The sequence below is a fragment of the Miscanthus floridulus genome, chromosome 9 (assembly GCF_019320115.1).
Source record: "Miscanthus floridulus cultivar M001 chromosome 9, ASM1932011v1, whole genome shotgun sequence".
In the NCBI taxonomy this organism is placed as follows: domain Eukaryota; kingdom Viridiplantae; phylum Streptophyta; class Magnoliopsida; order Poales; family Poaceae; genus Miscanthus; species Miscanthus floridulus.
The window spans coordinates 61,686,286-61,758,374 of NC_089588.1; the positions used below are offsets into that span (position 1 = coordinate 61,686,286).

The window sequence follows — 72,089 nt, forward strand, 5'->3', positions numbered from 1 at the left end:
TGGATGCCATGATTCTTGTTTTAATCACTAAGATAGCTTAAAAATATTTAGGATACAATTTGGAGCAAAGTTCATATTTAAATTTTTACCAAATTTTGCCTTTAAAAATAATTCTCCAAAATTAGGGTTTTGAGTTAATATTGATTTTATTTTGTAATTCAAAATATATTTGGCATTGGACTTTGGTCATAAAAGCAAAGTTGTAGATCTTGAAAAATGGAACAACTTTCATTTTTACACCAAATTTTGAAACTGCTTTGAAATAGTTCAAAATTTCATTTGAATGAAAAAGGATTTGAAAAGAATTTGAAAAAGAACATTTTTCAGTAAATGGGCCGCGCGCCTCGCCTTCGGCCCAGCTGCGCAAGCCGGCCCGGCCTGCTCCACGCCACGCTCCTGCTCCCGTGCGCCACGCCCGTCACCGCGCACTCACTCGGCCACGACAGAGCGCGCACGCCGCATGGCCGCCATGCGCCGGCGAGCACGCCGCGCGGCAGCCCCAGCCTGCCCCGTGCCCTCCTGTCGCACCTTCATCTGCCCGACCGCGCTGCGCTCCTCCTCACTCCTCCACTTCGCTCTGTCGCCTCCGCCAGTGCTAGCAGCAGCCGCAGCACTCGCCTCCGCCACGCGCCATCGCCGTAGTTGGCCGTTCCGGCCGCTCTAGTGCGCCAGAGCCATCTCCATCTCGCCAGCAGCATTGCCTCCACCTTTCGCAACCGGTGCTCGAGTCTATTCGCCGTGGTAAGTCTTCTCCGACCGGTAATTCCTCGCCAGAGTAAGCTCTTCCTCGTCGGAGCTTGGCTCCGCGTGGACTGCCCCTCTCCGCTCCACCTCTCTCCTTCCTTTTGAGCGCATGAGCACCGCCTTGCTGTCGCGAAACTCTTGCGCGCCTCCCCACGCCCTACCGTGGCCAGAGTCGGCGTACCGCCGATGAGCCGCGCCTCCACTCCGCCATGCACGCCACCGAGCTCCATTCCGAGCTCCTCCCATGCCTTCTCTTGGTGCACCACGTCCGCCTCGTCGCGGGTGAGATGCTGGTGGTGACCGCGCCACCGGCTAGCTCACCGTCGGCGAGAGCTAGCCGGTCAGCTCCGCCCCTGTCTCGGTCTGACCGACAGGTGGGGGCCATTGACCGTGGGGGCCCACTCGTCAGCGCCCTGACTCGGGTCTGGGTGCACAGCACCGGGTGCACCCAGCATTTTCATCGGCTGATTTTTGAAAGTATTTAAGAAATGATTTTCATATTTCTATTTAAATGCTTTGGGAATTTATAACTTGCTCAAAATGGCTCCAAATTTGTTGAAACAAATTTTGTTGTGTTCCTTGTCACCAGATCTACATGATAAAAATATTGCATGTCATTTTTGAGATACTTTAATGAGAGCTTTATTTAATTCTTGATATTGCTGATATCTTATAAAATGTTTAGTAAATCCTATATGTATCAGAAAAATATGACTCCAAGTTTGTTACTCTTCTTGTGTAATGTACTTTCTAGGAAAAATATATGCCATGCATATCCTGTAGAAAAATTATGAGATGTAGTTCAAGTGCCTTTAATGGCTGATTTTTGTTATCTTTGCTAGAGAGCAAAATTTGTATAAAACATGCATGTGATAATTTTTGTGCAATGATTATTTACTGTATACAACATAGGAAAAATATTACATCTGTTGTTTGACACTTTTCATAATACAAAGTATTTTTATGTTCATAATTATGCCATAGCTTGTCATTTTTGTGTAGGCTACTCCACTTATTTAAATGTCATAAAAATTTAATGGTAGACTACTTAGGGTAGTATTGTGCTTCGGTAATTTTCTAAGATTTTTCTAAGCTATAAAAATAGATGTTGCTATTCAAACCTATTATTAATTAGGGTTTAATCAAATGTTGCTTTATGAATGATTAAGAAATTAGTGAAGCTTTGGTGTATCTTTGAAGCATTTAATGAGATGTGTTGACTTAGCATATTAGCAGTAGAAGAGAATGCAGTAGATGACATGTGCTTGTAGTACATGTTCTTGGATGATGTTGACTACCTTGCATTCAAGCATATTCATTGTGTTCATTTCATCCGATGCACCTTTTGCATAAGCACTTACGCACCTGCATCATACAGGATCGCAAACCAAGAGCCCAGTCGTCATACCCGAGGAGCCCGAGGAGCAGCTCGAGGTGTAGCCGCAAGAAGTGACCGAAGTAGACGAGGAGGACGTTGAGGAACTTCCGGAGTGCCCCGATCACCGCCCGAGCTCCTTCGAGAGAGGCAAGCCCCGGAGCATTTTTCTCCCCGGTTTGCGATTATTAATTAATGCTTTATTTTAATTGATGCATTACGTTCAGGAGTTGTTTGCAACCGTTACTGCATTATACCTTGTCTACCTTTGTTATACTATATCCTTGTTACCCTGGTATCCGCAGTCGAGTCAATGCTTAGCTGGCTTAGATCGGTAGAAGTCGGGTGATTTCCTGTCACCTGCGAGCTATAGGTGGTTACCTGGATCTGCTTGGATAACTATGTAGTCATGGTATAACTAAGTGTTAATTTGAAGTTGAGATCGGATGGAGACTTACAGAGTTTTGGACTGTAGTGCTTTCCGTCTGTGTTGATTAAGGACCGACCGTTGTTGGGCCTCGAGTCATGTTGAACGCATGCCTTACATTTAGCTGGCCGAATAAAGTACCTTTCGACCACAAAGCTGGGAGATTATTCGGGCCGAGTAGATTGCCCGCAGCGCACTGTACCGGAGCAGGTGTGGTAGGACATGGGGGCACGATGATAAGACCGAAAGGCAGTCGGTCGGCCCCCGGGTACATGTGGTTCCTAGCAAACTCGAGATTTTTCCTGGATAGTTGACTCGGTGACCGATACCTCGCTTTAGCGGGTGAGTGAGGTTTGTGTAAGGAAGAAATCACTAGCTGGTTAGGAATTGATTCGAATCGCCATCGCTCCTGGATAGTGAGCACTTGACTTGAGTGACTTCATCGTAGTAATGTTGATGGAACATCTGGACAGTTATAATGAATATGACATTATGGAAGTTGTTAATGATCATTGGTTATCATTATTTGCTTACCCACATGCTCGCTCTAGTATAGGTGCAAATATAGTCGATAGGTTAATAATAATTAACTTGACAATAATGCTTTTGGAAAGGTTCTTGAAATACTAAAAATGCCTCTTTTTGCAAATGAGTCAGCTACCCTACTATAAAGCCCTTCATAATCCTTGGTGTCACTTTATTTTTGGTTATGTCGGGTAAGTCTAGCTGAGTACCTTCTCGTACTCAGGGTTTTATTCCCACTTGTTGCAGATGGGCAGATGTATTATGGCTACTGTATCAACTGCCTTTATCCTGCGATGGGTGATGCTTAGGACCATGGGCATGGTCATTCCTTACGTCTTGTCTGATGCTTTTTTTGGAGATGATCATTAGCTGGCACTGTATTTGAACTCCGTGTGAGTGTGTGTGGTTTTGAACAAATGGCTTCCGCTACTTCTATTTGAACTCGTTTTGTAATAACTATGTTTAAACTCTGATGTACCTGTGATGCGAACTTTTATGTAATATGTGATGGTGACCGCTAAACTTATTACGATCTTGGCTGGTATGTGAGTTGGTTTGAAATCCTTCGTGATTTCATGGACTTCCGGGCTTAAGTTTGCTAAATCGTCTGCTCTGGCGGATGATTTTCTTACTTAATTTTGTATAATTGGTCGGTTCTGTTACAGCTGACATCAGAGCATGGTTTAGCGTGTTACTGTTCACAAGTGTATTTAAAAAAAAGGTGTTTGAAAAACGTGATTTCCAAACTAAAAAGTGTGCCAGTGGTCATATCCTTTATGCCCAGTTAAGGACCCTAGGTGGCTTAATTAAGTACTGACTTGGGGTTCTTGCATCATATTTCTCTTTCGTTGCTCATATGGCATGCTATTGTATGAGTGCCACTTGTTTGAGTGGTAGTGTATGGATCATTTGCCTCTATGCCTCGGTAAGGGTGAGTTGTGAGAGCATGATCGGATACACCACTGATCTAGGGTGAATGCTTATATGATGCTGGAGTAATTACATGTTCTACACATGTTTTGCAAAGGTATCTCATGTGTGGGTATTCCGTCCGTTGAGGCGATGCCGTCAATAGGACGATGGTTCGGGTAGTTACTACCGTTGTACACATTTCTGGGGATTCGTGTAGAGCGTGTAGATAAAATTTACTGCTTTTATGCATTCATTGGGAATTGGGCTGAAATGAATCTTCCACAGGTACATAACAACGTTATCGTGTAGAACGTATTAGATACGTATTGAGAGATCGTTTGTATGCCACCGAATTCGTCGCTAGAAATTATTTATTTCATAGGTTTGTGAGAATGTACAACACGTACATACATCATATTACTTGTGCATTTCATTCATGTCATGCATTCCTCCCCTTATAAATTGATTATCTCATTTTGATAAAAGTTGTATCACCTAAAATATGTTCCCACGAGGTAATAAAAGAAATTTTGCTACAGATGGCCCGCACGAAGCAGACTGCCTGTAAGTCCACCAGAGGAAGAGCACCTCGACGTTAGTTGGCCCTGAGGGAGCACCGCACCTTGGACACCTTCTTGAGCGAGTTTGGCATGCCGACCTTGCTTTGGAGAGTGCTCCATGATGTGGGGTACCCAGAGGGTCAAGAGCCGGTGTACTCTTAGAATGAGAGCCAGTTAGCAGAGGATGGACTTGCAGTGGTAGAGATCACAGTTCCTGCTCTTGGTGATGCTCCAGAATGGGATGGTTGGCACTTGGAATTTGAGGGTCGCACTCCTGTTGAGGGTGCAGAGGGAGCAGCTTTCCGCGTCATCAGGGATATCATGAGCAGATTTCCCAGTGAGCTTGCAGCAGCTCTAGCTGGCACCTTTCCTAGGGATGATCCTCGTGATGCTATTTGGGTTTAGCCTCAGGGAAGTGCTTTGGTCAGAGGTCCAGCTGAGGGACAGGCTAGCGACAACCATGCTATGAGCGCTATGTTTGCCGCTATCAGAGCGTATCAGGGTCTTGAGTGTACCTACTGGACTTTGACTGGCTTACGTGGTCATGATAAGCTCAAGGTAAGAAAGCAGAAGAAGAAGCAGGCGCGTGCTATAGCTAGTTTGCAGGAGCAGTTGGCTGATATGAGCTTACAACGGGACTAGCCAGTAGAGAGAGGTGATAGAGCTATGCAGCGGGTGCATACGTTGACTCAGGCCAACAACAATACAGACCGCATGATTGGACAGTTAGTTTAGGAAAGGAATGAAGCCTGGAACGAGAGGGACCTTCTGCTGCAGAGGGTCGATGAGCTAGAGGAGTACAACGTCAACCTGCACGAGGAGTTTCACGTGCTCTACAATGGGGTTGGCCCATATGCTCCTCTAGACGCCGCTGGCATGGACATCGACGACGATGACAAGGACGAGCCTATAGTTTCACCTAGGGGCGATGGTGACATCTCCGACCCCGATGACGGCCCCGAGGAGTAGGCTAGTTGCCTTGCGCTAGTGTTTAGGTCCTGTCGCGATGACCTTTCTTTTGTCGGCATGTAACCTAATGTAACTTGCTTCGAACTTATGAGACTTGGCATGTGATTGGAACTTGGCTAGTAATGCGATATCTGAACGCATAAAAGTCCAGTGTATGTATGCTGGCAATTCGGTTGAATGGACGCGATGTTTGCCTTTGAAGTAATTTAATTAGTGATGTTGTTTTAATTGGGATGCGATTATTGTGCCTCTGTTTTATTGTATGAATTTATTCTCTCCAGTAAATTCAGTACGACATAATTTTTCATTCACTCACAATTATTATAGCTCCACTCAATCATTACTTATTGCTAAAATATGTAGATGACAAATACTCGCCGTACCACTTATGAGTCCGCTGAGACCGGTGCTAATGGTGCTGGGACCGGTGGTGGTGGTGGAAACAACATCAACAACAATGAGCCCCCCCCCCCCCATGAACCGCATTTGCCACCTCCTCCCCCGCTCACCCTAGAGGTGTTCTTCGCACAGTTGCTCGGGAGTCAGCGCAACACAGAACAATCCTAGAAGAACATGGAGGATTTTCTGTGTACCATTGCCAACAATGTTCAGCGTAGTAACAATCAAGGTGGTAGCATTGGGGTGAATCAGTATAGCCGCTTCAAAGATTTTATGGACACTAGGCCGCCAATATTCAAGGAAGCAACAGAACCACTCGATGCTGAGGAATGGATCAACACTATGGAAGATAAATTCCGTGTGTTGAGGATGACTGAGGTATTGAAAACTGAGGATGCTGCACATCAGTTGCAAGGACCAACGAGAATGTGGTGGAAGCACCATCGCACAACCTTCCCCCCCAAATGCTCAAATTACGTGGAGAGAGTTCGTTGAGGCCTTCCATGGAGTTTATATTCCACCTGGGCTGACCGAGATGAAGTTGGGAGAGTTCTTGGCGTTGAATCAGGGCACCAAAACTGTGACGCAATATTTGCATGCTTTCAACAACTTGTGTCGTTATGCTCCCGACATGGTTGACATCGATGCTAAGAGAATCGCTAGTTTCAAGAGAGGACTCAATCCAAAGATGATGAAGCATGTGGGTACCAACACCCACGCCAGATTCAATGACTTTATCAGTGATTGTCTGAAGCAGGAAAAGAACAACAACACCAGTACCGTAGCCAAGACTCACAAGAGAGCACTAGAAGGTGGTCCGTCCCAAGCAAGAGCACCTACGGGAGGTCATCCTCCCTATCGTCCATCTACACCTGGCGCTAGGTTCAGGCCACCACAGCAGAGAGGTCGGAATTTCAGGGGACCACAGAAGCCTTACAAGATGGCAGTGCAGTCCAACAAGGCAGCCGCAACTACGGTACAGGGCAGTTCCAAGGGAGCTATGGGATCTGCTGGTACAGTAAGAGGACCCTACTACAATTGTGATCAACCCGACCACTTCTCAAAGTTCTGTCCTTATCCATCCAAGAAGAAGCAGCAGACCTATACTGCTCGGGTGCATAGTATGACTATGGATGAGATTCCTGAGAGAGAGCCCGTAACCGCTAGTAAGTTTCCTGTCAACCAAAACCCTGCAGTTATTCTATTTGATTCTGGATCATCGCATTCTTTTATGAGTCAAGCATTTGCACGGAAACATGAACAACTATGCACAGAATTGGGTTATGGTTACCGTATAAGTTCAGCGGGGGCTGATATTTTGACCAATCGGATGGTTCAAGAGGCAACCCTTGAATTAGGTAGCAGAAAGTTTCGAGTGAACTTGATAGTTATGCCTAGACTAGTTCTGGATGTCATTATAGGGATGAATTGGATGAAGGATTGGGGAGCAGTTATAGATATAGGAAGTCGGGCACTTACCCTTAAGGATCCCCTGGGTGAGGGTACTTTCCAAGTACCATTGCCTCAGAGAACAGACCTTATAAGTGTGACATGTGCTACTGAAGTTATTCCTATTCATCAGATTCCGGTAGTGTGTGAGTTTACGGATGTATTACCAGACGAGTTACCTGGTCTTCCGCCAGATAGGGATATTGAATTTGGAATTGAGTTAATCCCCGAAACAACTCCGATTTCAAGGAGACCCTATCGGATGCCTCCGGATGAATTAGTTGAGATGAAGAAGCAACTTGAAGAGTTATCGAAAAAGGGGTTTATCCGGCCAAGCAAGTCTGAATGGGGATGTCCCGCCTTGTTTGTGAAGAAGAAGAAAGAGAGCACGTTGAGAATGTGTGTGGATTATAGGCCACTTAATGTTGTAACCATCAAGAATAAGTATCCCTTGCCTCATATTGATGTTCTATTTGACCAGTTAGCGAAGGCTAAGGTGTTCTCCAAGATAGATTTGAGATCCGGTTATCATCAGATCAAGATTAGGCCCCAAGATATACCGAAAACCGCATTTTCCACCAGATACGGGTTGTATGAGTATCTTGTCATGTCCTTTGGCTTGACAAATGCTCCTACATACTTTATGTTTTTGATGAATACAGTTTTTATGCTAGAATTGGATAAGTTTGTGGTTGTGTTCATTGATGACATTCTGGTGTACTCCAAGAACGAGAAGGATCATGAAGAGCATCTAAGAATTGTCTTGACCAGACTTAGAGATCATAAGCTATATGCTAAGTTTAGCAAATGCGAATTCTGGTTGAAGAAAGTTCCTTTCCTTGGTCACATTCTGTCAGAAAATGGAGTTTTAGTCGATCCAAGTAAGGTGCAAGAGGTTATGGATTGGAAGGCACCGACCACAGTTCCTGAGGTTAGAAGTTTCTTAGGATTAGCCGGTTACTATCATCGTTTCATACTGGACTTCTCGAAGATTGCCAAGCTAATGACATGTCTACTACAAAAATATCACAAATTCGTGTGGACAGAGGAATGTGAAGCAGCTTTCCACACCTTGCGGAAACTGTTGACCACTGCTCCTGTTCTAGCACAACCGGACATCAAGAAACCATTTGATGTGTTTTGCGACGCATCAAAAACTGGTTTGGGCTGTGTTCTTATGCAAGAAGGAAGAGTCATTGCTTATGCCTCACGTCAGTTGAGAAAGCAAAAGGTCAACTATCTGACACATGATCTTGAACTTGATGCAGTTGTGCATGCCCTAAAAATTTGGAGACATTATCTACTTGGTAATGTGTGCAATATTTTCACAGATCACAAGAGTCTTAAGTACATCTTTACCCAACCAGAGCTGAACATGAGACAGCGAAGGTGGTTAGAATTGATCAAAGATTACAACTTGAATGTGTAGTATCATCCTAGAAAGGCCAATGTAGTGGCAGATGCTTTGAGTAGAAAGTCACATTGCTTGAATATGCAGCCATTACTTGAAGATGGGTTCAATCTGATGCATCCTACTGTGTTACATAGTATTCAGATTAGTTGCTTGTTGGAGAGTAAGATAATAGAAGGCCAGAAAACAGACAAGGGAATATTCCACATCAAAGAGAAAATAAAAGAAAAGCCGTCTAAGCATTTTAGAGTGGATGAACAGGGCGTGTTGTGGTTTGATGACCGTCTTGTGGTTCCCAAGGATAGAGAGCTTAGGAATAAACTCATGGATGAAGCTCACCTTTCTAAGCTATCTATCCATCTAGGAAGTAGTAAGATGTATCAAGAACTAAGACCTCATTATTGGTGGACCAAGATGAAGAAAGAAGTTATAGCCTATGTTGCCAGATGTGACACGTGTTGTAGAGTAAAAGCTATTCATATGAAACCTGCCGGTTTGTTGCAACCTTTGTCCGTACCTAGTTGGAAGTGGGATGATATAAGTATGGATTTTATCTCGGGTTTGCCCACGACTCAAAAGGGACATGATTCGATTTGGGTGATTGTGGATCGTCTTACCAAGACCGCTCATTTCCTACCTGTCAAGACAACTTATCGACCACCTCAATATGCCGAGAAGTATATTGTAGAAATTGTGAGGTTGCATGGTATACCAAAGACTATAGTATCTGATAGAGGGCCACAGTTCACGGCTCACTTTTGGGAACATTTGCACAAAGGCTTGGGAACTAGTTTGATTCGTAGTACCGCTTATCATCCTCAGACAGATGGTCAGACTGAATGAGTGAATGCTCTTCTAGAGGATATGTTAAGAGCCTGTGTGTTGTCTTCTAGGGGTTCATGGGAGTCATGGTTACCATTAGCTGAGTTTGCTAATAATAACAGTTATCAAGAAAGCATCAAGATGGCTCCATTCGAAGCTTTGTATGGCAGAAAATGTAGAACACCACTGAATTGGGTCGAGCCAGGAGAAAGAAGGTATTATGGTATTGACTTTGTAGAAGAGGCCGAGAAGAAAGTTCATATTATTCAACAAAATATGAAGGCAGCCCAATCATGTCAGAAAAGTTATGCAGATAGAAGAAGGAGACCCCTTGTGTTTGAAGTTGGTGACTATGTTTATCTAAAGGTCACGCCAATGAAGAAGAAACGGTTTGGAATCCGAAGAAAGCTTGCCGCTAGATTCGTAGGACCATACAAGATCTTGGAAAAAAGAGGTCCAGTAGCTTATAAGATAGAGTTACCTGAGACAATGAGTACCGTCTTTCCAGTTTTCCATGTATCACAACTCAAGAAGTGTTTGCGTGTTCCGGAGGAAAGAATAGAACCTCGGGGCATCAAACTCAAATCAGATTTGGTGTATCGTGAGCAACTGGTCTGTGTTTTAGCCACTAAAGAACATGCTACTCAGAATAGTGTGGTGAAAACATACAAGATACAGTGGAATCATCATGATGAGGGAGATGCAACTTGGGAAACAGGGGAATATCTACAAAAAGCTTATGAAGATTTTTATAACAAATGGTTCATAACCCAAATCTCGGGATGAGATTTTTATAAGGGGGGAGGGCTGTAACACCTCGGTGTTAAGCGTGCATTACTATTTCATCCCATGAGCATAATCATCATCACCTCATGCATAAGCATCATTCATGCATTTCTTTTTGAAAGAAATGAAGTATCATTTCATGTGGTGCTTAAGTTGATTGAAATTCATTTATGGTTCAAACAATGTGAAATGCCATGCTCATGCTTGGATGCCATGATTCTTGTTTTAATCACTAAGATAGCTTAAAAATATTTAGGATACAATTTGGAGCAAAGTTCATATTTAAATTTTTACCAAATTTTGCCTTTAAAAATAATTCTCCAAAATTAGGGTTTTGAGTTAATATTGATTTTATTTTGTAATTCAAAATCTATTTGGAATTGGACTTTGGTCATAAAAGCAAACTTGTAGATCTTGAAAAATGGAACAACTTTCATTTTTACACCAACTTTTGAAACTACTTTAAAATAGTTCAAAATTTCATTTGAATGAAAAAGGATTTGAAAAGAATTTGAAAAAGAACATTTTTCAGTAAATGGGCCGCGCGCCTCGCCTTCGGCCCAGCTGCGCAAGCCGGCCCCGCCTGCTCCACGCCGCGCTCCTACTCCCACGTGCCGCGCCCATCGCCGCGCACTCACCCAGCTGCGACAGAGCACGCACGCCGCGTGGCCGCCATGCGCCGGCGAGCACGCCGCGCGGTAGCCCCGGCCTGCCCCGCGCCCTCCTGTCGCGCCTTCATCTGCCCGACCGCGCTGTGCTCCTCCTCACTCCTCCACTTCGCTCTCTCGCCTCCGCCATGCACCATCGCCGGAGTTGGCCGTTCCGGCCGCTCCAGTGCGCCGGAGCCATCTCCATCTCGCCAGCAGCATCGCCTCCACCTTTCGCAACCGGTGCTCGAGTCTGTTCGCCGTGGTAAGTCTTCTTCGGCCGGTAATTCCTCACTGGAGTAAGCTCTTCCTCGCCGGAGCTTGGCTCCGCGTGGACATCCCCTCTCCTCTCCACCTCTCTCCTTCCTTTCAAGCGCATGAGCACCGCCTTGCCGTCGCGAAACTCTTGCGTGCCTCCCCGTGCCCTGCCGTGGCTGGAGTCGGCGTACCACCGACGAGCCGCGCCTCCACTCTGCCATGCACACCGCTGAGCTCCATTCCGAGCTCCTCCCATGCCTTCTCTTGGTGCACCATGTCCGCCTCATCACAAGTGAGATGCTGGTGGTGACCGCGCCACCGGCTAGCTCACCGTCGGCGAGGGCTGGCCGGTCAGCTCCGCCCCTGTCTCGGTCTGACAGATAGGTGGGGGCCGTTGACCGTGGGGGCCCACTCATCAGCGCCCTAACTCGGGTCTAGGTGCACAGCACCGGATGCACCCAGCATTTTCATCGGCTGATTTTTGAAAGTATTTAAGAAATGATTTTCAGATTTCTATTTAAATGCTTTGGGAATTTATAACTTGCTCAAAATGGCTCCAAATTTGTTGAAACAAATTTTGTTGTGTTCCTTGTCACTAGATCTACATGATAAAAATATTGCATGTCATTTTTTAGATACTTTAATGAAGAGCTTTATTTAATTCTTGATATTGTTGATATCTTGTAAAATGTTTAGTAAATCCTATATGTATCAAAAAAATATGATTCCAAGTTTGTTACTCTTCTTGTGTAATGTACTTTCTAGGAAAAATATATGTCATGCATGTCCTGTAGAAAAATTATGAGATGTAGTTCAAGTGCCTTTAATGGCTGATTTTTGTTATTTTTGCTAGAGAGCAAAATTTGTATAAAACATGCATGTGATAATTTTTGTGCAATGATTATTTACTATATAGAACATAGGAAAAATATTACATCTGTTGTTTGACACTTTTCATAATACAAAGTATTTTCATGTTCATAATTATGCCATAGCTTGTCATTTTTGTGTAGGCTACTCCACTTATTCAAATGTCATAAAACTTTAATGGTAGACTACTTAGGGTAGTACTGTGCTATGGTAATTTTCTAAGATTTTTCTAAGCTATAAAAATAGATGTTGCTATTCAAACCTATTATTAATTAGGGTTTAATCAAATGTTGCTTTATGTATGATTAAGAAATTAGTGAAGCTTTGGTGTATCTTTGAAGCATTTAATGAGATGTGTTGACTTAGCATATTAGTAGTAGAAGAGAATGTAGTAGATGACATGTGCTTGTAGTACATGTTCTTGGATGATGTTGACTACCTTGCATTCAAGCATATTCATTGTGTTCATTTCATCCGATGCACCTTTTGCATAAGCACTTACGCACCTGCATCATACAGGATCACAAACCGAGAGCCCAGTCGTCATACCCAAGGAGCCCGAGGAGCAGCTCGAGGTGCAGCCGCAAGAAGTGACCGAAGCAGACGAGGATGACGTTGAGGAACTTCCGGAGTGCCCCGATCACCGCCCGAGCTCCTTCGAGAGAGGCAAGCCCCGGAGCATTTTTCTCCCCGGTTTGCGATTATTAATTAATGCTTTATTTTAATTGATGCATTACGTTCAGGAGTTGTTTGCAACTGTTGCTGCATTATACCTTGTCTACCATTGTTATACTATATCCTTGTTACCCTGGTATCCGCAGTCGAGTCAATGCTTAGCTGGCTTAGACCGGTAGAAGTCGGGTGATTTCCTGTCACCTGCGAGCTATAGGTGGTTACCTGGATCTGCTTGGATAACTATGTAGTCATGGTATAACTAAGTGTTAATTTGAAGTTGAGACCAAACGGAGACTTACAGAGTTTTAGACTGTAGTGCTTTCCGTCTGTGTTGATTAAGGACCGACCGTTGTTGGGCCTCGAGTCATGTTGAACGCATGCCTTACATTTAGCTGGCCAAATAAAGTACCTTTCGACCACGAAGCTAGGAGATTATTCGGGCCGAGTAGATTGCCCGCAGCGCACTGTACCGGAGCAGGTGTGGTAGGACACGGGGGCGCGATGATAAGACCGAAAGGCAGTCGGTCGGCCCCCGGGTACATGTGGTTCCTGGCAAACTCAATATTTTCCTAGATAGTTGACTCGGTGACCGATACCTCACTTTAGCGGGTGAGTGAGGTTTGTGTAAGGAAGAAATCACCAGCTGGTTAGGAATCGATTCGAATCACCATCGCTCCTGGATAGTGAGCACTTGACTTGAGTGACTTGATCGTAGTAATGTTGATGGAACATCTGGATAGTTATAATGAATATGACATTATGGAAGTTGTTAATGATCATTGGTTATCATTATTTGCTTACTCACATGCTTGCTCTAGTATAGGTGCAAATATAGTCGACAGGTTAATAATAATTAACTTGACAATAATGCTTTTGGAAAGGTTCTTAAAATACTAAAAATGCCTCTTTTTGTCAGCTACCCTACTATAAAGCCCTTCATAATCCTTGATGTCACTTTATTTTCGGTTATGTCGGGTAAGTCTAGCTGAGTACCTTCTCGTACTCAGGGTTTTATTCCCACTTGTTGCAGATGGGCAGATGTATTACGGCTACTGTATCAACTGCCTTTATCCTGCGATGGGTGATGCTTAGGACCATGGGCATGGTCATTCCTTACGTCTCGTCTGATGCTTTTGTTGGAGATGATCATTAGCTGGCACTGTATTTGAACTCCGTGTGAGTGTGTGTGGTTTTGAACAAATGGCTTCCGCTACTTCTATTTGAACTCGTTTTGTAATAACTATGTTTAAACTCTAATGTACCTGTGATGCGAACTTTTATGTAATATGTGATGGTGACCGCTAAACTTATTACGATCTTGGCTGGTATGTGAGTTGGTTTGAAATCCTTCGTGATTTCACGGACTACCGGGTTATACGGGCTTAAGTTTGCTAAATTGTCTGCTCTAGCGGATGATTTTCTTACTTAATTTCGTATAATTGGTTGGTTCTGTTACAAATGTAGTGCTTATTTCTTGATTTACCCTCTTTATTGATGGAGTCTAAATGGCTACACTTCTCCTAAGGGGAAGAATTTTCAAATTTTATCTTGAGCCCCTTACATCCTTCTAGCAAACCTCAGCTTCGAGTAAGTCTGGGCTTGCTCACAGTTGAACTGCTTGGACGCCGTTTTCACTGCTCGGACAACAGCTCAGATGACAGTTCAACTGCTCGGATGCCTGTTCTTGATGATCAGCAGCAAGTTGGACAGCTCGGACAAGCTCAAGACGGTGTTGCTCAAAGGATACAAGGCGCTCGGGGACTAGCTGTGGGGGATATGACCCCTGGTATCCATAAGATAAGACATGGGCCGCACCATCAGAGGTGGCCTAGCCCACAAGATCAAGGCGTGCATGGCACTGGTCGACGTGCACTACAAGATATTGTATAGTACCAAATATGATACTTTCCTTGTAACCCTACCCCTCCAGAATATATAACGAGAGGCAGGCATCCCCTAGTCGACAACTTCTACATCTCAATACAATACACCAAAGACACATGACGTAGGATATTACGTCGATCAGACAGCCCGAACCTGTCTAAACCGCTGTCTCTGCGCCTTGTGTCACCATCCGGGTCCTGATTACGTGCACCCCCACCGATCAATCTACCTTCATGGGATACCCCTCGGAGGACTGTCGAGCATCTTTTGTTGACACCGACCACCATCACAGTTCAAACGGGGAGGTGTCCTAGGATATGCCGCAGCGATAGGCGATGGTTCGTGGCGATGGCGCAGCTGTTTCGGTGAGCCTACATACTCTCGAAAAGGTAGAGGTGGCGGAGAAGCATCAATAGCTCACCATGGTGCACACTCCAATGACGATTGAAGCAGGGAAGGGTCGTGATGGTCTGGCCACATGCGCCCGGGCACAGTGGCGACGTCCCACGACGGACCTGGCGCATCACCACAGCTCCGACGGAGGCCCTGGCTAGAAGATGCGAGCACCAGCTAGAGGAGGTCAAGACGAGTTCATGGGGTTAGCATGACGTGCTTGAATGGAGCGGCAAGACTCGAGCGGGGCTCATCGGCGTCGACTAGTGGGGGCAAGGAAAGGCAGCGAAGCATCCCATGACCACCATGAGCGGGGCCAACGACCAGACATGGTGGTAGTGGCATACGCCAAGGGCACGATGCGGTAGGTGAATCGAGAGGGTGGGGCGGGCGCCACGTTGGCTGAGCAATGACCACCGTAGCCATGGCTCGCCCTACGTGCGGCACCGCGGCTAGCCACCCGAGTGTGACACGCACGTAGTAGCGGGAGCCAGGAAGCACAACCGAAGCCGGCCAACGCCTGGCCGTAGACGCTACGCGGCACCACCCAGGCGCGTGAGCTGGCCAGCAGCAGCAGCTCAGCCACGGCCTGAGCCGGGCGCCAGCAGCCCCTACGCGTGCGGTGACCGTGAACCCAGACCGAGAGATGGCAACTAGTGACGTGCACACATTTTAAAGCGGAGCAAAAGCTATCAACGATCGTGATTGAGGTTCAACTAATTCCCCTAACCTAAAACCAGCAATACCAGCCATCAAGAGGAGTGATTGCCATGAGCAAGGAGCAACCAGAGAAGGGGATAAAAGAGCGCCAACATGGGCTCGCCATGCTGAACGCCTGTTCACGAACGGAATGGCAACAACATGGTTTTTCAACATGTTTTAACGAAGTTTGGGCAATTTTTAAGGGGGTATGGTGACACCCAACACCACTACCACCTATACCATGGTCAAGCACTCACTTAGAGGCAACCAACAGTACAAGAACATGAAGCTAGGGTTTAAACAATTTAGTCTGAATTTGAATGCCAAAATAGCATTGTCTACTATCATTTTCCGACTTAGAAAAGGGCAAGGGTTCAGTTACAACTAACAACCTTTAAAACTTTTGTCACAATTTTTACAATGTCTAAACCCTATTAATTTCAACCAACAAGTATTTCGCACAATAGTTCATACTTGGTGCTAACCCATAGGGGCAAAATATCTAAGCACCATTTAACTATTTTGCTCAATATAATTCGCCAAAAATGGCATTTTAAACATAAGTCTAAATTCTTGCCGATTCAACGGAACGGCTGATTTTTAGTTTCAGGTTCAATTTTTGAGCTCTCAAGAACACTAGTTAACAACATTTGTTTTCAAAATTTAAAGTTGCATTTTCAACTACACCACTTGCTCCTCAACTCTACTTAAATACTACACACAAGTTATATTTTATTTTTGTTTATATAAATTATTTTTTGTACCAAACAATTAAAATGATTTATCCCATTTTTCTTGTTAGGATTTTCATTAGCACATTTTACGCACTAAGTAGGTTAACTTGGATATTTATTTGAGTCCACAAAAATGAATCACAAAGGATTCACTTATCATTTCATATGCATTATAAATTTTAAAAAACCCGAAAACTTGTTTGGCTAATCTCTTTCTCGGGCCTCAACCTCGGTGCTAAGCAAGTTCGTAACACCAGAGGTGTTACACCACCACCCCAGCGTACATCAATGGGACCCCATCGGAAGTTGGGGATATATGTTGGTTATGAGACTCCGTCCATAAACAAGTATTTGGAGCCTATGACCGGGGATGTTCATACGGCTCGGTACGCTGATTGTGTCTTCGATGAAGACCATTTCCCAACATTATTGGGAGATAGGCATCCAGAAGAATGCTAGGAAATTGAATGGAATGCAACTGGGATGCAATCCTTAGACCCACGCACCAGTGAATCTGATCTAGAAGTTCAGAGAATCATACATTCGCAAAGCCTTGCAAATAGTCTGCCTGATGCCTTCACTGATCATAAAAGTGTGATAAGGTCACATATACCTGCAATAAATACGTCGGAGAGAGTACAGGTACACCAGAAGGTTACCAACTCTATTGTCTCCCCTAATATTAGGAAGAGGGGGAGACCTCCGGGTGCTTAGGACAAGGTTTCGTGGAGACGTCCGCAGAGACAGGGACCTGAGCCACTTGCATCACTCAAGAAATCAATTGAAAAAGCTCAACCTGAAGTTGAGAACACCCCTGAAGAGGCGCAACTCAACCTGAAGTTGAGATGATCCCTGAAGGACCCCATTCGGAAGATGGAAATCCCAATGCGCCGCGTGCACACTATCGCATTGGAAGATCGGAACGCCCCAGCTCAATCTTTATGGGAAATCACGATGAGTGGGAGGACGATCATGAGGAGATCGCCACTAATTATGTGGAGTCAGGAGAATCATATAAAAGAAAGACCACTGTTGTCAACATATATTTTGCCTCAAAAATTGCTGACTCAATGGATCCGGATCCAGAACCAAAGTCCATAATAGAGTGCCGGAAGCGCTCAGATTGGGACAAGAAAAGCAGCAATTGAGGCAGAATTGCGCTCGGTTTACCAAAGAGAGGTTTTTGGGCCTACAGTCCCAGCACCTCCAAAGGTCATCCCTATAGGATGCAAGTGGGTCTTCCTCCGGAAGAGGAATGAACATGGCCAGGTGGTAAGATACAAAGCGAGGCTAGTCGCGCAAGGGTTCACGCAGAGACCCGGCATCGATTATGATGAAACTTACTCTCCTGTTATGAGTGGCATAACGTTCCGATATCTTATATCTATGGCAGCTAACTTGAATTTAAAAATGCAGTTGATGGATGTTGTGACCGCATACCTATATGGGTCACTTGATTCGGAAATTTATATGAGAGTTCCTGAAGGACTCAAGATCCCTGGACCGAATCAAAACTGCAACATGTTCAGGGTCTGCCTATAGCGGTCGTTGTACGGGTTGAAACAATCTAGGAGGATGTGGTTCAATCGCTTGAGCAGCTTTCTCCTGGAGAGAGGTTACACAAATAATGATGATTGTCCTTGCATCTTCATAAAGAAATCCAATGATGGATTTTGCATCATCTCAGTTTATGTCGATGATTTGAACATCATCGGGACTGCAAGGGACATTGAGGAAGCAATGGCTTACCTCAAGGCGGAGTTTGAGATGAAAGACTTGGGTAAAACCAAGTTTTGTTTGGGCCTGCAGCTCAAACACCTCCCTAAAGGAGTGTTTGTACACCAGTCCACCTATACAAAGAGGGTACTTAAAAGGTTCAATATGAGCGAGTGCCACCCTCTGAAAACCCCCATGGTCGTTCAATCATTGGAAGCAGATAAGGATCCGTTTCGACCAAAGGAAGAGGATGAGGAAACTTTGGGACCTCAAGTTCGATACCTCAGCGCCATTGGGACACTAATGTATCTCGCAAATTGCACACTGCCAAACATTACATTTGCAGTAAACTTTTTGGCCAGGTACAGTGCCACTCCCACCAAAAGGCATTGGGTTGGCGTGAAAACCATCCTCAGATATCTAAAAGGCACTCAGGACCTTGGGTTATGGTTTCCAAACTTAACTATGGTGGGTTATGCTGATGCTGGCTATATGTCTAACCCTCAGAATGCCAGATCACAAACTGTTTTTGTGTTTCTCTGTGGTGGAGCAGTCATCTCCTAGCGGTCTGTGAAGCAGACCCTGGTCGCCACATCGACCAACCACTCAGAGATAATTGCTCTGTATGAAGCCACACGAGAATGTGTTTGGCTACGACGGATGATTAACCACATCCAGAAGTCATGTGGTATGAACATCATCGACACCCCCACTATTATCTATGAAGATAATGCAGCTTGTGTTGCACAGATGCATATGGGCTATGTCAAGAGGAATCTCACAAAGCATATTGCTCCAAAATTCTTTTACCCCCATGAGCTCCAGAAGAGCAGGGAGATAAATATCCTGCAAGCAAGGCCATATGAAAATCTAGCAGATTTATTTACAAAGTCTCTGCCATCCTCTAGCTTCCACAAATGTGTCCGTGGAATTGGCATGAGGCGACTTAAAAAAGTTGCAGGGTTCAGGGGGAGACCAACTCCAAATCCATAGCTCATGATCATGATCCTGAAGATCACGAGTCGGTCCTGAAGACCTGACCCGATAATCAACTGTTGTACTCTTTTCCCCTTAGTGAGTTTTTTCCCACTGGGTTTTCTCATGCAAGGTTTTTAACGAGGCAACAGGTGCAACATAAGCGATGCATGTGATGTACTCTTTTCTCCTACCCTTTTTTTCCACTGGGTTTTGTGGGGTAAGTTTTTAACGAGGCATACACATGGCATATAATTGGCCAAGGGTAATGTTGTGAATCAAAGTCCAAAAACAATGTGAACAACAGACTTTGAATGGTGGCCAATTAAACGAAGAGGAGGAGAAAGTCTAAGAGTTCAGACACTGTAACTTTGTATTCATCTCAGCCTCCTTTGCTATAAATAGGAGATCACTTTCACCATTGTAAAAGTAGCAGCAAGAAGGTGAATACAGAAAAGAACTCCCCTCTTCCTCTACTTTGTTCTTGTTCCTTTGTTCTGTGTTTTAGTTCTTGTGTGCACCGACGAACCGATTTCTAACAGGAATCCCTATTGTGAAAGTGCTAGTGATGATGGATTACTCATCTGAACAACTAGTGAAAGGGAAGCTCGTCAGAATTGAATTTCTAATGGTATGTAACTAAAGCTTATCACAATTAAATTGAGAAATCTTATCACAATTTATTTGCTCCGTACTAAATACATTGCTCGCGGCTATACCTATTCTTACTGCATTCTGAAAAGTTCTATTTCAGTGATATTTTCTCGTTCCCAATCTTCCACACTGTAAGTCTGAACGTTGTGTCCCGATGATGCAGGCCTGCAATTACAGACTAGATACTGTCCAAACCTCTATATGACTATATGTGGGATGAAACCGGATCGAATACAGACCGATACCGGTGATCCTGCATTATGTCCCATATCCCATATTATATCCATATTTTTTTATCGGATATTAGTATCTATCTCATATACATATCAGAAATATGATTTTTGAGTATTCGGATTCAGATACGGTTAGATATTAAATGTTCAATTCAGATACGAACTATCCAAATAGTGTTTTGATCCTTTCAGGACGGACGGATACCGGGAAATATCCATCCCGTTTTCATCTCTATATGTATCTACTTGGTCAGCTGTAAATTCTTATTGTATTAGCGATACAGGTTATATCTAATTGAATCATGACTGCACTAACTATGTATATAATACTTCATTACCAGTTCTACCTAATTACATTGTGGTATTCTTGCTGATCAATTAACCTTCCATTTTTGAACAGGCACAATTTCTACTTACCCAATTGGAAACTACAAAATTATTTGATCGCATTCGCCAGCAGATCCTTTAAACTCGAACTCTGTCGCAAGCAAGTGGGGTCAAGTAATTCCTGGCGATACATTATGTAAGCATATATCTTCTCCTTGCCGACCATAGTGATACATGCTGAGCTCACATCACAGATAAGAAAAGGATTTTCTTCTTCATGAACTATTCTCATGTGCCTTTTAAAATTCAAGGGGAACTTGTACAGTTCCAGACAGGACCCTAACTGTTTAACCAAGCAGTTGCTTTGTGCCCTTTTCCAGTTTTACTGCTTTTCCTGCCTCCTGATCAGCAGCAAAACAAGGAGATGCTTTGTGCTCGGTTTATGTTAGCAAAAAATTGTAAAGATGCTATTTTTCTTTTTTCTACCAAAACATGGTGTTACAAATATTTCGTCAAAGTTGAACAAAGAAATTGAGGAGATTGTTTGGGAAGTACATGCGCAAAACGCCGGCGATGACTTTGTGTTGTGGATAAATAATCAAGAAAACACAAGTGCAGCAAAGGCTGCAGCCATCGCACCGACCCCCACAGCCACAGTCCCTCCGCGCCGCGTCCCCTCCGGCGCGCTGGAGAGTGGCTCGTAGAACGACGGCGGCACCGACGGGAGACCGCGGCCACGCGCCACGCTGATCTGAAACCGCATCCCCCTCTGGCAGTGCTCCCCGTTCCAGGCGTCCGAGAAGAAGTAGTTGGCGCCCTCCGCCGTGAGCATCACGGCGAGGAACGCCCCCTCCGGCTTCCACCCGCTCCCGCCGCCGCTCGCCGCAACGCCGGCGCTGCAGAGCTTGTAGACCGTGGCGTTCGTCGTGTGCACCACCGTGTTGCCGGTGTCCGTCTTGAAGCCTTGCCATGGATCATGAATGGAGCACGCCACACAAGTGAGACATGTCAGTAACTAGCGTGGACCGATCGAGCTCCGACATACAGTGGTTTGGATTTGGACAGGGGAAGCTGAGAATGAAAACTCACTGAGGTAGTCGCCGAGGTAGAATGTGCGGTTCGCAGCCCAGGCGGAGTAGTTGGCCGCCGAGGCGTTCGCCTTCCAGTCGAAGAACCACCCGGTGCCGTCGCCCACGGCGTGGTTCGTGCCAAACGGCGGCAATGGCGCCGTCGTGTTCTTGGTCGGGCTGGCCGTTGAATTGGCCGCAGAGCTTGGGCTCGCTATCGTATTGCCTGCGGCTGCAGCGGTCGTTACGGCAAAAACGACGACTGCTACTCGGAACATCATTGTGCGAATGCCCATGGCTGGCATCTCGGAAAGCTGGTGATGATGTGCTGCTAATGCTAGACTTCAGTCAGAAGCTTCAGATGCTAAATGGGCGACTATTCTTGTTAGTGAGGAGTGAGGACTAAAGTAATGGCCGTGTCAACGGTTTATGCGGCATCCAGGTGGGGGCGGCGCCGGCCTGGGAAAGCTGCAGCCACCTGGCTAGGCACCATGCTGTGGCCGGTGACTAGATCTATGGACTGGTAGTACAGTTACAGTAATTGACAATGGTAATTTTGTGACCAAACTGCCTAGGAAATGGTGTTCACTTCATCAGATCTTTATATGATAATAATAAGTTTAAAAGATAATTACTGTTCAGCGGAACTTGATAGAAAACATTTGAAAGTTGTATATTATTACTATTGTTGTGTTGAGTGAAGCTAACAATCATTTCAGTGCAGAAAATTCGTTACTGTATATTTACATCACAAATGTCATATATTCACATACAACGATGGGGACATTGTTCTCGTACAGTCATCATGTTTTCCGAGCTCATCTCTGGAGCTCGAGGTACTGGTGTAGTCATGTTCCTGTAGTCTGTAGATCATATTGACAGTTAACTATCTGATTTGTGTGTATACTACAACTCAAGTACCACAACACTAGAACCCTTGCAAAGATGCCATGCCTGCGACCTGCTGTTGTGTTTCAAGTACTGATTGACTCAGTTACCAAGATGATATAGCGACAGGGTTCATTTTTCCCGTTCAGAAACTAGGACTTGCCCTTTGCACATCATCTCTTCAGATCTTGAATACAGAGTTTCTATAGGAAACTAGTAATAACCTATTTTTATTATAGTCCAGTTAATTGCTGCCCCCAGATCCATCTTCACTCTTCGAGTCACTTAGCATAGGCATGAACGCTGCAAGAAGAACAGCAACCTTGTTTGCCAGGAACCCTGCAGTGCCAACAAAGAGCTCGGTCGGTGTGAGTTCAAAGCTGTCACCTCCACCACCATACTTAAGTGCAACTGCCCCTGCAACCAGTACCAGTGATAGTATCAACCATGGCCTCCTTACACCACTGAAGCCTTTTAACAAGGGCTGTGCACTGCCATCTTCTGAAGGTGAACCGATCACGGGCAAACCATCAACCGATCTTTGGAGCAGCAACAGATAGAGGAACCCACCAATGCCACCTATCAGGAACGAAAAGGCAGCACTGTCATTTGAAGCCAAGATGAAGGCGGAGAAGCCTGTGATCACTATAGATGCATCATAGAGCAGCAGAGATTGTTTGAGGTTGGCGTACTCTCTCAACCCATCCTCTCTTAGTTCCTTAACACTTGAAGCTTTGCTTTCTGAGGATAACAGCCCTTCTTGAAGATCGGAAATGCCAACTCCTGAGAGGTCAGTGACAGCCACAGGCCTTGCTTCAGCTACTGAAGCTCCATCATCTCCAAGAAATGCATTTATTTTCTCAAAAGAGTACTGCAAACCGTTGAACTTCTGTTCAGGTGTTCCATTAATTTCTTTAGGTAGACCAACCGGTCCATGTATTACTTTCAAGCTCAAACCATCTAATCTCCATGAACCTGACCTTCAAGGGTAAAATTAATAAACAAAGGATAGAAAACACTCATCAAGTGAACATACTACCATTACATTATATTTGCAAATCTCCATGAACCTGACCTTCAAGGGTAAAATTAATAAACAAAGGATAGAAAACACTCATCAAGTGAACATACTACCATTACATTATATTTGCAACGAACATGAAATGGGACGTACCTGATTCAAGACCGATCCAGACTTCTATAATCCTTTTCAGTTTTGAGGCCTTGAAAGTGACAACATCAACTGAACCACTTTGGAAGGGTATCAGTAGCACTGTCTTAATTCCAGGTGTAGGTTGACCCAAATAGATTGCCGGTACTCTTTGTAGCAAGGAGTCACCATCAACATCAATTAAGCAGATTAAGATTGCAGAATTTTTATCCAAAGAGGAACTAAATTCTCTACTTGTGCTAAGCTCTAGCACGTAGAATGCATCAGAGTCATCTAGTATGATTGTGTTAAATATCTCTTCAGGAACAGTACTGGGATATGTCTTTAGTTCCTCTGCTGGAAGAAGGCGTGAAGGCTTTACAGAGGCACCCAGATCTGCAGAGTTGAAGGAACAATGGTCACTGAATGGTATGGACAGAATGGTAAATTTTCACAACCAAGAAACATAGCTTTCATGTTGTCAACAATAATAATAATAATAATAATAATAAAATGAGAAACTAAATAAGAGAAAACAAACTACAACTACATTGCAGCCGGAAAAGTGAAAAGTTAATATGATTCGTTGTGGAAACAGAAACAGTTGCATGAGGATTCCATGCCCTAGGAAAGCGAACAACTGCACAATATGAATGCATACTATATTGATGGGTATATTGACAAAGAACAATCACATAGAAATACATTGTTTACCGGTGCACAGATATAAGCTTGGATCGACAACATCAAAAGTCTGCTCAGACGGTACCTTGAAACGAAGACCCCTTGGAGAAGCAAGCCATCCTCTGATGTCTGTTCTGTCTTTTCGGTTTCATTCTGTCTGGAAAGACATGGCAATACATTCTCGAGCTATTGTTCAGCAGCAACCATCTGGGCAGAAAATTATGGTGCACTGATGGAGCAACACACCCTGGACAGAGGATCACCATTCTCTGTAGTAGTGATTGATAGCGAAGCAGACGTATTAGCTACAGCAAACAGGGGTGCAGATAGCTCTGATATGCTCGTTACCAGCGTATTAAAATATCAATGCATTAAGGCTCATTCACATTTCGTGACTGAAACCTTCGGGAGCCGAAGTACCAAGCTAATTAAGGACCCACAAAGAAGTCAAAGGCACCATTAAAACTGTGAGATCAGCGGGGGCAGAGGTTACATGTGAAGGCAGCAAATGGCCACCCGTGCACTAGTATTTGATCATATGGGGTAGCAAGGAGAAGAATTATGCCTAACGAACAAATCAAAGATAATAACATAACTGAACTGAACTGCGATAACAGCATGTCAGCATGGACAGGATTGGTCACTATTAGAATAGCACACCTCAAGTGAAGGCAAAATCACCTCCTATGCTTGCTGTCCCATAGGGCAGTGGTACAAACAAATAAGCTAGGTGGCAACAAAGAACTAGACTTAAAAATTCATTGCCCGCCTTACCGGAGGCAGGAGGGATTGGTTGAGGAGCGGATGTGGGATCTCTACCCGGCGGCGCTCCAGTCGACAGGAGAAGACGAGGAGGACGAGGCCGTCGGATTCCGTGGAGCTGGTGGCGTGTACTCCTCTTCTTCCTTGGGGGAGGAAGAGGCGTGCCGCGTTGGAGTTCGGCAGCGGAGAGAGACACGTGGGAGAGGGGACGGACTCGCGGTCTCGCGGAGAGAGACCCGTGCGAGGGTGCTTTCGGGATCTCGCGGCTTGATATTTTCTGCCCGGAGGAAAACTGTGGTTGCGGCTTGGTCCAGTCAGGGCGTCCGCAGTGTGGAGCATCGGGGGTGTTCCGATCGTGGGACCGGACCTGGACATGACTCGTCCTGTTATTCAGCCCACAGTGGATCGAACCGGACTCACCTGTTGGTTTGGCTTTGTTTGGCTTGTTTTACTTTATTTTCACTCACCTGTTGGTTTGGCTTTGTTTGGCTTGTTTTGTCTTATTTTCAGTATTTTTCTCTCACACTAAATCAGCCAATAATACTTTTAGTCGTGGCTTATAAGCCAAACACGACCAAACGAATAGGCTGTCAGTTCGATTGCCGGACCCACACACATAAAAAAAAGAGGGGGCGTTTCTCCATCGATAGCTCGGAGCTGCTCCTCCATCAAACCCACCCAACAATGTTACGTACCTGATCCTATAGCTGCATTTAATACATCGAAACGTTCCGATGGGCCTGAGAATAGTGGTATGCGTGTATTGGTTTAGGCTGTTGTCGGACAGGCAATAGTGTCTGTTTTTTTTTTCTGTCATTAGTTTCTGTTTTTTTTTCGGTGACCAATTCAGTTTGTTTTCAGTCATCTGTTATTCAGCTTTCTGTCTGCATATTCAGTTTAGGTTTTTGTTTGCAATCTGCATACTCAGTTCAGATTGTGTCTGCATATTCAGTATTTTAGGACTGCATATTGATTATCCATTTTTCATCATGGGAATTCTGTGAAACTCTTACTGAACCAAGATTCACTATTTAGGTGATGCGTCATGGGAATTCAGTGAAACTCTTACTGAACCAACATTCACTATTTAGGCGATGCCTCTGCTGACGGAGGCTGGAGCCGTTACCGGTTTTACTCGAAGACAACCACCACTGCTTATGTGTTACCATTCCCGTGCTTAAAATAAAGATGCTTTGCAAGTGCTGAACTTGCAGTTGTCAGATGCTATCTGGGATTGTTCAGATATAATAAACGCCCTGTTCGTATGGCTTATAAGTCGTATTTTTTCAGCCAACGAACGGTATTTTTTTCTCACAATAAATCAACCAACAGTACTTTCAGCTATGGCTTATTAGCCAAGCGTGAAAGGATCAAGATGCCCAAGAGGGGGGGTGAATTGGGCTAATTCTAAATTTTCTTGCAATAATTAAATCATACGGTTAGCCCAATTAACCCCTTGCGCCTAGAAAAGTGTTTCTATTAATCTAACGCACAACGGACCTGCAACCTATGTTCTAAACTTACTCTAGCATGACAATTCTATGAATGTAAAGACAAGTATTGAATTGCTCAAAGTAAATGGAGAGAGAGAGGAACGTGGCGATGTTTTGCCGAGGTATCGGAGAGTCGCCACTCCCCACTGGTCCTCGTTGGAGCACCCGCGCAAGGGTGTAGCTCCCCCTTGATCCGCGCAAGGATCAAGTGCTCTCTACGGGTTGATTATTCGACACTCCGTCGCGGCGAATCACCCAAAACCACTCACAACTTGAGTTGGGTCACCCACAAGCTCTTCCGGGTGATCACCAAGCTCCCAATCACCACCAAGTCGTCTAGGTGATAGCGATCACCAAGAGTAACAAGCACGAACTCTCACTTGACCACTCGAAGCCTAATGAGAACGGTGGATGCACACTTTGCTACTCTTGATTCACTAATGAGGCTACTCTTCTTGGATTCATGAATCTCAATCACCTCACTAGGACCTTGCTCTTCTTGGCACTCACAAACGTGTTTCTCAGCTGTTGGAATGAGCAAAAGTGACTCCACACACGAGTGGAGCTTCTATTTATAAGGCAGCCTAAAAAACGAACCGTTATGAGCTTCTGCGGGGTGACTGGACGCTCCAGTCAGTTCAACCCATGGACCAGTGTTTAAGTGATGACCGGATGCTGGCAGGGTCCGGTCAGCACTGACCGGACGCGTCCGGTCGCATTTCTCCCTCACTGGATGCTTACTGTACTCGACCAGACGCTGAACCCCCAGGGTCCAGTCAGCACTGACCGGACGCGTCCGGTCGCAGATTCTCTTCTCTAGAACCTTAGTGGAGTCGACCGGACGCTGGCCCTCAGCGTCCGATCACATGACCTCCAGCGTCCGGTCACACCAGACTGGTTCACCTCAGTCAAATGAACTGACCGGACCCTGCAGCCAGCGTCCGATGGCACCGGAGCCAGCGTCCGGTCATTGTTGGACCCTCCATTCACTTCCAACTCTCGATCAATTGTGAATGAAGTTTGCTCCATAGGATCAAAGGGCTTTGTAGGAGCTACCTAGTGCTAGAATTATCAAGTGTGCACCACACCTAACTCAATAGACTCACCTAGGTCAAGCTACCCGTCCATATCCCCCTTAATAGTACGGCCAAAGGAAAAACAAAGTCCTAAACTACTCTAAGTGTCACTCCAACTCCAATCGACACTTAGAACTAGTCATCCTTAACCTTGTCGTCCATCCTTTGAAAACCGAAACGATTTCCATCGTAGGGGCATGACATCCATGATCGCCCAATCGATCTCCATTACCATGACCTAACTTATTTGTCTCTGCAAAACACATGTTAGTCATAGTAGTCTTATATTGTCATTAATCACCGAAATCCAATCTAGGGGCCTAGATGCTTTCAATCTCCTCCTTTTTGGTGATTGATGACAATATCACCTCGAGTATGTAAAAGAGTGAGGTTTTTGTTATGCTTGGTTCATATAAGCTTTTGTCAATAAGAACAAAAGGGTTAGGAAAGCTTATATGACCCAAGCCAACATAATATACTCAAAAGATATGAATTAAGCATGAGTACACATAACAAGGCTCATTTGCATCGGAGTATAAATGCGGAAGCAAGGGCAAATGAGCATAATACAAGTGATATGACATAAAGGAATTCAAAGTAGAGAGCACACATGTCATAAATCACAATCACGTAGATATCACTATCACATAGATATAATAATATGCATAAAAGTAACACACGAATGCATAATAGTAATAGTGTATCACATATAGAAACTCCAAATGTATATAATAAGCTAATAAAATATAACTAGCTCCCCCTAAATGTCGCTCCCCTGAGTCTACATACTCGAACCCTCTCCCCCTTTGGCGTCAAACACCAAAACCTAAGGGTCGGTCGGCGGGGCTGCAGCGGACGAGCCGGGCGCTGAGGTACGAGGGGCAAGCTGGAACTGGGCTCCATCATCATCTGACCCTGAGCTCTGTACAGACTGACCCTCTGTGGCTGGAAGTGTCTCTGAAGCGGTCTGGGTCTGAGCTGGGGCAGGTGCAGCCTGTGATGCTGCTGGTACATCTGTAGGATCTGATGATGCGACTGAGCTAGGAAGCCTCTGTGTCGTCACGACGACGGGAGCTGTAGTAGAAGGACCAGCGGCATGCATATGTGGCGGTCTGGGCATCCCTGTCAACTTGCTGAAAGATGCTCCAAGACTCCTGGAGACTGATGTGTCAGGCACAAATAGCGAGGCTAACTGGTCCGGTGTGAAGCCCGTCTAAAGTGGAGTGAACTGCGGGGCTACCACTGGTGAGGCTAACCACTGGGACACCTATACTGGAGGTGAAGCAAACTGAGCTGGAGGCTGTCCCTGACTCTGAAGCCCACAGGGCTATACTGCTAGAGTCATCATAGTGGTGGCAGGCTGAGCAAGCTGGGGTGAAAACTGTGGCTGTGGGGCCCCAAGAGCTGTCACTACATGCTGCATGAATCCCATGAGCTGCTGCTGCATAAGTAACTACTGCTGATGCATCTGCTACTGCTGCTGGCGCTGGAACTCGTCCTGATGAGCCTGAAACTATGCAAAGTTAGCAGCTGTCTCCTGAACCTGTCGTGCCTGATCCTGCTGCATTCGCTCAAGAATAGCAATCAAAGCGGGGTCCGTCTGCGGTGTAGGTGGAGCTGAGCTGGAACTGCCGGCCTCTGCATCGTGTCTGCATGGAGGCATCTGAGGGATAGGCCGATAGTCGTCATCCGAACTGTCACTGGACTCGGTCCCCTCCTGCTGTGCCTCAAGCTGCTCCTCCTTAGTAGTGGCTATGCCTCTGATAATCTCGTCCTGCTGAGCTGCTGACTCTGGTATATCTGGACGACATCGAGGCTAAGTGGGTGCCTGTAGTGTGGTGTGCCTGATCCTCTGTGCCATGTTATAAGCTGGAAACTCAGTGGTGGCACCCTTGTACTCTACAACCATCTTAGGGGTCCTAATTTGCACAGACTTGAGCATCAGGAAGGTGATCCAATATGCATATGGAAGCTATCTGCGACCCTTGAAGCCCTCAGCTATAGTATCCTCCATCTCTGATAGAAGGAGGTCCCAAATGTCGAACACGGTCTGCTGCATCAGGGCATTGAGGAGCCAAAGCTGTAGACGAGTCAGACCCTCTCTGTATCTCAACCTGGGAAGTAGTGTCCTTCTGATGATAGCCTCTAGCACACGAGCTGTAGGAGTAAGGTCACTGGGGTTCCTCCTCGACCCCTCACCAAAGGGCTCCTTGAAACAATGGCGCACAAGGTCTGTAGGGGGCACCAAACCACCATGAGGACGCCTGGGAGGCTCCTGCTATCCATAACATACCTCATGCAATCTGACAGGCTGCTCCTGCAGCCTTAGTATCTCTCTGGCCCTAAAACTCATCACCCTGTAGTCTCTGCCGTTGAATGCAAAGTGTATGAAGTTATGCTACGGGTCAACGTAGAGCGAAGCATAAAACTGCCGAACCCAAGATGGTACATACAGTCCAGTCCGACCAATCAGATCTATCAACCCTGGCAAATATGAGAAGTAAGGGCGGATATACTCTTCAGCTGCTGCTACAATAGCCTCAATACTGCAGACTCTCTGAGATCTGAACACTGCCCCACTGTTGAGATAAGCATTATAGGAATCCTCCTGCAGTGGCGTGTAGAAACCCTCTACTGCTCTCTCATCCCTCCTCGGAGGAAACCACACCTCAAACTCGACAAACCTCAGCTACCGAACCTACCGGGCCGTGGCAGCCCTCAAGTCAAGGTGTACCACTGGAGGCGGACCCTGTGGTCTAGGCGGTGGGCGTGAACTCCTGCACTGTGTAGCTAGCCTCGGTGGAACTGTAGCACTGGTACGACCAGAGCGGCGTAGCTGGGGTGCCTGCTCGGTCTCCTCGGCCTGCTGGCCCTCCTGAGTCTCCTGAGCTAGCTGAGTCTCTACTGGTGGGGGCTGCTGCTGTGGCTCCTGCTGGGACTCCTCCTGAGGTCGAGGCTCCTCAATAGCCAGTCGACGTCCTGCCATCATGACAGTCCCTGGTGGACCACCATGATGATGCTCAGCCTCCTAAACTACTGCCCTCTATACTGGTGTGAGCTGCGGATCTATAATGACAACACCACTGCGAGTGCCGCCTCTCTCGGCACGCTCTGCGGCCTCAGCGACTGCTGCAGCTCTCGCTGTCTCTGCGTCGGGGTACTTGCGCTTCTTAGATGTAACCTGCTTCGTCGCCTTGCCTTATGGTCCTACAGGCTGGCGAGGCGGGGGCCTCCAATTGTCATCTCCTGGACCACCACCAACGTTCTTGGTGCGAGCCATCTGATCTGACAAGAAGATGAACTGCCGCTGACTAAGATCAACTATCAAACTGACACTCCCGAGGCTTGGCCTCGATCCGTACTCGCAAGCTTGGCCCTGAGTTGTCTGACAACTGCCACAGGAACCACAACGGCACCGACTCGCTGCACGGTGGAAAAGATGGATATACAAGTAAATACGATATATCTAAAAGATACGAAAACCCTAGGAAGCAAGCAATGTAGGTACGAAATTGAGGCGACGGGCTTTCTACCTGACGAACCGGCGATCCGAGAGAAGAAGAGACGTGTCATGCGGGGGGAACCTCGGAACCGGCTAGGGTTAGGGTTGGCGAAGCACTGCGAAGAATTGGCTGGGGAACAGCGACAATGAGGCGAAGTTAGGGTTGCTGCACTGAAGCTAGGCAATTTGATGAATTGGCAGTAGGGCCTTACCGGCGCAGAGCGAGGACATCACTAGAGAAGACACGGGCACCGTGAAGGAAGGACGGCGTGGCGTTGTAGGCGTGGGGAGGCGCTACAGGGGGCGCTGTGGTGGCGCGCGGTGGCTTGGGCACGCGGGGAGGCACGGTGGCTAGTGAGGGCAGCACTGGCGATGTTGGCAGCGCGGGAGACTCTCAGGCGCGGAGGCGGCGGCTACGGCGATTACGGTTAGGCGCTGCTGTGGGATACGGCTGAGATCGAAAACACGGGTGGTTAAAAGGAGATCCCACGCGTAACGGACAAGGAAACAGGGAAAGAGTTCAGAAACCGCACGATCTCCATTGACCGGACGCTCCGGTGGTAGCGATCGGACGCTACCACCCAGCGTCCGGTCGATTCTAGAGAGGTCCAATTCCTCTAGAATCGCGACCGGACGCGTCCGGTGGTCCTTGACCGGACGCAGGCAGGGTCCGATCAACTCAGCTGTTTCTTCTTCAAACGATCGGACGCTGAGATGTCTTCTGACCGGACGCGGAAACGTAGAGTCCGGTCACTCCCTCAGCAGCAGTTCACCTCCTGTGAACTGACCGGACGCTGGACAATAGCGTCTGGTGCAGCGTCCGGTCACTCTTTTCCAGCAAATCTTCAATGTTCCTCGGCGCTGCCTGTTCCCAATCAAGTCCCAACAAGAATAAGATCCAAATAAACACCAATTGGGACTAATGTGAGTGACCTCTCTCAAACCCTCATATTTTTCAAAATATTTTGCCTTAGGCTATAATTCTTTTTAAGAAAATAGGCAATAAGAGGGCAAATGGAACAAAACGACAAAACAACATTCATGCATATGCAATACTTGTAAGTAAATCTAGTTGCTTGTCAAGTTTGATCCAAGGTTAAGCTTCTTCACATGCTTTTCGGCGGTTATCTTAACCATGTTAGACAAGCCCTATATGCATTGCCATGAATTAAACATGTTGTATATTACAGTGAATGCAGGGGACAACACAAGCTCATCTTTTAGTGAAGTTACTAAAATCAAGTACATTGAGCTCATTCCGCAATCTACAAAATGTAGCCTCATCTAGCGGTTTAGTGAAGATATCCGCTAATTGATCTTCGGTTCTTACACCTTCTAGTGATATATCATTTTTAGCAACATGATCTCTTAGAAAGTGATGACGGATATCTATGTGCTTGGTGCGAGAGTGTTGAACCGGGTTATTTGCAAGTTTTACCGCACTTTCATTATCGCACAAAAGAGGTACTTTATCTAGAACTACACCATAGTCTAGCAAAGTTTGTTTCATGTATAATATTTGTGCACAACAAGCACCCACGGCAATGTATTCCGCTTCGACAGTGGACAAAGCCACACTATTTTGTTTCTTGGAGGACCAAGACACAAGTGATCTACTAAGCAAATGGCACCCTCCGGATGTGCTTTTTCTATCAACTTTGCATCCGGCATAATCCAAATCGGAATAGCCAATTAGTTCAAATATAGCTCCTTTGGGATACCAAAGGCCAAAGCTTGGTGTGTGCTTAAGATACCTAAGGATTCTTTTTACGGCAATTAAATGTGTTTCCTTAGGATTAGCTTGAAATCTAGCACACATACACACACTAAATATGATGTCGGGCCTAGATGCGGTTAAATATAACAAGCTACCAATCATAGAATGGTAGAGAGTTTGATCAACCGGGTTACCTCCCTCATCTAGGTCGAGATGTCTATTGGTAGGCATTGGTGTCTTGATTGGCTTACATTCATCCATCTTGAATCTCTTGAGAAGATCTTTTGTGTATTTCTCTTGAGAGATGAAGATGCCTTCTTTCATTTGCTTGACTTGAAAACCAAGAAAGAATGTAAGCTCACCAATCATTGACATCTCGAACTCCTTCGACATCAATTCACCAAATTCTTTGCATGAGTCTTCATTTGATGATCCAAAGATGATATCATCAACATACACTTGACAAATGGAGATATGCTCATCAAGCTTCTTGGTGAATAGTGTAATGTCGACCTTCCCATTGGTAAAACCCTTCTCAATGAGGAAGTCCCGAAGCCGCTCATACCAAGCTCTTGGGGCTTGCTTAAGCCCATATAGCGCCTTGGACAACCTATAAACATGATTAGGATATCTAGGGTCTTCAAACCCGGGAGGTTGATCAACATAGACTAGTTCATTAATAAAGCCATTTAAAAATGCACTTTTCACATCCATTTGATATAGTTTCATTTCATGATGTGATGCATATGCAAGTAGGATACGGATGTCTTCTAATCTTGCAACCAGTGCAAAGGTCTCTCCAAAATTCAAACCTTAAACTTGAGAGAACCCCTTTGCGACTAGTCTTGCCTTGTTCCTCACAACAACACCTTGATCATCTTGCTTGTTGTGGAACACCCACTTTGTTCCAATGACTCTTGCACCTTTTGGTCGCTCTTCAAGAGTCCAAACTTCATTACGAGTGAAGTTGTTCAACTCTTCATGCATGGCATTGATCCAATCCGGATCTTTAAGAGCTTCTTCTACCTTGGTAGGCTCATAGCAAGAGACAAAAGAGTGATGAGCAATAAATGAAGTAAGTTTTTGAGATCGAGTCATTACACCCTTTGATGGACTCCCTATGATGAGATCTTGTGGATGATCTTGTAGGAGAGGTGTATTTCTTCTATTAACCACTTGAGGAGGAGGTTGTGGAGCATTGTAGGACACGTGGACGCCTAAGAGGGGGGGGGGTGAATTAGGCAACTTAAAATTCTAACTCCAAACTATGGCCTCTTTTTCTACCTCTAGCAAAACCTATGCAAAAGATAATCTATCTAGATGTGCAACTACGGTTTTGCTAGTGTGTTGCTATCTCTACCGCAAATGATAATAAAAAGATCAATGTAAATGCGGAAGCTTAAAGAGCAAGGTAGAGATATGCAAACTCCCGTCGACGACTCCGGTATTTTTACCGAGGTATCGAGAAGCGTGCAAGCTTCCCCCTAGTCCTCGTTGGAGCCCCTCGCAAGGAATCCCTTGCAAGGGCCAAGCTCCCGGTCGGGTAACTCCGTGGATAGCCTCGGTCCTTCCCCACGCGCAAGTGGGTCTCCGATGTGCCTTCCGGCAAGCCTCTCCCGGATGCTCCCCGCCGTCTTCACTATCAAGCTTTCGGCCGAAACGCCGCGGGCCTTGTTCCCTTCGGTACACGGTGGCGGCCGCACCACAAACGCGGTTGGTGCGATCTCGCAAGACTTCAAGCCCCTCCGATGTACAACTCTTGTGCTCGCAAGAATGGGGTGGCAAGAGGTATGCAAACCTCACTAAACACTAGGCATATACCTAGAGCAAGTGCATAAGCGGTGGTCTAATCAACATAAGCACTTCGCAAAGCACCTACGCTAATCACCTGATGAAACACTAAGCACTATGCAAGTGGAGATCACTAAAATGGTGTATCAACACCCTTGGTATGTTTCCTCAGCTCCACACACCTCAAATGGCCGGTTGGGGGTTGTATTTATAAGCCCCACTGAGAAAGTAGCCGTTGGGGTTGAACTCCCGCAATTCTGCTACTGACCGGACGCTGAATCGTCCTGACCAGATGCGTCCGGTCGTCCCGACCGTTGCAGCCACGAACTACCGATCGGACGCTGCCAGCGTCCGGTCGCCTGCCACCGGACGCGTTCGGTCGTAGTTTCGCGCGCCTGGAACCTCTCTGTACTCGATCGGACGCTGCGTGCCTGCGTCCGGTCGGTTGCTGCCAGCGTCCGGTCCTCGCGTCCGGTCGCGCTTCCAGCGTCCGGTCCAGCGTCCGGTCGCCTCTGCGAGCTCGTTTCTTCGCGATCTTGCGTATGGCTTGGTTCCAATCTTCATGCTTGGACTTTGCTTGATATCTTGGGTCTTTTCTTGTGCTCCTAAGGTCTTGCTTAAGGTGTTGATCATCGGATCATCACGTTGCCTTCGTCCAAGTCATGTCTTGCACCCTATTGGACTACAAAACAAACACTTGCAAATTCATTAGTCCAATTTGGTTGTGTTGGTCATCAAACACCAAAATCCAAAGTAAATGGGCCTAGGGTCCATTTTCCTTACAATCTCCCCCTTTTTGGTGATTGATGACAACACGACCAAAGCAAGCAAATAATAAATTTTTTGAAAATTAAAAACTACCTACTTGCTAGGATGCAATGCAAAGGGCAAGGTTATATGATTCTAGAAAGTCCTACTTAGATACTAATTGAAGACCTTCTTGCCCTTGCAAATGTCCCCATGTGGCATTATGGATTAAAGTCTTGCTTCTTATAAATTCTCCTCATTACTTAGACTAATCCATAATCAACTATCCTCCCTTTCTCGGACCATTACCATTTGTAGACATTAACTTAATGCTTGCCTTTGGTCCTCCAAATTCTCCCCCTTTGGCATCAAACACCGAAAAGGAAGACATTAGTAGCACAAGGGAGGGTCAAACTTTGTGATCCTTTGTATGTAGAATTAGATCAATCACAAAATTTGACTCTCACATTATATAGACTAAGCTCCCCCTAAATATACGCATACATATGATAGAAGGCAAAACATATGCATAATTGGCAAAATATTGCACAAAGGAGTTTAATCTATATAATGTATGGAGAAAGCATATAAATATCAAAATGGAGTCAACATGATGATACCAAATGAAGAACGATGCTTATCTCCGAGGACTCCATTTTCCTTGCAATGAGACTACTACACACGTGATAAACTTGAAAAAGGTGTTAGTCTCAAAGCGTCCATCTTATAGATGATCCTCCCCCTAAATTTGTGCATGCAAGCGCGGAATACTTGTAGTACTCATGCACATTGATTTTAGAATCAAAATACCATTTGAAGATGATATTTGGGAGAAAATTATCTACAATTTGGACTTTGGCACATATTAAATAAACAATTGTAAGACAAGCTATGTGCCTTGCTTCTAAACAATTTTAAACCATGTAGGTTTGCTCCAAGGGTTAAGAATTAAAACCGAGCAAGCCTACCATAAGATATACCTATTGTATGCATGGCAAGTGATTTAAACATGTAAAAGCAAACATAGGCATGGAAGATAACTAGAAGCTTAAAGATACCAATTGTAGGAAAATCTAATACCAAATGAAGTAAATGAAATCTAGTTACCTAACATGGGAAGGGGAATTTGGGTCCATAGTATTCACTGACCCACTTGGCAATGACTTTGTCCATCATGATGCACCCCATGAAATGCACCCATACTTTGCCAAGTCTCCAAATTCCCCGAAGCCCGACGGACTTCTCACTTCCCTTTCGGGATCCAAACCTTCTTGGTGCTCTTCATATTGGAGATGATTTCCTTTGGCACCCAAAAGCGTTTGACCCCTTTGTTGGCTTGCTTGTTCACCTTGATGGCCACCACCTTGTCATTTTTCTTCTTCTTCAAGAGATAAGGTGTGGAGGCCTTCTTGTCCACCTTGTTGGTGTAGGTGTTGGAGAGCTTGCTTGTTGGCTTTTTCTCTTGCTTCTTTGCTCCTCCCCCATTCTTCACCTTGCACTCATAGGACTTGTGGCCTTCTTTGTGACACACATAGCAAACCATGGTTTGTCCTTCATCAAGCTTCTTCACTCCCTTGACGGTGTTATCTTGATGAAGTTGGGTTTGCCTTGCCTTGCCTTTTACTTGGGTCAAGTCTTTGGTGAGGCGAGCTACTTCTTTCTTGAGATGCTCATTTTCCTTTTCAACCTCTTGTGTGCATGTATCTACAACAATTTTCTCAACACAAGCTTGGTTGCACAAAGGTGAGTCTAAACATAAATCTTTACAAGAAGTAGAGGCATCCTTTTTAGACATGTTAAGAATAGAGCTTTTCTTTTTAAATGCCTTGGTGAGGGTATTGTTAGCGGCTTCAAGATTAGCAACTTTATTAGTTAGCTCATCACAATGTTTGCACATGATTTCCATTTTAGCAAGCAAACTTTGATAATCATTTTGTGAGCTAGCTAACTTTTCTTTTAATTTTTCATTTTTCTTTATAAGTTGCTCATTATTGATTGTGCATTCATTTGTTGTTGCACTAGCCTTAAGTTGCTCAATTTTAGTAGATAGTTCAACATTGAGATTAGCAAAATTCTCATATTGTTCGAGCAAAGTTTTGTATGCTTCTTGTGAACTATCTACCTTTTCTTTTAAACTTTTGAGTTTATTTTGTTGACTAGTGCAAACTTTAGCATATTTAAGATTTTGTTGCACAATCTCATGATAAGAAGGCATATCATCATCACTATTGCTCTCACTAGAGGATGAGCTTTCGTTACCTCGTGCCATAAGACACACACGAGAAGAGCTTGATGATGAGTGCTTGCGCCCTCGCCTCTTGTGATGGTCTTCTTCACTTGAAGAATCATCCCATGATCTTATTGATGTGAGGGCTTTGTTCTTGTACGTCTTCTTCTTTATCTTGGGTGTGGGCTTGTTTGGACAAACTTCCACAAAGTGCCCCACCTCGCCACATCCATAGCATCCTCTCTTTCTTTGCTCGTTTCTTTGATTGGTGAAAACGAGGTCTTGGATTTGGATGGGCACACCCTTGACATTGAGCTTTTGAATCATCTTCTCCACCTTATTGATTAGTTTGATTGATTCTTCATCAAGGTCGGAGTCGGAGGAGGAAGATTGATCATCGTCACTTGAATCTTCTTCTTCATCATCATCATCATCATCATTATCTTCTTCTTCATCTTCACTTGAGGAGCTTGAGCTTGAGCTTGTCTCAACTTGCTTGCCCTTCATCTTTTTCTTCTTGCTACATGCGAGAGCTTTGCCTTTGCTTGATGAAGAAGCTTCTTCTTGACCCATCTTACGTGACATTTCAAATGCCACTAGCTTGCCAATCACTATGCCCGGGGTTATGTTGCTCAAGTCCTCCATGTTGTGAAGGATGGTGATGATGCTTGCATATTTCTTTTGTGGTAGCACGGAGATGATCTTCCTCACGATGTCCGCATCATCTAGCTTTAATAATCCTATTGAATGGAGATCATTGATAATTAGATTCAAACGAGAATACATATCACGAACAAGCTCATCATCATTCATAGCAAAGGAATCATAATTTTGCTTAGCTAGACAATGTTTTTGCTCACGGACATTACTTGTGCCGTCATGAAGCTCTTGGAGTTTTAACCAAATTTCATGTGCCGTATTTAAGGTAAATACTTGATTAAAAACATCCATGCTAAAAGATTCAAACAAGCAATTTTTAGCTCTAGCATTAAAATGCAATTCTTTTTCATCACTCTTCGTGGGGTTTTCAGGATTCTTAATGGGTTTCATCCCGTCGCGAGTGACTCTCCATACACCTAAATCAACCGCCTCAAGATGGCAAGCCATTCTAGCCTTATAATAGAGGAAGTTAGTGCCATTAAATTGAGGAGGCCTAGCGGTATCCATCCCAACCACTCAAAATAGCGTCAGCTCAACGGCGGTTAAGCCAAAGGTCCAAAATGAGCCAACCGGCTCTGATACCACTTGTAGGACACGTGGACGCCTAAGAGGGGGGGGGTGAATTAGGCAACTTAAAATTCTAACTCCAAACTATGGCCTCTTTTTCTACCTCTAGCAAAACCTATGCAAAAGATAATCTATCTAGATGTGCAACTACGGTTTTGCTAGTGTGTTGCTATCTCTACCGCAAATGATAATAAAAAGATCAATGTAAATGCGGAAGCTTAAAGAGCAAGGTAGAGATATGCAAACTCCCGTCGACGACTCCGGTATTTTTACCGAGGTATCGAGAAGCGCGCAAGCTTCCCCCTAGTCCTCGTTGGAGCCCCTCGCAAGGAATCCCTCGCAAGGGCCAAGCTCCCGGTCGGGTAACTCCGTGGATAGCCTCGGTCCTTCCCCACGCACAAGTGGGTCTCCGATGTGCCTTCCGGCAAGCCTCTCCCGGATGCTCCCCGCCGTCTTCACTATCAAGCTTTCGGCCAAAACGCCGCGGGCCTTGTTCCCTTCGGTACACGGTGGCGGCCGCACCACAAACGCGGTTGGTGCGATCTCGCAAGACTTCAAGCCCCTCTGATGTACAACTCTTGTGCTCGCAAGCACGGGGTGGCAAGAGGTATGCAAACCTCACTAAACACTAGGCATATACCTAGAGCAAGCGCATAAGCGGTGGTCTAATCAACATAAGCACTTCGCAAAGCACCTACGCTAATCACCTGATGAAACACTAAGCACTATGCAAGTGGAGATCACTAAAATGGTGTATCAACACCCTTGGTATGTTTCCTCAGCTCCACACACCTCAAATGGCCGGTTGGGGTTGAACTCCCACAATTCTGCTACTGACCGGACGCTGAATCGTCCTGACCGAACGCGTCCGGTCGTCCCGACCGTTGCAGCCACGAACTACCAATCGGATGCTGCCAGCGTCCGGTCGCCTGCCACCGGACGCGTCCGGTCGTAGTTTCGCGCGCCTGGAACCTCTCTGTACTCGATCGGACGCTGCGTGCCTACGTCCGGTCGGTTGCCGCCAGCGTCCGGTCCTCGCGTCCGGTCGCGCTTCCAGCGTCCGGTCCAGCGTCCGGTCGCCTCTGCGAGCTCGTTTCTTTGCGATCTTGCCTATGGCTTGGTTCCAATCTTCATGCTTGGACTTTGCTTGATATCTTGGGTCTTTTCTTGTGCTCCTAAGGTCTTGCTTAAGGTGTTGATCATCGGATCATCACGTTGCCTTCGTCCAAGTCATGTCTTGCACCCTATTAGACTACAAAACAAACACTTGCAAATTCATTAGTCCAATTTGGTTGTGTTGGTCATCAAACACCAAAATCCAAAGTAAATGGGCCTAGGGTCCATTTTTCTTACAAGCATCAACATCTTGTGCTTGTACCACCATTTGCTCATGGGAGATATGAGTATCTTCATTTTCTACTCTCCCATCTTTATCACCATCTTGTGGTACACTTGATGAAGAAGATTGATCAATGATTTGTACATCATCTTCATCATCTTTTGGCTTGATGTCTCCCACTGGAATATTCTTCATAGCCTCCCTCAATGGTTCATCACCTACATCATCAAGATTCTCATGTGCTCCTTGGGAGCCGTTAGATTCATCAAATTCCACATCATATGTTTCTTCAACCAAGCCAGTGGCATGATTAAATACTCTATATGCTTTGGACTTTGATGAGTAACCAACAAGAAAACCAATATCACAACGTCTTTGAAACTTCCCTAGGTGTTGTCGCTTCTTGTAGATGTAGCATTTGCAACCAAACACCCTAAAGAAGGAGACATCCGGCTTCTTCCCATTGAGCAACTCATAAGGTGTCTTGCCAAGGAACTTTTGAAGGAATAGGCGGTTTGATGCATAGCATGCGGTGTTGATTGCTTCCGCCCATAGAGCTTCGAGGATGTTGTACTCATCTAGCATTGTCCTTGCAAGAGTGATCAAAGTCTAGTTCTTCCTCTCAACTACACCATTTTGTTGAGGAGTATAAATTGCGGAAACTTCATGCTTGATCCCAACTTCATCACAATAAGCTTCAATGTTTGTGTTGTCAAACTCTTTGCCATTATCACTTCTAATTTTCTTGAGCTTCACTTCAAATTCATTTTGTGCTCTCTTGGCAAACTTCTTGAAGCAAGATGCAACTTTGGATTTGTCATGAAGGAAGAACACCCATGTATACCTTGAATAATCATCCACTATCACAAGACAATAAAAATTTCCTCCCAAACTCTTGTATGTTGTTGGTCCAAATAAATCCATGTGGAGGAGTTCTAGCACTCTTGTGGTTGACATGAAAGCTTTTGTCGGATGGGTATTTGCAACTTGCTTGCCGGCTTGACATGCACTACAAAGCTTGTCCTTCTCAAACTTCACATCCTTCAACCCTCTCACCAAATCATTCTTCATTAGTTTCTTGAGTGAACTCATACCAACATGAGCAAGTCTTCTATGCCATAGCCACCCAAGTGTTGTTTTGGTGAATAGGCAAGTCTTTAAGTTTGCATCTTCGAAGGTGAAGTCCACTAGATATAAGTTGTTGTATCTAAATCCATTGAATATCACTTGATTATCATCCACCTTGGATACAACAACCTCCTTCTCGGTGAACAAGCATTGGAAGCCAAGATCACACAATTGTCCAACGGATAGCAAATTGAAACTCAATGAAGCAACATAAAGCACATTGGAGATGGAATGATCATTTGATATTGTCACTTTGCCCAATCCTTTAACCTTGCCCTTTGAGTTATCTCCAAATGTTATTTTCTCTTGTCCATCTACCTCTTCATCTAGTGAGGTGAACATACGAGGATCACCAGTCATATGTTGAGTGCAACCACTATCAATAACCCAATGACTTCCACCGGTCTTGTAGTTCACCTACACATAAGAGATTCAAGCTTTAGGAATCCAAACTTGTTGAGGGCCCTTCACCTTCTCAACAAGTGACTTAGCCACCCAAATCTTCTTAGGCCTATTCTTGTTAGGGGGTCCTAAGAACATGACTTTCATCTTTCCACTAGAGTCCTTTCTAAGCATGTAGTGAGCATTGAAGGCAAAGGGTCTAGCATGCTTGGGCAAGGGTTGTGGCGGTGGAGTTTGGCACTCATGAGCAAAATGGCCTTCTTGTCCACACTCAAAATATCTCTTTGGCTTTGGCTTTGGCTTTGATTGTTGTTGTTGAACTTGAGCCTTCTTCTTCTCTACACTTGCCACATATCCAATGCCACTTCTATCCATCTTCATGACGGTGTTCATGAGTAGCTCACTTTGGAGGTGCTTGCCTCTAGCAAACTTGCTCAACCCAATCTTGAGATGCTCTTTCTCCAACTTGAGCTTCTTATTTTCTTCCTTTAGAGCATCATCTTTCTTCTCTTCCTTGAGCTTCTTGTTTTCTTCTTTGAGCTTCTCATTCTCAAGGATCAACTCTTTGTCATGATCAAGAGTCTCTAGCACAATGGTGTTGTGGCTTTTCATTTCTTCAAGATCTTTCATGAGCTTTTCATTTGTGTTCTTGAGCTTGGCATATTCATCATAGTCATTGCACTCAACCACTTGCTTGCCTTTGCCACTAGATCCTTGCTCAATGCTCTCATCAATCAAATCATCACATGATGTAGCTATATCAATCTTAACAACATGGTTAGTAGCATCATTTGGCTCATTTGGTAAAAATTCTTGAGTAATAACAAGAGTATCGTAATTAATCTTTAGAGTTGTATATTCATCTTTTAGCTTGTTGTGGCTAGTGATGAGCTCATTGTGCACCCACTCAAGTTTGTCATGTTTATCTTTAAGTTCTTTCTTAGAAGATTTTAGCTCCTTGAGTTTGGATGTTATAGCATCATTTGTTTCTTTGAGCTCAACATTAGCCTTATCCATTGTATCACATTTTGCTAAAAGTGAATCATTCTTAGCATCTAGTTTTTCAATTTTAGCTCCTATCTTTCTAATGATCTTAGTATATTTTCTTAGTATTTTAACAAGATCATCATAAGAAGGTGAGTCATCATCATCACTATTGCTATCACTATCATCATCACTAGCATGCTCATCATCACTACTATCATCATTATTAGTTACCTTGCGTTCACCCTTGGCCATAAGGCATAGGTGTGTAGAGGATGATAGCGATGGTGGCGGTGAAGATGGAAGATCAATAGCAATGGCAGCCACCTTCTCATTGTCACTATCATCATTGGATGATCCACTAGATGAATCAATGTCCGTAAGCCAATCACCGACGATGTAGGCCTTTCCACTCTTCTTCTTCTTGTGGAATTCCCTCTTCTTGCCATCTCTTTTCTTGTATGGCTTGTTCTTCTTCTTCTCATCTTCTTCTTCATTGCTTGAGTCATCTTTCTTGCCCTTGTACTTGTTCTTGTACTTGTCTTTCTTGGGCTTTGTGCATTGATGCGCTAGATGACCAAGCTCACCACAATTGAAGCAATCCATTTCGGAGATTGGCTTCCTTCTTGAGTTAGTGAAGAACTTCTTCTTCTTGCCATCAAACTTGATGCCATTCTTGTTTAGCTTCTTTAGCATCTTGGCGGTCTTCTTTACCATGAGAGCAAGGCTTTCATCATCATCTTCTTCATCACTTGAGCTCTCATACTCAAGTCTTGCTTTGCCCTTCTCTTGGCTAGCTTTGAGTGCTAAGTCTTTTTCTTTCTTCTTTGTAGAGGATGAACCATCTTGAGGTGTGATGTACATGTACATCTCATGAGCATTGATCTTTCCCAAGATTTGTGTCGGTGTAGTGGTGGAAAGATCACCTTGGTGTAGCACGGTCACAATATGGCCATATTTGTCAATGGAGAGGACACTCAAGATCTTTCTCACAACGTCGGATGGTGACATTTGAGTAAGTCCAAGCCCATTGACTTCCTCTACAAGAATATTCAAACGTGAATACATCTCATTAGCACATTCTTTGGGAAGCATCTCAAATGAATTTAGCTTTTTAATCACAAGATGATAGCGTTCCTCACGCTCACTCTTGGTTCCCTCATGGAGCGCACAAACATCCGACCATAGTGCATGGGCGTCTTTGTGGTTCCTTACACGGTTGAACACATCTTTGCAAAGGCCTCTAAAGATGGTGTTGCGAGCCTTTGCATTCCATTTTTCATAGTTCAATTCATCGCCTTGAAGTTGTGCGGGATTCCTAGGTCTTGGGAACCCATGAGAGGCGGCTCTAAGTATTCCTACGTCTAGAGCTTCTAGGTATGCCTCCATGCGAATTTTCCAATATGGAAAATCATCCCCCTCGAAGATAGGAGGAGGTCCATCCCCGTGAGACATCTTGCTCTAAGCGGTTAAACTTAAAAACGTGAGCACAAGGCTCTGATACCAATTGAAAGGATCAAGATACCCAAGAGGGGGGGGTGAATTGGGCTAATTCTAAATTTTCTTGCAATAATTAAATCCTACGGTTAGCCCAATGAACCCCTTGTGCCTAGAAAAGTGTTTCTATTAATCTAACGCACAATGGACCTACAACCTATGTTCTAAACTTACTCTAGCATGGCAATTCTATGAATGTAAAGACAAGTATTGAATTGCTCAAAGTAAATGCTCAAAGTAAATGCTCAAAGTAAATGGAGAGAGAGAGGAACGCGGCGATGTTTTGCCAAGGTATCGGAGAGTTGCCACTCCCCACTAGTCCTCGTTGGAGCACCCGCGCAAGGGTGTAGCTCCCCCTTGATCCGCGCAAGGATCAAGTGCTCTCTACGGGTTGATTCTTCGACACTCCGTCGCGGCGAATCACCCAAAACCACTCACAACTTGAGTTGGGTCACCCACAAGCTCCGCCGGGTGATCACCAAGCTCCCAATCACCACCAAGCCGTCTAGGTGATGGCGATCACCAAGAGTAACAAGCACGAACTCTCACTTGACCACTCGAAGCCTAATGAGAACGGTGGATGCACACTTTGCTACTCGTGATTCACTAATGAGGCTACTCTTCTTGGATTCACGAATCTCAATCACCTCACTAGGACCTTGCTCTTCTTGGCACTCACAAACGTGTTTCTCAGCTGTTGGAATGAGCAAAAGTGACTCCACACACGAGTGGAGCTTCTATTTATAAGGCAGCCTGAAAAACGAACCGTTATGAGCTTCTGCGGGGTGACCGGACGCTCCGGTCAGTTCAACCCATGGACCAGTGTTTAAGTGATGACCGTCCGGTCGCATTTCTCCTTCACTGGATGCTTACTACTCGACCGGACGCTGAACCCCCAGGATCCGGTCAGCACTGACCGGACACGTCCGGACGTAGATTCTCTTCTCTGGAACCTTACTGGAGTCGACCGGACGCTGGCCCTCAGCGTCCGGTCACATGACCTCCAGCGTCCGGTCACACCAGACTGGTTCACCTCAGTCAAATGAACTGACTGGACCCTGCAGCCAGCGTCTGGTGGCACCGGAGCCAGCGTCCGGTCAGTGTTTGACCCTCCATTCACTTCCAACTCTCGATCAATTGTGAATGAAGTTTGCTCCATAGGATCAAAGGGCTTTGTAGGAGCTACCTAGTGCTAGAATTATCAAGTGTGCACCACACCTAACTCAATAGACTCACCTAGGTCAAGCTACCCGTCCATACCCCCCTCAATAGTACGGCCAAAGGAAAAACAAAGTCCTAAACTACTCTAAGTGTCACTCCAACTCCAATCGACACTTAGAACTAGTCATCCTTAACCTTGTCGTCCATCCTTTGAAAACCGAAACGATTTCCATCGTAGGGGCATGACATCCATGATCGCCCAATCGATCTCCATTACCATGACCTAACTTATTTGTCTCTACAAAACACACGTTAGTCATAGTAGTCTTATATTGTCATTAATTGCCGAAATCCAATCTAGGGGCCTAGATGCTTTCAAAGCAAGTAGGGCAAAAGATGGTATGCACATTGACTCAATAGTTTTGGGCCAATTTGAAAGCACAAAAGCATGCTAACCTGCAAGTCTTCGCATGGCCTCCTCCACGGCGCCTCCTTCGTCGTGGGCAATATATACTGGATAAAATACTCGTGGCTTGCCAACTCGCTCGACTCGTGGCCGGCTCAGCTCGGCTCGTTGTAACTTTTTTTCACGAGTTGAGCTGTAAGTCTAGCTCGCTATTTTAATGAGCCAGCTCGCGAGCTGCTCACGAGCTGAGGCCTATCAGCCCACGACCATGAATCTAGAAGATGATGATGCTGACCTAGAAGTATACACCTATTCTATTGGTATGCAATCCTTATTTTCAGCTGTTTTATATAAATTTTAATTTTATAATTGTTGTGGTACTTAAATGTTGATTTTATGGATTGTTTTCCCGGAAGAAGATGACGATGCTGACATTGAATATGTGGACTTTCCTAAGTTTGTGGTGGCAAGCAACTAGTTAGTATGCTGGAACTGCATGATCATAGATGGACCAGCTATGTTGCATGGTTGAAACTTTTGATGAATCTGATATGTATTAATCGTGTATGGTTGCATAATGGTGGACGTCATCTTCTGAAATTAATGTAGCATAAACATTATAAACATGTGTGTCCTATTTTTTGTAGTAGCTCGCGAGCTAAACGGGCTAGCTCGAGCTCGATAACGAACCGAGCTGAGCTACCCCTCTAGCTCGTAATATTAATGAGCCTAGCTCGATACCCCACCCTATATATACGGGACCGATGACCTGAAGCAACTTGCATGTATGTCATCCTCAGGCAACCAAATTCAAAGTTTCAAATCCAAGTGTGGGCATGGCTGGAAATAAAAAGCTAGAAACTCAACCGACCTCGAACTGGAAGAATCTCCAACTGAGACATCTCCTTGCCGTGTGGTGGCCGAGGTTGTGCTCGCTCCACAGGCCGTAGTTGCAGAGGAGGCTGGAGCCGTCAGTAGCAGTAGCGTCCTTTTGAAAACTCCGAACTCTGAAAGTCAGCAGGCAAACAACAGTGCAGGGACTGCAGGTCGCCGGAGCCGCCCGTTGTGGCCGCTCCTTGCTCACCGCCCGCCGCGGCCGCCCCTTGCCCGCCGCTTGCCGTGGGCGCCCGCCAAAGCTGCCCGCCGTGGCCGCCTGCCGATTCGCCGAAGCAGCTGCCCGCGACGGCCACCCGTTCCACCCGTTGTGCTCGCTCCAGGCCGTAGTTGCAGCCTCCGATCAAGTGGTGACGGCGCCGCCGTTGAGGGCGCCGCGATCATGGCGCGGGGGCTTTGGAGTTTGGACTGCGATCGGCGCGGTGCCGATGATGTGGCTACGGCCGCGATTCTGCCCTTTGTGTCAGAGGCAGTGCTCGCTCGAGGCCCGGTGCCGGCTACGTGGGTACGGTAGCGATTCTCGTCGGCTACGTGGGTACGGCAGCGATTCTTGGCGGAGGCAGCAGCTACGCTTGCAGGCGGGCTCGTTCGCGGCTGGCCGCTAACCCGCATTGCTCGCCGCAAAGTTTGTTAGCGGGCTTGCGGCCAGCCACTAAGCTATAAACTTTGCGGACAAATTTTCCACGGACATAACAGACTATGCTGCAAAACCCGCGAGACCCGCTACACTACAATGGAGGCTACGTGTACACTATCTCTCTGCGCGTACAGTATCTACACATATCCTATAAGAATTTGGAACCTGCGAGCTAAATTTTCATATCCACTTAATCGACGAGCAAGGATGATACAACTTTGCACTGATCATTTTAATTTTCATATCCCGGCTATATATATGTTGTACGTTCTCAAATATAACAACATCAAGAAATACAGGTACAGAAACAAAGACACATATCCTGTAACAAAAGTTATTGTTACTAAACAAAGACATGACGTATGGATGCCACTCTGCAACTCTCCATTGACTGAAACATCCAATCACCATGGATTCATGGCCATTTCAATAACTGAAGCTTTTTTCCGGTCACTGCTTAATTTAGTCCGTCTTCATGGTCTTCTGAACTGATGAAAGATACATATACACACAACTCCCTTTCAATCTGCCGATTCTTGACTTGATGCGTTCTATTGAACAAATGTTCAGTATAAGTTGCAAACAACTTCCGTAGCATGTCTGTGAGCTGTAGCAACAATGATTACCAGAGCTGAACAAGAGTCCAAGCAATGATCTGAAACCTTAATCATCAAACAACCATTCCATCAACTAGACAAGGCCATCAGAACCTCCATGGGAGATTGGACGAGCTGAGAGCAGTCATCACATCGACGCAGAGGTGAGAATAGAGCTGAGGACCAAAGGAGGGTGACTCCCGACGATGACGGAGAGGCGAGAATAGAGCCTTGCAGGTTCTTGCAGATTCTTGTGGGAGGACGGAGGAGGAGGACGACGGGCTGATGGCAACCACGGAGGAGGGTGACAGCGGTAGCTGTATGGTTCTTTCAGGGGATGCGACTCTTCACTCTTGCGAGGCTTCTCGCTCGCCCAACGGGCTTGGAGGGTTGGAAGTCTTTGGGCCACGAAAAAATTGCAGCTGGTCCATAACAGCCATGAAGCCAAGTTTTGCAGAGTGAGCAGGCGGGTTACGTTAACAACCCGCCCCGCCTGCAATCGTAGCAGCAGCCGACCAAGTGTTGAGGGCGCGGAGATCGTGGCGGCTCGGGGGGCTGTGGCGTGCGAGTGGCGGTACGCTCAACACCTGTGGGCGGTGAGCAGGGCACGGAGATCGTGGCGGTGAGCAGGGCGCCGTCGCCTTCCTTCCTGTGGGCAGTGAGCAGGGCGCGGAGATCGTGGCGGTGAGCTGGGCGCCCTCGCCTGTTTCCTTTTTTTCTTCGACGGTACCACGTTACGGTGCTTTCTTTCTTTTTCCCCCCGGCGATACCAGGTTTCGAACGCGAATTGTGCGTTGAACGCGACGCAAAAGCCTCTGCGGCGCCGTGTTGAAGCCTCATGATCGCTGTTGATAGGAAGAACCATGGCTGTTGGACTGCGTTGAAGCATCGAGGGGTGTGTTTTAGCCCTTGATTTTAATGAAGACAATTTTCTAAGTGCAATAGGGTTGATATACAGTGTTTGGGCCCGGGGGACGTTTTTTTAGGTGTACCTAAAGATAGTTTTGAGTGTTACAGTATAGTAGAGATGCATCATTGAGACCTCCCCTCTTTTGCTCAAAAAAAAAAATTGACACCTCTCCTCTGCAGAATTCAATTATCCGTTGACACTTACAATATATATGTGATTTCCTTTTTTTAATTTTTTGCAAGTGAGCAAGGCACCTCAATTAATTCCTCCTTGCTCGTGCAGATCCCTTCTTAATTGCATTCTGAAGTGTTTATCCTTTTGCGACCTTGCTTTGTAAAATTCCCATGGGGCAGATCCAAGCTCTCTACTACCTAACTATGACAGGTTTTTCAACTAAAGCCCACAATCAACATTTCTTTTTTCAACTAATTAGCAGGTTCTTTTAATTGGCAAAACTAGTTTCGGGTCATAACATTACGTAAAAATCATGGTCTCATATATCATATATCCTCAGTCCGTCTTACAACTTAAATTTTTTGTTGAATTTGAAAACGCCCCTGAGCTTTATAATACCAAAAAAATGCACATTTTAACTTTCAAAACACCCTCACCCCTATCATTTAGAGTGGTTTTAAAGATGGTTTTACTAACGTAGCAGTGGAGCCACATGTCAGGGGTCTCTCTTATATAAAAGTTCATAATTTTTTCATATGAAGTTGGATGAAAGCAAATTTTATCTGAAGCTTGTAAAGCTCAGTGCGGTCATCAACATTTTAGCTGATAATTTTTTATTTGAGATATTTTAGATGCCCAAATATTCTTTAAATTATCAAGTTTCGAAATCCAGATTTTAGAATTTTTCAAATGACCTCACATGCTGACGTGCTCTATACCAGAGTTTTATCCCTTAACGTGGTCTATAGTTTTGCAGTGGACAACTTTTTTTATTTGAGATTACTGGAGGCCAAATATTTGTTTTAAGTTGGCATCATAGGTGGTTTTGCTAATGTGGAGCCACATGTCAGGTGATCTCTCTTATATAAAATTTCATTATTTTTTATATGAAGTTAAATGAAAATAATCTTTACACGAAAATTGTTGAGCTCAACGTGGTTGTGAAATTGTACCTAATAACTTTTTTATTTGATACAGTTTAGATGTCCAAATATTCTTTTTCAATTATCAGGTTTTGAAATCAAAATTTTAAAGTTTTCAAATTACTTTAGTTGCTGACATGCTATATACCGAAATTTTAGCCATTAATGTGATCTACAATTTGCAGTGAACAACTATTTATTTGAAATCATTTTGAGGCCAAATACTCGTTTTAAGTTATTAGATTCTGAATTCAAAATTTTGAATTTTTTAAATGGCCTCAAATGTAGACATTGTCTATACCAAACTTGTACCTCTTCACACAATGTACAACTTCGTATTTGATAACTTCTTTATTTGTGAGCATTTGGAGGCCCAAATATTCATTTTGACCTTAGATTTTGAAATTTATTTTTTTAAATAACAGTTGATGGAGAAATGACCTACAACAAAAGTTGTGCTCTGAAAGATCTAAAAATTTTCAGTTTTTTTTAGAATTACATAGTACAACGTAGACACCCACAACACGCATGCACACTCACCCCCTATGAACACACGTATGTAAACCCTACCTCTATGAGCACCGTCGAAGGACTGAGCTAGCAGATCTTGAAATTCACGAAGTCACCAGGTGCCTTGATTTTTTTAGTCAGTTGATTTTGCAGCGGACAACTTTTTGTTTGGCATGTTCAAAACCGTGGTCGCCGGCGTGGTCGCCGGACTGTCCGGAATGTGCAACGACTTTTGCGCATATTTCGATTTTAACTCTTTCTTTGCTGGTCTTCACGTCATTTCTTCTGTTGCATCCCTATTAGAACATGTCTAACACACCTTAACATACATTTTAGTCATGGTGCTTGTGTTTTCACCTCAATCACCAAAACCGAACATATATGATCTTGCATAGAATACATGATCTTTACAATAGGCGAAGGCTGTGGATAAGCAAGTGATGTTTCGATTTTAACTTATTAGAAGCACAGTTCTAGCAGTTTCAAAAGGCACTGCCTTCACAATTTGGAATTGCAAGAGTAAGTGCTTTGTTGCAATGCATGCAATATCATCAGTGAAAATTGATGAAATCTGAGAAGAGCATATGGTGGGGAGAAATGCTTCTTCACCCGACCCTGATGCTAGAGGTACTGATCCCGACAAGCGGCAAGGAAGCACAGTGACTGCAGTCTAGTGCATTTGCTCCAAGTTCTAACAGTAGGAAACTGCTAAATTTTGGTCTAAAGAGCTGTGACTGATTAATTATGATGTTGGCACATAGCTAGGCAGAGGTTGACCACCATACCGCGCATCACTAAAAGAAATTACTAGGGCGCACTATACCAAAATCAAATCTGAAAATGGACTAAAAGATCAACAAATATGATTTTAAGCTGAGTGAAAGAATAAAATAGGGTACCGGTAGAGAAAATAAAAAACAATTCGATAATAATTTCACCTGACCAATTCTTGTTATATATATATATATATATATATATATATATATATATATATATATATTACTTTCAAACTTTTTTGGGCAAACAGTTTGACAATATATATATGTATTTCCCCAGCTAGCATCATTTTCTAGCTGTGCCCCTCATTATTACCAAGCCAATTTAGTGAGATGGAAGAAAATATTTAGTAGTGGATTGTTTTCCCCGGAAAGTAAAATTTGCTAACACATGGCCACACTAGTGCTAATATATTCGATCTCTTCCATGTAAGCGTGCATATGATATGATCGATCGAGAACGAAGTAGTACACTTATTAAGGTGCCCTGGCCTGAGAGGTATCCCATTTTCAATTGTAATGTAATGCAGCATCTTTTAAATTTCTGAGGGTGTATATCAGTCTCTATCCCTGGCCTACAATTGCAAATTAAAAACAAAAGAAAATCAAGAAGAGAAAAAGAACCTTTGCGTGAGTAATACCTGCATCTAGCTACCAAATCACGCTTATTTAATTTATCTCTTAAACATCTAAAGACTTAATGTACAAATTAATAAAATCTAGGGATCGATTTTCTTGCTTAGTTTGCACGGTGCATGGATGCTTGAAGTGATTTTGGACGGTTCATTCAGTGAAACATGTTGTGGCTACTACTGCTGAAGGTTGATCCCATGCCAGAGTAGATCTGCATCTGGGTGAGAATGTGCTCGAAGTTGTCATTAGACTTCTCAATGGGGTGTGTATGGGTGCCCTCGTACGTGGTCACCACCACGCCCTCATCCCTTGACAGCCGCTGCACCTGCTTCTTCACGTTGCACCCTTGGTGAGTGCATCTGTAGTAGCTTCTGCATCCATAAATGCGTGCCAAAAGAATAAGAATTAGTTCACTCTCCGGGTGCATGAATCAAGAAAGTAATAGCAAAACAAAGTGAAAATGTGCACGAAAGAGATATATGCCTGTATATCCATGCATGTATGTACAAACGGATGCACACAAAAGCTGAACATGTTTGGCTTGTATATGTGTATCAAGCTTCTTTATTGTTGCTTGACTAAGTATGTCAACCTATATATTCAGTGGAAGCATGCACTCATTTCTCTCTAAGAAGAATGTATAAGTTATCTGCCATTTCAAGTTGTGGTGAGGTCTAATGTCTTCATTTAGAAGAGTGCACTGTTCATTAATTGCTGCTCCTTAATTGGTCTTGTTCTCATTATATTGTTGGACGTAGAAATAAGATAGAGGAATGTATTATTTGCATGCCTAATTCTGTGAATGCAATAAAAGGGGTCCCTTTTTCTTATTACAATCAGCATTGATCTGTGTGATATTAAGTGTTTCTATATATTTCTATTTCTATAGGAGTTTGAGTTGAAAATGGATATACTGAGGGTTCTAGAGTTGTGTAGATATATAATCCGCTGAAGCACGATGACTATTTTTTTAAGAAAATTTTATATATACTATACCTCATCACTAATAGTTATTATTTTTGTTCTTTTATTTAAAGAATGACAAATTTAATGTGGGATTTACGAATTTGCAGTATATATATCCTTTCCCCAAATTCATATATATACCACATATCAATGTTACTTTGGCATGATAAAGGCTTATTATGTCTTACAAATGCAAAATCTTAAATGCCTCCATAGTTGCATGGTCAGTTTTAATCTTATCTATGTTCATCATGAAAAAAAACTCCAATCAGCAGCCAATATAAGTGATGAATAACAATTTAGAAGCGTAATACTATATGTGCTTGCATGCATCAGATTTTGTTCATGACGTAATTACTGTTTGGTTCTCTCAGACTCTCAGTTAGTGTTTTGGTAGCCAGCATAGATGGTTGGCAGAGACATGAACAAGTGAAACGTAAGTATTACATCTGTGGTCCTTGATGCAAATATGATGTGTAGGGATATGTGTGCAGTTCTTGCTTAACGTGTCTAGGTATAGAGTATATATGGCTATATGATTGTCATGGCAAACTTTTTCGTAGAAGAAGAAGAGGAGTCGAGCAAGGATAGAAAAAAAAATCATAGACCCATGTCGATGAAGAAGCCTTAATTTTAGAAGAAGGAAGGCATCAAGTGCTTTTGGAGTGGCAAATTAAAGGTCCTTTTGATCTTGTAAATTTTAAAAGAGAAAACGCTAATGTCCTACATAGTTGCATTTTTTTAGACACAGTGGTCGAATAAATTTAATTTTGGCCATTTCTCTTTACTCCATATATGTAGTTATTTTTCTGTGTCAAATTTACTCGTCTAATAAATTATTTGAAGTCTTTGGAGTGTTCAAGCACCTCCAGCAACAGTTGATGCTGAATCTGTGAACTTTATGGCCCAAAAATTGGAAAAAAGAAGGGTGCCCTTATCCTTTGGATGCCCAAAGAAACCACTTTTGTCGTTCTCTGAAGCATATAAAAGATAGCGACGGAATAGTTAGCTTGAGCTAGTAGCTAATGAAGTATCGATAAATCCAAGATCGAAATTAATAGAATATATGCTGCGGTTAACCGGTGGGTGGACGAAATAACTTCCGGTCAAATTCTATCGCCATCGGGCTCCTATTTATTGAATGAAACTAGGAGTCGTTTTCATCTAGATGATGAGGACGTTGGATGAGAGATGAGACGTGTCCTTATCCTATGTATGTATGCGCGTGTTTAGTTCCCACCCTAAATTCCCAAAAAGTGCTACAGTAGCCATCACATCGAATCTTGCGATACATGCATGGAGCATTAAATATAGACGAAAAAAAACTAATTGCACAGTTTGGTTGGAAATTACGAGACGAACGTTTTGAGTCTAATTAGTCCATAATTAAACACTATTTATCAAATAAAAACGAAAATACTACAGTAACTAAATTTCTAACTTTCATCCAACTAAACACAGCCTATGTAAGCAACCACTAGCAGAGCTTGGAAGATTCGTTGGGACTCCATCTCATCTCACCTACTTTCTGCGGCCCAACCCTACTATTAACACTTTTAAAAACAAGGAATCGCATCACACCAAATTAAACCAGTAATCGAAATAAATCCCCAAGCAGCAACAGAAAATCAAAATCGCAGGCTGATCGATCGATCGACCACAAAAATGGATCGGCATGCATACATAGTAGTCGTTGATGAGAAACACCAAACATTTTGATTGTACTATATATGAGGATCGGAAGAATTTGATTATTGACTGTACCATCTATGAATTGTGCACCAAATACGTACTAACCTTGGGAACTTGTTGTTCTTGACGGCCTTCTGGCCGTACTTCCTCCACCGGTAGCCGTCGTCGAGGATGTCGACCTGGCTGCGCGTCTGGAAGGCGTACCGTGGCCGGCGCTCCTTCTTGTCCCCCTTCCTCCTGGCCGCCGGCCTGTCCACCTCGCCGGCTGCAGCTGACGACTCCCCACGGCCACTATCGGCTGCTACTGGTGCACCACCATCCTTGGAGTCGTTGTTGGACAGCTCCGCGAAGAAGGACGACGACGATCGGCCGCCATGCCCGCTGTGCTGGCCTCGTTCATGGTCGTGCAAGCCGCCACCGCTGGTTCCGGTTCCAGCAGTTGCCATGAAGTTGTAGGAGTTGGGAGTGGCAGATGAGGGCTGCGCATGCGTCGTCGCCCCAAAGAGCATGTGATAATTCTCCATGGCTCAGTTGCTGGCTAGTTTGCGCCGCCGTGCCGGGCGCGCGGAAACTAGCTAGAGAGCTTGTGAGGCAGGGAGGGAGGGAGGGAGGGAGAGGGGAGGCTGAAAGAGTTTTACAAGCTACAACCAGGGTTATATAGAGGGTGGTTAGTATAATGGTAATGCTAACCTGCCGGGGCGTTTGCTACTTTATTTCTGGCTCACATGCACCCTTCACATTGACCAGCCTGTAGACTAGTAAAGGCAGCTTCCTGTGCTCTGCACATTCCACACAAATCAGACACATGCGTCATGAGATGGAGACTTGTGAGAGAGAGATGTTCTATAGGTCCTAGAAGACTAGGAGAGAGAGAGAGATGGGCAGTATCGGCTGTGAGTTTCCCCTGCGTGTTTGGTTGTCGTGAACGACACGGAGCAGCTAGGTAGCTGGGCAGCCAGCCAATGTAAAGGTTGCGGGCTAGATTTGGTGTTGTGGGTGCATGCGGACGCCGGGGCTGGGCGGGGTTTGTTTGGACGAGGAACAGTGGCGTAGGAGAGTGAGTGCCTGCAGGCGGCAGCAGCCTCTTGGTGGTGGCTTGCTTGTCCGTGCATGCATGTGAGGTAACCAATCCGCACGAGCGCCTATCCTTTGACCGTTCCACGGTTACTGCAGGTGCACTTTATCAATTGCTAATATAGATTGGGTTCGTCATCCTATCAGTACCAGATATATGTGTACGTTGAAAATTGTTACATGTTGTCATGTGGGGACGTACGTGAGACGCTGTCGCGCGCGTGACGTGCGCCGAGCCACAGAGCGCGCCCAGCGTGCGGCTGAGGAAGCCACCGTGAGTGGCTAAGATTAGAAAATAAGAGATTAGTTTCCTTATTTATTCCTAAATTGTAGGCATGGTTAGTTCAGCCTGAGGGCTATTTGAGTCTTGTAACCAGACGATAAAGGCAAGCAAGATTATTATCCCTAATCTCTCTCGTCTCCCATCTAAGCCTGCGGAAGAGGGGCATAACCTCGCCGGAGAAAACGACGGACCGCGGCTACAATCTCCGTAGCCGAGGGCCTCCTACCCTAGACACCAAGGCCCTTGACAACCTGGTATCACGGTCACGCCGATTCTCTTCTTCCCGCTCCGCCGACCCATCGCCAGCCGCAAGGCCCTTGACACATGTGTAAATATGCAACCATGCAGGAGGCAAGTTTGGCAGACATGCATGCATCGACCCCAATTGGATTGGGAATCTGATGAACCGGTATGGTAATTCTACTAAATCCATTATTCGACATCTTGAAAATTTCTCTCCACGTGCTATACACTGACTGCAGGGAACAGAATCTAGCTAGCTGCAGGTACGGTGTATCCAATGGATTTGCCTATGTACAAGTAAAAACTACTAGATCGGGGCAAGATTTTTTGTTGAACGGTATGCAGGCATGCTCGTGGGGGCACAACGCACAAGTAAAAGGTGTCACAGACGAAAAGGCCCAAAAGAGAAGCCCTCAAATGCACGTTTTTTTGATGATTTTTCTATGCATGGGTTTCGCAATGAAGAGTGAAGAAAGACGTCGCGAGGAAGCATCGTCGCAGTAAACTATACAAACTCAACCATTTGACACTCAACCATTTGACAGACAGGGCATGGTCTTAGCTTTTGGGAACATTATTTTGTTCCAAAACCTAATAATCGTAAAAAATGTGACAAATGAAAAGGCCCTACCTATCATAAGCGCATGTTTGATGAATGAATTTTCAATGCATATGGTTTCATATTGGTGAACAAAGATGCTGCGAGGAAGCATTGTCTCCCTCAGTAAGCTACAAACTCAACCATATGACAACAAGCCCATTGTCATACCTTTAAGAAACATTATCTTCCAATCGAATGAACTTTGTTTAATACAAATTAAAACAGCCACACTCAGCTGCACAAGTATGCTGTCGTGGAACAGTTTAGCTAGTAGCTTGGGTGTCAAGCTCAAAATCTCAAGCTAATTTGAACATTTGAAGTACTATAGCTTGCGCTGGGTCAAAGCAAAACATTGATCGATAGATGTTGACCACAAGGCCAAGGTCCCTTGAATTTCTTGGAAACTTCTACGGAACTACTCCATCAGAAAATCTGAGCGTTCTCACATGTCATTTCAGTGGGTATGTATCCGACAAATGAAATATTTTGTGATCACAGACTGTCACGGTTGTCCAGCTAGAAGTATTTGTATGATATGCAACCTTATTCCCTCTGGTTCAATTTACATATCACTTATGATATAGTTACAGTCTACAGGGTAGGACTTTGACCATAATTTTTATAAAGAAAATGACATTCAGATAAAGTGATTACATATATCTGAGTCCTTAGTCATGGTGATTGATCTAGTACTGTCTATCTTATATGTCGTTATAAACTATGTACTTCATCCATGTAAGAAATAATACAATTCTAGTATAGTACCAAATTAAAGTGTCTTGAGATTAACTAACTATATACAAACAATATCAATATTTATGAGACCGAATAAGTATCATTAGATCAGCCATGAGAAATATTTTTATTTGGTGTCATAGACTTTAATATTTTTACCTATATATTTAGTTAAACTTTACATACTTTAACAAAGGACTCACCTAGAATTGCATTCTATTTGGGACCGAGGTAGTAATAACTTGTATCTTAATATCCAAAACTTAATATAGTTTGACCTACTTATAGCTACGAATCCTAAAAGTTGAAGATACTCCATCCATTCTAAATTATAGTTTTATTTTAGTTTTATCTTAAGTCAAGCTTCTTTAAACTTTGACCAAGTTTATAGGAGAATGTACCAACATATATCTTTAATATCAAATCAGTTCAATTAAATTATGTTAGAGTGCATAGCGGATACTGCTCAGCTTGCTATACCCACGAGTCAGCGCTACACAAGCCAAGGTCTCAGGCCTAACTCAGCTTAAAAGACTAGTTTGAAAGGTGAGGGTTGTCCTGCCTTATCTGTTATGCTCCTCACCATCAATTTTCGATGTGAGACTAAACCTAACAAACCAGAAATTTTGCAAAAAGATATATATATATATATATATATATATATATAAATAAATTTGATTGCAACTGCAACTGTTGCCAGTTTGGAATTGGTAATTTCCATGTAGTTGAACGCGCGTGCATGAATTTTCTAAATGAAATTATTTTAAAATATATTAAACACATATATTTAGTAGTATTGGATCTGAATAACAAAAGAGGTAATGCCTGAGCAACAAATAAAGCAAAAGCGAAATCGATCGGTCAATGACGACCGGTTTGCGCGGAGCAAAATTCCTGCCCGGTTTCGTAGGAATCAGGAACACGGAAACAGGCGAGAACTTCTGGGTCTGCAGTCGTTGTGCACGCGGGGCGTGGTACCTAGCCGCTGCAGCCAGCTTAAGCAGCAGCGACATTCTCTCTCTAGGACCAGCTGCACCTGCACATATTCTCGTGTCAATTGTGTCATGCATGCATCGATCAATTGTCATGTGTTGAACTGATCGAAACGCTAATAACCAGCCGGCTGGCACACGGTTTGTTGCCTAACAGCAACGTGTCGACTGTGCTAGCTAGCTAGCATGTTTTTCCAGTCATACATGGATCTGCCACTGCCAGAAACAATAGCTTTGTCATGTGGCACAGACACTCGGTAAAGCCCACAAAACACTCGGCAAAGGATTTGCTGAGTGTAACACTCGACAAACAGCACACGGCATCTACAGTGTCGGCAAACGTCTCTTTGCCAAGTGTTTTCTATCGGGCAATCGGCAAATATTTTGCCGAGAGCTGAAACCGACGCTCGGCGAAAAAAAGTAACGCGACGGCGCAGAGATGGTCATGGTGCGTTTGCCGAGTGTCCCGGACCTGACACTCGGCAAACCTGCCTTCTTTGCCGAGTGTCAAATCCCAGGCCCTCGACAAACCTGCCTTCTTTGTCGAGTGTCAAATACTGGATACTCGGCAAAGACTGGCCCAGAATGTACAAATATTGACTTCTTTGCCGAGTGTCAAAGCGCAGACACTTGGCAAAGAAGCCGAGTGTTTTTACCCCGGCACTCGGCAAAAAGGCCTCTTTGTCGAGTGTAACACCGGACTTAATAACATGAATATCATTTTTCTACTCATTTTATTCTATTATTTGGATCACTTGTGGTTCAAATTTTACTTATACAAAAAAAATTCCTTAAAATTCAATAAATTAATTAAATATAGCAAACAGATCTAGAAATATACCAAATCTTAACATGGAGTACTACATGTTGTATGTGGAGAATAGAAAAAGTTTCAAGATCAAAAGAGAAAAAAACTTATTTATTTGCTGAGTGAAAAAAAAAACACACGGCAAAATTATTTCTTTGCCGAGTGCTAAAGGAAAACACTCGACAAACTTACTTCTTTGCCGACTGCTAAAGAAAAACACTCGGCAAACTTACTTCTTTGTCGAGTGCCACTAACGGACACTCAGCAAACTCCTAACGGCAGGCACACTAACTGAAGGATGTCCACGTAGCGGTTTTTTACCGTGTGTCTCTGTTTTACCGAGTGTTTTTCCTAGTTTGCCGAGTGGTCTTTTTTCAGCACTCGGCAAAGAGTTTGGTACGCCGAGTGCCATTATTTTGCCGAGTGTGGTTTCTGCCATACTCGGCAAAAAACTTTTTTATTGAGTGCCCGATGAAATGCACTCAGCAAATGTTTTGGCACTCGGCAAATCACCTGCCTTTCGGTAGTGTGCAGCAGCGACAACTACAGATGTATATATATATATATATATATATATATATATATATATATATATATATATATATATATATGGGATAGTATATTTAGTAGCTACCTATAGAATAAGTTATTTTGTAGTCACCTCCATTTACGACATTTTTTATACTTAATTTACGATAAAGTGAATACATATTTACGATAATTATGTTACTATAACACATGGGGATATTTACTGTAACATTATAGTAAACCACTTAGTAAGGAGTTACTATAATTATGTAAATTGGTATAATAATTATTGTAACTCAAAGTGGCTACAGAATAAGTTATTCTATAACCAGTTGCAGAGTAGTAGTTATATATATATATATATATATATATATATATATATATATAGTAGTGGCATCTATATACCAGCAGTGCAGTAGTGGTATCCTAGCTGCTGTATACTTCCTCGGTCTCTAAATAACTGTTGCTTTTGGTTTTCCTGTCGTAAATTGGACTAGATTTGTAGAAAATACGTATAATATTTGTATCTCTAAATAAATTTATTATTAAAATATATTCAATAATCTATCTAGTGATATTAATTTTGTACCATATATTTTTTATATATATTTAGTCAAAATTGTTTGTTGAAAAGCAAAAATGATGGTTATTTAGGAACGGAGTGATATATATCCATGGACCAGCATGCTCATCTGATCGCATCATCCTTTGATTTGTGTTAATTACTTTCGCATCTGAACTAGGAGAACGTACGGATGCATGCATGTACTGCTCAGAGATGACGCAGTTGCTGAGCGTGTTTAGTTACCACTCCAGATCTAAAAAAGTGCTATAGTATCTATCACATCGAATCTTGCGATACATGCATGGAGCATTAAATGTAGACGAAAAAAAACTAATTGCACAGTTTAGTTGGAAATTGCGAGACGAACGTTTTGAGCCTAATTAGTCCACGATTAAACACTATTTACTAAATAAAAATGAAAATACTACAGTAGCTCAAATTCTCAAATTTGGACAACTAAACACGCGCTAAGTGGTGCCGGCAAGTTGAAAGCATAAGCGATGACGCACTACTTGACGGTGCTTACGTGCCCGGCGGCGAGTTTTGATGAGAACAAGACAAAAAGGAATACCAGCTGTTTCACGTACGTTGACTTTGAACTTTGTGGAGCTTGCTTGGGTCCACTTGTTGGTTCCATTACAAATTTTAGTGAGCTGATGATTGATGATATGAAGCATATCACTCGTCAGACCAGACCAGTCTAGCATGTATTTTATTTCTTCTCTATTTGTCTATTGTTTTGTTTTGATACTACAAAATAAAGATGGTCACATGGAGCTAGACTTGTCATTTCGGATATGATGTCTCTTCAAATGCTAATATTATCCGGTCCATGCTAACCGGATTTCCATCAAATTTAAAGCTATGTTCGCTTGAGCTTATAAGTCAGAATTAGTCTTATTTTTTTAGTCATGGAATAATGTTTTTCTCTCCTAACAAATTAGTCCTACAAATCAGCTGCAGCAGCAATAAATCCTACCGAACATAGGGGGTGTGATGTTTTTAAGCCTAATTAATTTGTCATTAGCACATGTTTACTGTAGCACTACGCTGTCAAATCATGGACTAATTAGGCTTAAAAGATTCGTCTCGCAAATTAGTCGCAAGTTGTGTAATTAATTTTATAATTAGTCTATATTTAATACTCCATATATGTGTCTAAATATTCAATATGACAGGAATTTTAGGAGCGCCGGTTAACTAGTACGACCAACCAGCTGCGTGCTTCGACTCTGACATATACTGCTCCGTAAGACTTTGGTTTCATGACTTCTGAGAATGAAAGCAAAATTTTAAGGCGCAACAATGAAGGTACGACTCTACCAGATACGGCAACAATAATAATAGAAAAAAAAGGAAAAAGTGTCTCCCATCTGTATTACAAAATTTGCTACAGGGTACTGAAATCTCAAAGTGGTTTTTCTTTATCGGTGGACACTGAAAATAATAAGATTGAAAGGATACCCCGCGCGTTGCTGCGGGACTCTCTCAAAAATAAAACTATTGCATATATGAGATAAATCATCTACATATTCTTACATCCATTTTTATTCTTATTAAATTTGGTTGCATTAAAAAAAATGAAAGTTAGTGGGACGACATAGCTATTAGTGGGAGATGATGTGGATACTTAGTGGAAGATGTGGATGGCTTGCATGTTGTGATAGAACACATGTAGTGGGGATTATCTTTATAAGAGATATAGATTTGCCGAAGAACATTTTGCTTCTAATTAAATTTGCTAGTAGATACTGCATCCAATAAAATATTTATTACTAGCTTTTGAGGAGAAAGAAAAACGGTGAAATGTCCTTTTTGCCCTAGCCTCTTTCTTCTCCCCCCGCACGTGATCCATGGTCGCGAGCCTCTGCACGCTGGTCCTGTAACAGAACCGTCCAATTTATAAGAGCACATGTACAATAACAATAACCGAAGCGATCAAACTATCATACTTGAGCCCATATAAACCCGGTAGTCCGATAAAATCATGAAGGATCTCAAACAAATTAACATACAAACCAAGATCGTACATGATTCAACATAACCAGTCACATGTTATATTACAGTTCACAAATATCTCACATACATCGGAGTTCACATAGTTATTACAAACCAGGTTTAAATAACGGAAGCAAAATAGTTTGACATCAACATCACACTTAGTTCAAATATATGCCAGTACCACGGTCATTTCCAGCAAAAGCAAAACAGAGAGGATATCTTAGGAGTACCATGCCCCATGGTTTAGTCTTCATCCATGGCAAGATAAAGGCAGTTCTTACAGATACATCATGTCATCTACAACAAGAGGGAATAAACCCTGAGTACGAGAATATACTCAACTAGACTACCCGTCATAAACCAGAAATAATATGACATCAAGGAGTATGCAAGATTTTATCGGTGGAGTTAGCTTGATAACATTTTGCATAAAAGCTTAAGTAACATAACTTAGAGATTTAGTACCTCTAGCATCAATTTGAATACCTATTCAATTAAGCATCTCTAGATTAGCACATGTACTAGAGCAATCACTTGATTAAGCTAACAAGCATTAGTAACCATATCCGGTGTAATAATTTAAGCATCATCATAACCATCAAGTTCCATTAATTAATGATACGTTGTCGCTGCTTAGTCAAGTTCTCACTATCGAGGAAAGACGACGACTCGAATCGATTCCAACCAGTTGGGGAGTTATTCCTAACACAAACCCATACTTCCCCCGTCGGGGTCGCATCGGGTCACCTTTGGTACAATTCAGGTATAGTCGTGGGTCCGATCAGCGCCACACCCTCAGAGATTCTACCAGTCTGCCAGGAAGTTCAGGCCCGGCCTACCCTTGGACTCACGCCATTGGCTCCCCGCACATCCTTACTGCCTCCAGTGTGCGCACTTTCACTTACCGAGTCCCGGCCTGAGTTGAGCTACTCGGCTTCGCGGTCGGAATGACTTATCCGACCAACTAAGTGCTAGGCATGCGTTCAACATGATATAAGGACGTACAGCGAATCGGTCTTTAACCGGGATAAATAGGCACCAAGACCTCCATGCCCTGTTGCTTCTCTATCACAATCCCGCCCGGTATCCTTTTTATTCATCAACACATGGTTATTTCTATGATAGCAATTATAACCAACCGTGATCAGATATCTATCTATATCTTGCAGGTGACAGAAAATCACCTAACTTCTACCAGACTAAGCATATATTCGATCCTGGACCTACAAAGGATTTAAGATATATTTGTCTAGATAAGGAAAATATATGCAGCAAGTGTTTCCAATCACCTCCTATAACATAATACATCAAACATAAAGGACGCAAGTGATATTTGTAAAAATATAGGAGGCTTATAGTGCTCCGGGGCTTGCCTTTCAAGAACAAGGAAGGTTGGTGGTCAGGACACTTAGGAAGATCTTCAACGTTGACTCCTCCTTTCGCCTGAACCGCCTGCTCCTGGGCTGCCTGTTGCTCCTCCTGATGCTCGGGTTCAAACTCGAGTAGTGTCACTCCATTCGGGGAACCTATTACATGCATATGCACAAATGAGTATCATAAATACATAAGAGATGAGATGATATGATAAATTGTATATGCATGAGCATGGTTATGCGCAAGATGTATGATAAGTTTAACATTCGTTGACCATGTAAATGTATAATTTTCTTCTAGTTGATCTTTACTGAGTAGGTGCATATCTCTTCTATAGTACAAGAAATATACACTCACCAAGTTCTAGTAACCTAAGGTAAAGTTGCTCATCATCAGTAAGAGGCTTAGAACCTACAGCTAACAACTAATCTCAATTAGCCTAAGCATCTACACAAGCATCACATAAAACAAACAATTATAATTGACTTAGTCCTTTCCTGCTGTAAACGACAGCTACTTATTTTGGCCATATCCAGAGTTCACTCAACCAAATACTATGATCTTGGACTTTCTAGAAAGCTTATAAAACTGCCTACAACTTTATTGTAGTCATCTCAAGATGATTCAATGGCTATCAAGGTCAAACAAAGCAATTTCCCATATCTGTCTAGAATTTCCAGAGAATAAGCATTTCTGGAGACCAATTTTTAACAACTATAACTCTCAAACTATTTGGCCTATTGCCATGATAATTTGACACAAGAAAGATAAGTAAGTTAACTACAACTTTGTTATTGACAAGATTCACAGCAAACATCATTTTACCCATGCAATTTACAGAACAACAGAAACTGTCCAAAATAGTCACTAAAATTGAATTATAGAGCAATTAATATTTTACTACATACAAGCAATCAAATTGGGGCACAACCAATGGAACCAACAGTTCATAGACATCATATACACTTTAGAAAACATAATGGTCAAGCCCAAATAAATTATTTAAATGTATTTATTAATTTATTTGGAGACTAAGGTGAAATAAGGAACATATATCTAACGTGCACAGTAAATTCTGAGAAAATTACAGTAGCCTACATATGACATCAAAAGTCTATTGTACAAATTTCATGCCATTTGGATAAGTATAGCCATCTCTACAAAAATGACAAGTTGCATAGGCTTATTCTAGCAAAAATAGTTTAGCCTAGTAAAAAGTGTCACACAACAGATTTCATATTTTTCTTACATTTAGCCTAGCACCATAACACTATGTAAAATTTTACATGATCATTAGTTATGTATTTTTACCCCCTTTATTTTCACTAGAAACTAGCAATTATTTAAGAATAAATAGAAAGACCATATACCAAGTATGCTTACTGTAGGTTTAGTATTTTCTTAGCTAGAGCATGTCAATACAAGATCAGCAAAATTGGAATCACAATGTTATCACTTTTCTAGCTCAAGTTATGCATTTTACAATATATAAACTACTTTAAAAGCACTTATCTAGCTCAATTTAATTCTCCAAGAAAAATATCCCAAATAGTAGTTTTCATATTTTTATCAAATAGTACACTTCATGATGAATCCAAAAAAATTTGGTTCACTCAATTTGGACACTCCTAGCTCTAGATATGAATTTTTGAAACATGTATTCAAATCTGTGAAAAAATAAGAAAAGCAAAGAACACATAGACTGACAGATGGGGCCCGCTCGTCAGTGAAACAGAAATAGTGGACGGAGGTTGACCGGCGATAGCTCACCGTCGGCGAGGTCTCCGGCGATGAGGTTACGTCCGTCGTGGTCCTCACGTCAACCCGCACCCAGGGGTACCCCAGGTTGGGTCGGCGGCTCACCGGAGCAAGCTCACTGGCGAGCATGGCAGACGATGGTGGTCGTGCAGTGGCGCATCGACCATCTCCGGCCATGGCAGGCTCCGGTGAGGATGGTCCTACCTCTACGGTGACCTAGCATAGCTCTAGAGCAAGATCTGGCCACAGTGAAGTAGTGGGTAAACCTGACCGCGTGCATGGCAGCACAGTGGCGCCCAGTGCACGGCAGTGGCGCTTGCCGTTCCAGCGAACCGGCGGTGAGAGGTGGGTCTCCATCTTCACGGTAGGTGCTAGCATTCGTGGCTATTCATAAACATCTTTGAGTGGGGGATGGCAAGACCTAGGGACTGCTGGCCACGGCGAGCTTGAGCTCGCGGCCATGGCGGCACAGCGAGAGTGGCGGTGCATTCCCATGTGACGGTGTGGAAGCATCTACCCTAGCTCTAGCCTGAGCAGTAGTGACCTAAGGCAACTATGGATCGGATGATAGGAAGGTGGGAGATGCAGTAGAGCGGCCTAGCCACGGTGAGCCGAGCACGCGATGATGCTCTGGTGATGTTACGGCAGCGGAAACGGCCGTAGGCCTTTACCTTAGGCTCGAACAGTAGTTTTATTGTGTCGAGGCGGTAGAGTGGAGCAAGATGGAGCTATTGGTGAGGGAAATTTGGAAATGGAGCGGTGACCGCTGCGCGTGAGCTCGGTGAAGCTCATGGCGTCGATGGCGATGGTGGCGCTGCTACTTGCTCTGCGTGCGCGAGCGAGAGAGAAGGAGTGTGCGAGTGGGAGTGGAGCAGCAGGGACGTGGCCCTCTTGTCCGCGTGCTGGCCCAACCGGCCTAGCCATCGCCGATGTATTGCCACCACGTGGCGGCGTGGCCTAGCACGGTTGGCCACTAACGGCACGCGGCGCCTGGTTCAAACCCGGCCATCAGGCCATCTGACAGCGCAAGTTCAAGCCATTAGTACTCCTAATCCATGGCGAGTTAGCAAAAATTACATTACTAAGAATTGTAGAGCTACCCGTGATCTCTAACTTTGCTTAAATGAACTTGGTCTAATTTGAGCTGGTTTTCAAATTGTAAAGCTTCGAAGTATGGTACATGAAACTGTAAATCAGTTCTTAAAAAAAATTGTAAGTTTGAAAACAGCATTTCGTTGCTACTTGTGAGCTGTTTTTGACCATGCTATGCACCGAATTAGGTCTTGGCCCAAAAATTAAAGTTGTTACTCTAGTCAAGTAGTACAACTTTGCTTAAGGGTGCACTACTATGCAAGCAATCTAAAGCATAGTTCAACTTTGGTCAAACTAAGATCATGAAAATTAGAGTTTCTAGAATAACTATGACTTGGGGGCTGTTTTTGGTCCATGTCATGGATACCAAACTTGTTCCATGTACCCTCCTAAGTATGCCTAAGGTGTTTTTGTAACCTCACAACCATTTCTCACATTGGTCACCCATGATCACAAGCATAGGTATGTATATAAGCAACATCACATGTGATAAAGATAAAGTGAATGAGATGAAACTTCTTATGCTCATGCCCATGAATGCTTGAATGTTGCTTGTGCTCATGAAATGCAAGTGCTAAATGCAATGCTTGACACTAGGGTGTTACAGCCCCTCCCCCTTATAGAAATCTCATCCCGAGATTCGAAAGACCTACTATTTTTCATAAAAAGTTGGATAAACCTCATGTAAATAATCTTCCTGTTCCCACGTAGCATCTTGCTCACTATGATTATTCCACATCACTTTGTAAAACTTGATCACACAATTTCGAGTTACTCTATCCTTGCTATCTATAATTTGCACCGGCTTCTCTTCATAGGCTAGATCCGATTCTAACTTGATATCTCCAAACTCCACTCTTTCTTCTGGAACACGTAAGCATTTCTTTAATTGGGATACATGAAAAACATTGAAGATAGCCCTCATTTCTAGAGATAACTGAATCTTGTAGGCTACTCTTCCACTTTTATCAATTATTGGATATGGACCTACATATCTGGGTGCAAGCTTTCTTTTTACCCCAAACCTTTATACCTTTTTCATTGGTGACACTTTCAGGTATACATAATCACCTACTTCAAATTCAATGGGTCTTCTTCTCTTGTCCGCATAACTCTTTTGCCTTGATTGAGTGGCTTCTATATGTTGTTGGATGATATGCACCTGCTCTTCAGCCTCTTTGACAAAATCAATACCGTAGTATCTCCTTTCTCTGGGTTCAACCCAATTCAAAGGAGTTCTACATTTATGGCCATACAAAGCTTCAAAAGGAGCCATCTTAATACTCTCTTAATAACTATTGTTGTAGGAAAACTCAGCTAACGGTAACCATTTTTCCCATGAACCCTTTGAAGAGAGGACACAAGCTCTAAACATGTCTTCCAATATTTGATTTACACATTCAGTTTGCCCGAAGGTCTGAGGGTGATAGGCAGAGCTTCTGACTAAGTTGGTGCCTAACATCTTGTGCAAATGTTACCAAAAACGAGTAGTGAATTGAGGCCCTCTATCAGACACAATGGTTCTTAGCATGCCATGTAGACGTACTATATGGGAGAAATACAACCCAACATACTCATGCGGTCGATAGTTGGTTCTAACTAGAATGAAATGTGCAGACTTAGTTAGGCGATCCACAATCACCCATATGGAATGAAAATTCTTATGAGTTTGTGGAAGTCCAACAATAAAATCCATGCTAACTTCTTCCCACTTCCAACCTAGAACGGATAGTGGTTGAAGCAGTCTAGCAAGTTTCAAATCAACAACCTTAACTCGACAACAATTATCATATTTAGCAACATAAGTTGTAATTTCCTTCTTCATTTTGGTCCACCAAAAATGGGTCTTCAAGTCCTAATATATTTTACTACTACCCAAATGAATGGATAGTTTAGAAGAGTGAGCCTCACCTAAGATCTGGTTTCTATGTTCCTTATCCTTCGGCACTACCAGTCTATCTTTAAACCATAGAACACTGTTCTCATCTATCCTAAAATGCTTAGTCTCTTGCTCTTTCATCTTTCTTTTGATGTGGAACACACCTGGATCGGTCTTCTGAAGCTCGATGATCTTACTCTCAAGAGAACAACTGATCATAATATTGTGCAGCACAACAGGATGTAACAAATTGAAGCCATCTTCTAACAGAGAATTGCAATGAGACTTTCTGCTCAAAGCGTCTGCAACCACATTCGCTTTGCCAGGATGATAATGTACTTCTAAGTTGTAATCTTTGATCAATTCTAGCCATCTTCTGTGTCTCATATTTAGTTCGGGTTGAGTGAAGATATACTTAAGACTCTTATGATCTGTGTAAATATGACACATTACCAAGCAAATAGTGTCTCCAAATCTTCAATGCATGGACAACCGCTGCTAATTCCAAGTCATGAGTTGGGTAATTGACTTCATGCTTTTTCAACTGATGTGAGGCATAAGCAATGACTTGGCCTTCCTGCATAAGAACACATCCCAACCCAGTACTTGATGCATCATAAAACACATCAAAAGGTTTCTCAATATTAGGTTGTGCCAAAACAGGAGCTAAAGTCAACAAAGTCCATAAAGTGTGAAAAGCAACTTCACACTCTGGAGTCCATATAAACTTCTCATCTTTCTGAAGCAACCTTGTCATTGGCTTGGCGATTTTGGAGAAGTCTAGAATGAACCGACGGTAGTAACCTGCTAAACCAAGAAAACTTCGAACTTCGTGAACTAAAGTTGGGGCCTTCCAATCCATAACTTCTTGCACCTTAGAGGGGTCTATGGAGATCCCATTTTCTGACAGCACGTGCCCTAGAAAAGGTACCTTCCAAAGCCAAAACTCACACTTGCTAAACTTAGCATACAACTTATGTTCTTTTAGCCTGGTTAGAACAACTCCCAAGTGCTCTGCGTGATCCTCCTCATTTTCTAAATAGATCAGAATGTCATCGATGAACACAACCACGAACTTATCCAGCTCAGGCATGAACACCGAATTCATCAGATACATAAAATATGTAGGAGCATTTGTCGGCCCAAAGGACATGACTAAATACTCATGCAGGCCATACCTAGTGGAGAATGCAGTTTTAGGTATGTCTTTCGGCCTGATTTTAATCTGATGGTAACTAGATCTCAAATCGATCTTGGAGAACACCTTAGCCCTTGACAACTGATCAAACAAGATATCAATTCGAGGCAAGGGATACTTGTTCTTAACTGTTATGGTATTAAGTGGTCGGTAGTCCACACACATCCGCAAGGATTTGTCTTTCTTCTTCACAAATAAGGCGGGACAACCCCATAGAGATGGGCTAGGTCAAATGAGACCTTTCTCTAAAAGCTCTTGCAATTGAACCTTAAGCTTGGCTAGCTCATTTGGTGGCATTCTATATGGCCTCCGAGAGATGGCTGTATCTGGTAATAACTCAATCTTAAACTCTACATCCCTGTCGAGTGGCAACCCGGGCAATTCTTCTAGAAACACATACGGAAACTCACATACCACTAGAATATCAAGGAGGGTCGTGGTCTGAATAGCACAGGCTAAGTTTTGGAGATAAAATCTCCTAGAAAGTGGCACTAGGAAAGCATCGTTACTCTAGGGTTCCCTCAACATGATGGTTCTAGTCGAAGTGTCAATGAGAACTCCATGGCCACTCGTCCATTTCATACCCAAGATTACATCTATTCCCAACCCTAGAAATACCACAAGATCTAAGGTATACTCTCAGTTGCTTATTGAGATGCGCATATCTCTAACTATCTAGTTGGTAGAGATATTATTTCCAGCTGCGTTTATGCAATAACCACCCTTATCTACAGTAACTACCCTTTGATCATGCTTGGATGCAAATATTTGACTCATAAATGAATGTGATGCTCTAGAATCAAATAAAACAACTACGGCGTGTTGGTTCACAAGAAACGTACCTGTAGTAACAACTTCACCTGAAGGGATCTCTTCTAGGGTGGTATAATATACGTGTCCCTAACGTGCATTTGGATTACCATGCCTTTGGTTGTTGTTCTTCTTGGGATAGGGGCAATTTCTTGCCCAATGGCCAGTATTGTTGTAGTTCCAGCATGGCATGCTGCTAGGTGGAACGCTGGAGCTTCCTTGTCCTGTGCTACCCTTTGGTTGGGCAATAGGAAAGGCCTTGCGATACACTTTCTAGGTCTAACTGGTCTGTACCTTCTTCTGAGGTGGTCTATACTTTGGAGCAGGTGGGCGGAACTAAGGTCTCGCAGCAATAGGAGCTTTTGATTGAGATGCACCTACTTCATGAGCTTTCTTATGACTCTTAGATGCTGAATAGATGTTGTTCTGATTCTCTTGAGTTAAAGCATCACTAACAAACTCATTGAAAGTGGCACACTTGCTGTTAGCTAGAGTCTTCATTAGCTTTAGACTAAGCCCTAGCAATCTTCTTTGCATCAGTGTCAACAAACTCTATGGCATACCTTAATAGATTGTTAAAGGCATGCAGATACTCAGTTAGTCTCTTGGTACCCTGTGTCAGCCTCATGAATTCTGTATGTTTCATGCTCATAAGACCCAGGGGAATATAATGTCCCTTAAATGCAGCCTTAAACTAGTTCCAGGTAATTTGAGCATCCTCAGGCAAAGTGGATCGATGATGACTTCATTAAATGCCTGCAGGCCCTTGCAGCTGGTGTGATGCGTATTCTGCCTTCAGGTGCTCTGGGACCCTTAAGAGATGGAACTTCTGTTCAATTGTATTCAGCCATTCATCTGCCTGCAATGGCTCCTCTACTTCCTTAAAGATAGGTGGCTTGGTGTCAAGAAAGTCCTTAAAATTGTTGAACTAGTTAGGTTCAGGTCCTTGGTGTTGGTCCCTTCCTCGTCCATGGCCATTATTCTATGCAAGACCGCGTAGCACTTCTCCCATGGAGCGTTGGGTTTCCATGAGCTGGGCCATCATCTCCGCTAGCGTGGGATGCGGTGGTGGTGGGAGGTCCCCATTGTTATTGCCACGGGAACCACTACCACCGGCATCATCTCCACAAGTTCCCCTACGGGTGCACGTCATCTGCAGAATTACAACCACAAGTAATTATTGATGATGTCAAAACAATTGTAGAGGAATTATATAATTATGCCAAACTGAATTTATTGGAGAGAATTTACATTCATACAATAAAACAGAGGCATAATAATCCATTTCCACAACACAACATCACCAATTATATTACTTAGCGATCACGCAATGCATTCCTATACATGCTAAATACTTGCCAGCACACAAACTAGACATTTATTAAGGTTCAACAACGACATAGATTAAACATGCAAGGTTCCGAGATTATATCAAAGGAGTACATCATGAGATCAAAACCTAAATTATGAGTTCATTACATAAAGGATCGAAGATAGAGAGCTAGCGCATCTGGCTAGATACTATAGCTAAGCTACTCCTCAGGGTGGTCGCTATCGATGTCGGACACATCATCACCGTGGTCGTCCTCAAAAGGATCAACCTCTTCCTCAGGCTCATCCTCGGTGTCTATCGGGGACCAATACTAGGGTACCCAAAGAAGAGGGGATAATGGTCGTTATATGTTAATCCATCCAGACAGTCAAGGGTGTGACTACGGCTCCAACCGACACCGAGGCCGTGG

At 43.8% G+C, this 72,089-nt stretch overlaps 3 protein-coding genes across 5 annotated transcripts; all 3 read right to left on the bottom strand.

Annotated features, from left to right (window-relative positions):
- Positions 1–20,946: 20,946 nt before the first annotated feature.
- LOC136482028 (early nodulin-like protein 18) lies at positions 20,947–21,885 on the bottom strand. The gene is made up of 2 exons (XM_066479280.1): positions 21,537–21,885; positions 20,947–21,410 (listed from the first exon to the last, which is right to left on the bottom strand). Exons 1-2 carry the CDS (start codon positions 21,817–21,819, stop codon positions 21,046–21,048), a joined length of 648 nt encoding a protein of 215 aa, XP_066335377.1. The 5' UTR covers positions 21,820–21,885; the 3' UTR covers positions 20,947–21,045.
- A 342-nt stretch (positions 21,886–22,227) lies between these two features.
- LOC136482030 (uncharacterized) lies at positions 22,228–25,237 on the bottom strand. 3 transcript variants are annotated; one of them, XM_066479283.1, is made up of 4 exons: positions 25,056–25,237; positions 24,322–24,505; positions 23,577–23,948; positions 22,228–23,377 (listed from the first exon to the last, which is right to left on the bottom strand). In XM_066479283.1, the coding sequence occupies exons 2-4, from the start codon at positions 24,500–24,502 to the stop codon at positions 22,647–22,649; spliced, it is 1,284 nt and encodes a 427-aa protein (XP_066335380.1). In that variant the 5' UTR covers positions 24,503–24,505; positions 25,056–25,237; the 3' UTR covers positions 22,228–22,646. The 3 variants fall into 3 exon arrangements, with proteins under 3 accessions (XP_066335380.1, XP_066335379.1, XP_066335378.1); XM_066479282.1 differs by having other exon boundaries at positions 24,897–25,237; XM_066479281.1 differs by having other exon boundaries at positions 25,011–25,236.
- A 26,526-nt stretch (positions 25,238–51,763) lies between these two features.
- On the bottom strand, positions 51,764–55,008 carry LOC136482031 (probable WRKY transcription factor 75). Its single transcript, XM_066479285.1, has 2 exons — positions 54,512–55,008; positions 51,764–52,119 (listed from the first exon to the last, which is right to left on the bottom strand). The coding sequence occupies exons 1-2, from the start codon at positions 54,928–54,930 to the stop codon at positions 51,903–51,905; spliced, it is 636 nt and encodes a 211-aa protein (XP_066335382.1). The 5' UTR covers positions 54,931–55,008; the 3' UTR covers positions 51,764–51,902.
- Positions 55,009–72,089: the final 17,081 nt, after the last annotated feature.

What these genes read in the sequence shown, in the direction of transcription:
- LOC136482028 (XM_066479280.1), bottom strand. Translation starts at nt 21,819, where the DNA reads ATGCCAGCCATGGGCATTCGCACAATGATGTTCCGAGTAGCAGTCGTC. An exon ending in CTACCTCGGCGACTACCTCA is followed by an intron (nt 21,411 to 21,536) that starts GTGAGTTTTCAT and finishes ATCCATGGCAAG; the next exon opens with GCTTCAAGACGGACACCGGC.
- LOC136482030 (XM_066479283.1), bottom strand. Translation starts at nt 24,502, where the DNA reads ATGGTGATCCTCTGTCCAGGGTGTGTTGCTCCATCAGTGCACCATAAT. An exon ending in CAAGGGGTCTTCGTTTCAAG is followed by an intron (nt 23,949 to 24,321) that starts GTACCGTCTGAG and finishes TCAACTCTGCAG; the next exon opens with ATCTGGGTGCCTCTGTAAAG. An exon ending in CTGGATCGGTCTTGAATCAG is followed by an intron (nt 23,378 to 23,576) that starts GTACGTCCCATT and finishes CTTGAAGGTCAG; the next exon opens with GTTCATGGAGATTAGATGGT.
- LOC136482031 (XM_066479285.1), bottom strand. Translation starts at nt 54,930, where the DNA reads ATGGAGAATTATCACATGCTCTTTGGGGCGACGACGCATGCGCAGCCC. An exon ending in AAGAACAACAAGTTCCCAAG is followed by an intron (nt 52,120 to 54,511) that starts GTTAGTACGTAT and finishes TTATGGATGCAG; the next exon opens with AAGCTACTACAGATGCACTC.